Genomic DNA, 69,439 nt, shown 5'->3' with positions numbered 1-69,439 from the left:
TGCAGAGCAGTAAGAGGATTCTCTAAAGATTTAACATGCTGGATAAATGGGACCTTTACTAATGTCTCCGAGATGGATCCAAATATACTCATCTCTGAGAAATGTTTGAAATTGTTCTTGACTTATTGATCTTCTTTGTTGTGTTTATTTAGGAAATCCTGCTGCAGGTGGTAGGCGTAAACTTAAATCTAACCCGCAGAAGAAGTTCAGTGTGTGTGTTGAGGGGATTGCTAAAGCAGGAAACCCAACCGTTCTGATCAGATGTTCGACAGAGATCTACAGCACAGAGGAGGACTGCAGAGGTCAATGATGACATTGAGGTCCAGACACGATGAAACAGCATCAGAAAACCAGACAGAGCCGAGACAAGAATCAGCGAGAGACATCTTTAAAACCCACCTGGAAGAGATGAACCAATCAGAACAGTGATGACAAAGGGAGTGGCTGGCATCGGGAAACAGTCTTAACACAGAAGTCACTCTGGACTGGCTGAAGACAAAGCCAACCAGGACATCCGTTCACATTTCCATCACCTTCAGAGAGCTGAATGTGCTGAAAGATAAAAAGTACAGCTTGGTGGAACTTGTTGATTACTTCTTTAGTGAAACCAAAGAAGCAGGAATCTGCAGGTTTGAAGAGGTCATGTTCATCTTTGACGGTCTGGATGAGTGTCGACTTCCTCTGGACTTCCTCAACACTGAGATCCTGACTGATGTTACAGAGTCCACCTCATGGGTGTGCTGCTGACAACCTCATCAGGGGGAAAACTGCTCCCTCTGCTCGCCTCTGGATAACCACACGACCTGCAGCAGCCAATCAGATCCCTCCTGAGTGTGTTAACATAGTGACAGAGATCAGAGGGTTCACTGACCTCAGAAGGAGGAGTACTTCAGGAAGAGATTCAGAGATGAGGAGCAGGCCACAGAATCATCTCCCACATCAAGACATCACGAAGCCTCCACATCATGTGCCACATCCAATCTCTGCTGGATCACTGCTACAGTTCTGGAGGACATGTTGAAGACCAGAGAGGGAGGAGAGCTGCCCAAGACCCTGACTGAGATGTACATCCACTTCCTGGTAGTTCAGTCCAAAGTGAAGAACATCAAGTATGATGGAGGAGCTGAGACAGATCCACACTGGAGTCCAGAGAGCAGGAAGATGATCAAGTCTATGGGAAAACTGGCTTTTGAGCAGCTGCAGAAAGGCAACCTGATCTTCTATGAATCAGACCTGACAGAGTGTGGCATCGATATCAGAGCAGCCTCCGTGTACTCAGGAGTGTTCACACAGATCTTTAAAGAGGAGAGAGGACTGTACCAGGACAAGGTGTTCAGCTTCATCCATCTGAGTGTTCAGGAGTTTCTGGCTGCTCTTCATGTCCATCTGACATTCACCAACTCTGGAGTCAACCTGCTGTCAGAAGAACAAAAAACATCAGCACGTTTCTACCAGAGTGCTGTGGACAAGGCCTTACAGAGTCCAAATGGACACCTGGACTTGTTCCTCCGCTTCCTCCTGGGTCTTTCACTGCAGACCAATCAGACTCCTCTGCGAGGTTTGCTGACACAGACAGGAAGTAGCTCACAGATCAATAAGAGAACAGTCAAGTACATCAAGAAGAAGATCACTAAGAATCTGTCTGCAGAGAGAAGCATCAATCTGTTCCACTGTCTGAATGAACTGAATAATGGTTCTCTAGTGGAGCAGATCCAACAGTCCCTGAGTTCAGGAAGTCTCTCCACAGATAAACTGTCTCCTGCTCAGTGGTCAGCTCTGGTCTTCATCTTACTGTCATCAGAAGAAGATATGGATGGGTTTGACCTGAAGAAATACTCTGCTTCAGAGGAGGCTCTTCTGAGGCTGCTGCCAGTGGTCAAAGCCTCCAAAAAAGCTCTGTACGTACCCACACAACTATCCAGATTAAATGGAGTTCATCTTAATTTAGAAAAAAACAACATTGTTTGTAATTGTTTTCTTATGTTTTGCTGATTCCTCTTCAGACTGAGTGGCTGTAAGCTGTCAGAGAGAAGCTGTGAAGCTCTGTCCTCAGTTCTCAGCTCCCAGTCCTCTAGTCTGAGAGAGCTGGACCTGAGTAACAATGAGCTGCAGGATTCAGGAGTGAAGCAGCTGTCGGCTGGACTGAAGAGTCCACACTGCACACTGGAAACTCTCAGGTTAGTGATCAGTTATTCTGAGATGTTATTTTCTTTGTATGTTAATTATTTAGCGGAGTGACTAAACAAGTTTAAAAGAGTGAATGAGGTTTAGAAGTCCTCTAGTCAGAGAGAGCTGACTCAGGAGCTTGTCAACATTGTAATGTCTTGATTCACAGCACATAAACTTGACTTGGATATACAGTTGGGTCCAAATGTATTTGGACAATGACAACATTTTGTTATTTTGGCTCTGGATTTGAAATCAAACAATGATTATGTGCTTACAGTGCAGACTCTCAGCTTCAACATAAGAATATGCACAGCTATGTTGAATGGACTATGCAGGAATTATGTTTGGACCCCATATTTAAGGGGACAAGTATTTGGACAAGAGGCTGCATCTGTTTCTTTGTGTCTGCATGTATGAGTCAGGCAGAGGTGGAAAGAGTACTAGAATATTATACTCAAGTAAAACTACTGTTACTTTAAAGACATTTTACTCATTTACAAATACATTTGTACAAATTTAATTAAATTCCAAGTAAAAGAAGGTCAGTATAAATGTTCTCTGAGTAAATGTTACTGCATTAAATGTTTAAAAGGTGAACAACATCATCAACATGACCCCTTAAGTTGTACGTATGGCTGATTCTGTTTTATTAATGGAGCTGGGCGCACATATAGGAGACTCATTTCCACTCTGACAGTCATAAGTGAATGTAGAAACGCTCAGCTGTTTGCATCTGTTTGCACTGTCAATAAGAAGAATGACAAACAAGTGCAACTTCACTGACTGGCGAGGTTCTGCAACAGAGCAAAAATAACAATCAGTCATTCTCACAGAATCACAAACAATGTTTTACTCTAAGGTTACGTCTCTCACCCATAAGGACCCACTGTGACACACGTGTTACACACTCTTTAAATGTTCTGGAAAGTTTCTCATTCAGCTTTATCCTTGATTTTAACTCATGGAGCCCCTTAGTGACACTGATGGAACATCCTGGTAGTGGTCATGTGACAGTTTGTCAGTTTGTGTATGCATTACAACATTTCCAAGATGACTGTGTGCATCGTTAACAGATTTGACAGAACTAGCCAATTTTTTAAAGCATTTTTCTTTGTTTCTAAGGTAAGATTTATTTAAAGTTTCTAATGCTTACATAACAACTCATATATTAACATTAACCTGTTCTGTCCACATTTGTTGAACAAATTGATATAAAACACATTAGGTAATATTGTTGTGACATATTTGTCACATCGGGTTTTTAACCTTTAAAGAGTCATGGAAAACCTAATGTGACACGTGTCACAATAAGAAAAACTATAATGATCTGCTCAATTCATTTAGCTGATTCAATAATATTGAACTAACATATTTTGTATTGTTCAATTCAAAGCATTTTGAACCAAATGTAAACAAAAAATCATGTCAAATTAATAACATTTTTGTAAATATATATATATAGGAAACCAACAAACAAGATTTTACTACCCTATATCCATCATATTATAATGTAATTTTAGTTTTCTTTTAGTCTTTCTCAGAGAAGCAGAGGATCTGTTGATGAAAGGGTGGGGAAAGAGGAAAGCATTGCCACTGGCAAGTGGTATGACGATATATGTGTAACCCTGATCTCATACTACTGTACAATTAAACCTCACGACAAATCTTGTTGCTGGAGCAGGTCAGACAACGGATTTATGGAAGTCAACAGGCCACACATAGTCAAGAGTACAACTCACTCTCACTTGATGGATCTAAAAAAAGATTTTGATGTCAAAGTTCAGAAGTAAAGTTGTAATGTTGACATATGTTGTAAAACAGTAAATTATAAGACAAATCTGTGAAACTAAGCAAAAAGACAAGCTGATGAATGAGAAAATGAGGAAAAAAATTACTCTAAACTAGGGCTGTAGCGATACACTAATCTCACGATACGATACGATACGATACCCGATATTCAGCTCACGATACGATATATATCACGATATTCAGCCAACGATACGATTCGATATAATTCGATACACTTACATCATTTTCTGAAAGATTTAAAGGGGACAGCAATTTTGGTGACATCTTGTGAGTGTTCCATTTACTTGGATTTAATTAATTGAACTGAAAACTAAAACATCAATTACATAATATATGTCTCTGACTGGACAGAGAGTCTACAGCTTGCAAATGCTGGACAAAATGAATCAAAGATGTGTTGAGAAAATGAGTTCCATTTATTGAAAGCTTACAAGCCTTTGAAAAGTAAATAAAGTGCAGTATTGCAATTAACAATGGAGAGTTAAAAAGTGCAGCAAGTGGCCTGTTCTGAACAGTTTCTTTGACAGTTTTTTTAGCTTGACACTGAACATATGAGGTAGCCAGTCTAGCCACCAGGTAAGTAAACATAGTACCTTGGCTTCTCCTCAGAACACACCCAAGAAACGCTAACTTGAGCGTACGCTCTGCGCGTGCGCGAAACGTGATACGTCTCCATAGCAGCAGGCAGCGCTGCTCTGTATTATTTCCATTAACAGACTGATTGTTTCCCAGAAAATGAGAACCGGCAGCTGATTGGACGAACGCTTCACGTGATTCTTTTTTCTCCGGAAACTCACAGCCAGACTGTCATGGTGGCTCGTTCAGAATACGATCTCATATTGTACTAAAAAAGTTCACCGAAACGTGTTTCTGAAAACATTTTAAGAGAGAAATAGGCCGTGTAGTTGCTGAATCTGCCTTCATTTCAGATCAACAAAGGTTAGTTTAAAAGATTTTCGTCAGATTTTGACATCCGCTCGCCATTTCCGGGTGAGTCCCGACTGCCCTGTCTCTGACTGAGCATGTCAAATCAGCCAAAATGAAGGCCGACGGCTCCTCGGACGGACGACGGCACGGAACACACCGAACAGACTCGAGTCACTGACCTCGCCAGACGGTCCAACGGCTGATAATCGGCTCTGTGTGTCAGCGGTTAGCGCCCATAGACGTCGGCGTCTGTGTAAAGTTAGTACGGGTAACTTGCTCTACAGCGACACTAGCAGCTGGCTGACCAAATCGCTCTTCCTGCAACGCGAACGGGGTATGGGGTAAACACCTTTTTATATTGTCAACGGTAAACACGGGGGATTTGAATGGGACTTATGTGTCGATACTCGCGGCTTAAAAATCGATACTTTCTTGGGAAAAAAAATATCGAAACACTAATAACACGTTACACAGCAAGTAACGTTAGCCTACCACATGCTACAGTAGTAACTGGATTAAGGATTAAACACGGCTAAAATGCTGACAGCTAAATGGTGTAGTGTGACTGTATTTCACTGTAGAGGATTCCAACAGCGGGACGTACAACAGTCTGCTGCTAAAGCTATGAGCTAAAAGACTCAAACTAGCACTTGTCACTGCTGTTGTGACGGGACAAAATGTTGCGTTTACTGGTAAACTGGTAAACCTCGTGACCGACTGCTATCTGTTGTGGAATTTTCCTCACGTTACCTTGTCCTCTGTGACTGTCTACATCTAAACTAATCTGTGCAGTGCAGGGAACAGCTCTGATTGGCTCATGGAGGCACGTGATCAAACAGAAAACAGAAAAAAAAAAACTTTGATACGGAGCGTTCTATGAATGGAATGACACATTTTAAATATCGCTCGATCACGTGAATTTGATTGTGGGAAGCCAAAATAGTGATCATGATTAAAATTGGATTAATTGTGCAGCCCTAATGCCCGCCGTAATTTCCTTTTAAGGGGGAATAGGTCTGGGTTCTTATGGGTTAAATCTGACGTCTTCCTTATCAAAACAAACATTTGTAATTGTTTTCTTATGTATTGCTGATTCCTCTTCAGGCTGAGTGGCTGTAACCTGTCAGAGAAAAGCTGTGAGGCTCTGTCCTCAGTTCTCAGCTCCCAGTCCTCTAGTCTGAGAGAGCTGGACCTGAGTAACAACAATCTGCAGGATTCAGGAGTGAAGCAGTTGTCGGCTGGACTGAAGAGTCCACACTGCAGACTGGAAACTCTCAGGTTAGTGTTCAGTTATTTAAAAACCATTACCGTCTGAGCTGTTATTTTCTTTATACATCTGTTATGAAATGGACTGACAACAGGCCAACCTGTCAGAGAAAAGCTGTGAAGCTCTGTCCTCAGTTCTCAGCTCCCAGTCCTCTAGGACTGACCAGGGAGCATGTCAACAGTATATTGTCTTGGTTCACGATATTTTGCTAAACATCTTTGGTTCAATGAAGACAGAATCAGCAGTGCTCTATATCGTTCATTTATTTTCTTAATAGACACACTAACTGAAGGACTACATAAACAAACCTTTCATAGTAAGACACATAACCCCACCCCCAGGTAATCAGTTCATTGAGAACGGATGTGTTGGTGGCATGATGTCACTGTGGATGTGCGATGGTTTCAAGCACCTAATAGTTGCAACACGGCACATAAACTGGACTTGGATATACAGTTAGGTTCATGTATACAGTATATATACTGTACAATGACACGATTGTGTTATTTTGGCAATACATTTTAAATGAACTAATGATTATGTGCTGAAAGTGCAATTTCAGAGTATTCACAGCTATGTTGAATGGACTATGCAGGGATTATGGTCGGATCCCATATTTTAGGGGACCAAAGCATTAGTTGGTTTGCATCTGTTTATATGGAAAAAAGATCTGCCTGAACCAACACTACACTCCATTAGTGTTGACGACAGTCATTTTAAACTGTGGACAGATGTATATGACTTAACATGAAACTAATTTTTAGAGTACTGACGTGTGTGTGTGTGTGTGTGTGTGTGTGTGTGTGTGTGTGTGTGTGTCTGTAGTCTGTCAGGCTGTCTGGTCTCAGAGGAAGGTTCTACTTCTCTCGCCTCAGCTCTGAGTTCCAACCCCTCCAATCTGAGAGTGCTGGACCTGAGCTACAATCATCCAGGAGACTCAGGAGTGAAGCTGCTGTCAGCTGGACTTAAGGATCCAAACTGGAGACTAGAAATTCTCAGGTATGGAAAGACAACAGCAGCTCTCACACTGTTTCTCTGTCCCTAACTGATGAACTCTGGTTCATGTTTAATGGAGGATCTGAGTGAAGGAGTATGAAGTTGATTCTGACTTTGTTTCTTCCTGCAGGACGGACCATGGTGGACTGCAGTGGTTGAAACCTGGTCTGAGGAAGTGTGAGTGTGTTTAAAGTTTGATTAATGAGAACTCAGCTGCATGTTACACTAGATGTTTTCATTTTCTTGACTGAAGTAAGATGATACGCAAACGTAACAAAGTGATCTAATAAATATATTTCATTAACAGTCTAGCCAACAGAAAGCTAACTTTGTTTCTTTTGACTGTCACTAAACTGGAGAAAGTTTAATGAACTGTATTTGCTGATTCTTGGTATGAACATTAGCTTCAGTACATCGGTCAGAAGGCATCTGATAGGACCCCAGTATCAGTTTACTGCACTTTATTGTGTTAGGTTGAAGGCACAGCAATGCACAGGGAACTTATTCACTTCAGACTAAATCTGTGAACCTGAGGCTCTGCAAACAGAAATGAAAGCACAAAGTTAGTGCATATTAAATACAATCCAACAATAAGTATGCTTCACATTCTTAGGATACAATTATACATATTCATAACTGAACAAATTAACTAAGTTACTCAATTTACCTTAATATCAAACTAAAGTGCTCAAAATGCCATAATATCATAGTATTATACATTTACAAAGGCTGCCATCATAAACCAAACACATCCACTAATACTTTAACACAATAGGAAGCCATTATTATGGAGGATATATTTATTCATAATTCAAATTGAAAGTCCAAAGAGAAAACGAAGCAAGATCAAATTAAAAATATTATTATTTTACTACGCTACTTGGAAAAATCATGCCATAATTAAATTTAAAAAACAAAAAGGAAACTGAAAAAGCAAAGCTGAAATGTAAAATAATTTGAAAATGTAAAGTTCAATGTAAAAAGTCAAATTTGAAATGCAAAGCTTAAATATAAATGCTTAAACTTGAAATCTTTGAAATCTTTTATTGAATGACAACAACATCAAATATGAAACTCAAAATGTGAAATGGAAAAGCTTAAATAGAAATACTTAAATTATTATTATCATTATCTCAAATAGAAAAAATAAATTTAGCTTATATTTAAGCTTTGCATTTTAAATTTGACTTTTTAAATTGAACTTTACATTTTCAAATTATCATTTTACATTTCAACTTTGCTTTTTCAGTTTCCTTTTTCTTTTTTAAATTTAATTATGGCCTGATTTTTCCAAGTAGCGTAGTAAAATAATAATATTTTTAATTTGATCTTACTTCGTTTTCTCTTTGGACTTTCAATTTGAATTATGAATAAATATTTTCTCCATACGTTATGGCAGTGACAATATTCTACATAGAGCCTTAATTAATTAAATTAATTCCCATTGCCTATACAGCCCCGTTACACTGGTAAACACTAGGAGTGTGACGAGACACCCAGCTCACGAGACGTGAACTTCTACTGAATATTCTACATAGAGGCTTACATTGGTAAACACCGCCCTCTAGTGGAAAAAATCTAAATTAAATTGACACGGTTGAATTGCATCACTTTGAATCACTTTCAGCTGTAAATCTGTAAATCACCATCAGCTTGATTTATAAACTGAATGAATTGTTATAACTGGATGTTTGTTAAACATCATTCACAGCTGAATATGATATGCAAGTTTAAATGATTTTCTTTCAGTAATTGTCAGTAAAGTTGTTAATAAATCATCAGATGATAACCTGCAGCTGTATTGTGTCTTGTTCTCTCCATCAGATGTCTGTGAACTAGAACTGGACACAAACACATTAAACGGAAAACTCAAACTGTCTGACAGCAACAGGAAGGTGACAAATGTGGAGGAGGATCAGTCATATCCTGATCATCCAGAAAGATTTTACTTCTGTCCTCAGCTGCTGTGTAGAGATGGTCTGACTGGTCGCTGTTACTGGGAGGTCGAGAAGAGAGGAAGAGTTTATATATCAGTGAGTTACAGAGAAATCAGCAGGAGAGGAGACAGTAAAGACTGTGTGTTTGGAGGGAATGATCAGTCCTGGAGTCTGAGGTGCGATGATGTTGGTTACTCTGTCTGGCACAATAACAGCTATACAGCCCTCCTTTCCTCCTCTGTCTCTGGTAGAGTAGCAGTGTATGTGGACTGTCCTGCTGGCTCTCTGTCCTTCTACTCAGTCTCCTCTGACTCACTGATCCACCTCCACACCTTCAACACCACATTCACTCAGCCTCTCTATCCTGGGTTTTTGCTCTGGTCAGCTGGTTCCTCAGTGTCTCTGTGTCCTCTGCAGGACTGAGCGTCTCTCCTGTAGACAGAAAGACAGAAAGTTATAGATAGATATATAGATATGTATTATCTTGTATGTTTTTATGTAAAGGACATTATGATTCTCTATTTGTGAAGTGTTCTTTAAATAAAGCTATGTTGAATTAATCAGAAAGCAGCAACGATTCATAAGAAAAACTTAAATTTGTGTTTAACATATTTTTTGTAATTCATCCATCCTCGTTATATGTTTGTAAACATAACACTGAAGTATATGTTGCCATGTTTTGCTGGCTATACTCTGCATTTTGCTTCATTGAAGATGGGGGCCTTAGTGCTGCATTGTGTACCATGTATTGTGTAGTGGGTTGGTCTGGTTCCTCAGTGTCTCTGTGTCCTCTGCAGGACTGAGAGTCTCTCCTGTGGACAGAAACACTGACTGAAGATTAGCTGCTGAAATCAAAGTTCAGTCTGTTCACCATCACACACTACAGACCAAACATTAATAATTTTTGCCAATAAATCACATGTCAATTTAAACATTCGAGCCCATCTATCTCTATTAGACCTCGCAGCATAGTGTCCTCTTTGACAAACAAAATACAGATTATAAAGACAAGACCTGGGGAAGTACAGCAGTTAAACTGTCTGCTCTTTATGAATTACTCTTTACTTGTACTTTCCTTTGTTTTGTGTTACTTAGTTTTGAATATGTATTTTCTTGTATGTTTTGATGTAAAGCACATTATGATTCTATCTGTTAAAAGGGTTCTTTAAATAAAGCTATGCTGAATTTGTCATGTTTTTGTCGTTGTCAAGTTTCTGTGTTTCAGTTGGTTTCATGTTTTCTGTTTGTTTTCATGGACTTCCTGTTTTATTTTGAAATCCACTGTTTGGTTACATCCCTGGTCACTTGTCTTCCTGTCTTTGTTTGTTTCCCGCCTTTTATGTTCATCTGCCCCTGCCGTAAGGTGATTCACCTGTGTGTAGTTGTCTTCCCATTCCCCCTATATATATATATATATATATATATATATTGTCCACTTACCCTTTGCCAGATTGTTGTTACTCCTCGTGTGTCTCACTCTCCAGCGTTTTCTAGTGTTTGTTTCCAGTGTTTCCTGATCTATTGCCTGTATTTTCGACCACGTCTTCAGCCTGTTGGATTTGTACCGTTGCCTGGATTGTTTATATTTTAATAAACAAACTCACCTTCTACTCCGTGTTGAGTCGAGCATTTGAGTCTGACATTGTACCCGTGACAGAATTTATCAGAAAGCAGCAACGATTCATAAGAAAAACTTAAATTCATGTTTAACAATTTTTTTGTAATTCATCCTCCTAATTCATCCATCCATCCTCCTTTATATGTTTGTAAAAACACTGAAGTTTATGTTGCCATGTTTTGCTGGCTATACTCTGCATTTTGCTTGATAGAAGATGGGGGCCTTAGTGCTGCATTGTTTACCATGTGTTGTGTATTGGGTTTGTGTACCAGGTGTTGTGTATTGGGTTTGTGGTGTTATGCCCCTGGAGGCCAGGGTGAGCATATCATGCTCTCACCTATACACACCTGCAAGCTAGAATCACTCTGATGTTCCCTTTGTGTCACTACACCCTGAGGAAAGCTCAAGCCGACACACATTGGTGTGTTTTTTAATGTCTTTCCCTATTTAATAAAGGCCTTTTATCACTTTTTGTAACCAACATTGAGTGCCTGGACTTGATTTTTTTATGACTTTCTTGGTCATAATTCTTCCGTTGTCATGTTTAACAATGATTACACATGCCTGTAAGTCCAGCAACATTATACTGTTAGATGTATAATGGAGTTTGGTGGGGGGAGATAGAACTAAACAGACATGTTTCAGTGTTTATCTTGCATCATTCAGGACCGTAATGGGAGAAGAAGATATCCATCTTGACTGGACAAGCAGTCGATACGTCCCGGCTGCTGCCCGGTGTCCTGTCCTGGAAATGTCTCTGGAGAAAAAGAACATCGTTCACAGCGGCGAGCAGAAGGAGAGCTGCACCAAGCTAGCCACAGTTAGCCACACTGGCTGGACAGGAAACAGGGAAGAAGTTACCTTCAAAATAAAAGAGCAACACGAAGGGTGAGTTAGGTTTATAAATACTCACCATGGACAGGGCCGTCCAGACCCAATTTACAATTCAAGACTTTGGTACAGATACATTTCCATGACATGAATTCAAGTAGAATTAAAGTAATAAGTTTGAACTAAATGTGGCTTAATGGACAGGACAGGTGAGAAAGGGGAGAGAGAGGGGGAAGACATGCAGGAAATCACCACAGGTCGGAGTCAAGTTCTGGACCTCAGCGTCGAGGCATAAACCTCTAAATATATGTGCGTCTGCTCTACCCACTGACCCAACCCGGCCACGCAAAGAAACAAATTAACCTCATTGATGGTTCTGCTGATCGTTGGTTTCTTTTGGTAGACATTACAAAAAACATGTTAAACACTGTAACAAATATGTTCATGAACCTGTTTTGAATTCACTGATTAAAATAAATAAGCCAAATAGTTGCTGATTAATGATCTATGTATTAACTAGTTGTTTGAGTTTTGTGATTGTTTGTGTTTTTTGACCATCAAAAGAGTAGATGTTTTATTCTATGTATATTTAAAATGACTGCGTGCTGAAGTAGGACTTCACCCGACGTGAAGAGGCAGTAATACCTTCTTTATTTCACCAATTCCACTCGTCTGTGTAAAGATACTTGTCAATAAAAACAATTCAGATTCATATTTAACATATGTAATGTGTTATGCGTAACGGCTGCGGATCCGCTCCGGAACGTCGGCGGAGTCATTAGGTTTCCATTAAAGTCAATGTGTGTATTTGTGTGTATTGTGTGTATAATGTGTGTATTTCCACTGACTACGGAACGGCTGCGTTCCGACTGCGTCCCAGCTCCGGCGGTCCGCAGCCCTCCCGCCCTCAACATGAGACAAAGCCATCTTCTAACCTTAAACAAACCAGGAACTATATTCATTCTACCACTTGGGCGGAGTGATTTGCTTTGCATCAAGCCTGTCTCACTCCGCCCAAGTAGCAGAATGAATATAGTTCCCGGTTTGTTTACAGTTAGAAGATGGTTGTGTGTCATGTGACCTTGTTATTTGTACACGCTGTGACTCTACAAATCACAACATGTAAATAGGAACATGTTGGCGTTATTTTGTCACTTTTGTCACAATTCGGAGCAGTAGGATTACTGGAACTATTCACCTGCATGTTATGTGCTGGCCTGATGCCGCTCCGGCCATCAGACAGCGTTACAACACACACGGAGATGAGAAGGGTATGTATCGACTTGTCTAACTCTGGGGGTTACGGTGAATAAGCTAAAGTCCCAATAAGTCGGCGTGTTCCTTTAAGGGTGGAGCATGGGCCAAGGAAGAACCCATTACATTTTGGAGAGGACCCGAATAACGGGGTGGATACAAACATTCTGTTACTTTCAATAACATTGCGAGATGAGAGAGCATTGTGCTGCATTCATCTGGTGTCAGAGCAATCAAAAAAAAATGTTTTCCCAAATTGAGGGGAAGTCATGTGAACTTCCCCTCAAGTGGGTTAACATCGTGAAATAGATCATGGCTTGGCAGAGGTCTGAGCTGTCCGAGTGTCCTGCTTTAATCATGTGTTAGTGGGCGCGCCCCAGATGGAAAGAGGGAACTGAGAATAAAAACTTGATTTTGATCACAGAAGGAAACATGACACACATTAAAGCAACAGAGAGACATCTGTAAACTGTAAGTACTGCTTCTTACCTTTTTTGTTACATTACATGTCATTGTTGTTCTTTAACAAAATGTAATTTAGTTGTAGTGGGGCATCATTACACCAAGCCTTAATAATAATCATAAAGTTCAGTCATACAGGGGTTAAAGAACAGAACTAACTGCAGACAGCCGTCCAGCAATGTTGATTAATAAGTAAATGTTAATATTAGTTAATATAATTGGCAGTATGTTTATATGTAAATGTTTCCTGTTTATTTAAAATAAGAACAAATATCTGTTCCAGTATTTCTAATTATATAATATTATAATAGCGCTGCTGTGAGTCCATTAGACCAGTGGTTCCCAAAGTGGGGTCCGGGGTCCTTGAGGGAGGTTCTGGGGTCCCCAGCAAAAAGGGGAATAATGAATTTGAACTATAACTCTATCCATAAGTAAGACAATGACCGTATGTATGACTATTATGCTTATGGATTTCATAGACGTTCTGTAATTAAACCTCTAAATGCAAAAATTCTATCAGTCAGTGGTCTAATCTGAGTCAGTTTAAGGGTCCTTCATGTGAAAAAGTTTTGGGAACCACAGCATTGGGGGAACTGTCTGCGGTTAGTTCACGTGTCTGTAATAACAGCAGGACAGCCAACTGTCTGCGGTTAGTTCACATGTCAACAGTGTGATTCCAGAAGTGAAAGTCCCATTGATTTTCTCTGTAAGGATTTAGATTATCAGCCATAATGTCTAAACCATCCGAGGTAGACTGACCACGAGCTGTGAGATTGTGAAACGGAGGTTTATACTACCGTAGAAGCCAGAAGTGTGTATGAAATCAACCAACTTTTAAGAAAAACATGTTTTATTCATGATGTCATGGAGAAGTACTACACTACCCACAATCCTAAGCGTATCAGCGATGTCTCTAATTGGTGGAGCTCACTGTTACCATGGAAATGTTAAGGGAGATTGCAAACAGCTAGAGCACATTCAGCCCATGGATTGTAAAAATAGTGGAAATACCACCAGTGGTCACAGTGAGTAACTCCACCTCCTCCAGCTGATTTCTGCAGCTTCTCTGATTTATTCTCTTAAATCATCCAAATGTCAGGATCAAAGATGGCCGCCACACAAAGTGACATTCAGCTCTGATTTCCATGAAGCAGTAAAATCCTCCAAACAGCTCCATGAGGCCATCTAGTGGACTGATAGAAGTAGAGCAGCTGATGTCAGCTTCCTCTGCTCTGACTCGTCCTCACCACTGACCAATGAGAACCAGCAGCATCTTCTCTGTCCAATAACAAACCACTATTGATCCATGTGTTGATCAGTTCTCTGTGTTGAGTAAATGAAATGTGATAAAGTGATGAGAAAAGGCCCTCAGTAGTTCCCAGAGTTCAGTCATGTTTTCTAACTGCTTCTTTAGTCTGAGCAACAGTCCAACAAGCCAAAAGGATTCAACTGACACTGATATGACACAGAGACAAGCAGCCAATCAGAGCACCAGCTGCTGATTTTTGGCTTTTTTACCAGGAGAAATTATGTGAGGGATGAATGAGTGATGATGTGCTGATGAATGATTGGACTGCTGCTCTCAGTGTTTCCTCTCCAGATGAAGGTGTGGACTCTGCTATGAGTCAGTGTGAGGACAGAGAGGAGGGAGTCCCTCCCTCTAAAGCCACTCTGTGTGGGGAATATGACAGCCAGACCAAAGCTCAGAGGTGAGAGGACCATCTCTAACTGTCCACCAATCAGATCACTCCACCATCATTATTCACACTCAAAGCTCTCTGTGTGTTGTGCTTCAGCCCAGAGAAGCAGGACGGACCTGGACCTGGACCTGGACCTGGACCTGAACATGGACCTGGACCTGGACCTGGACCTGGACCCAGCTGTGTGTCCATGAAGAGTGATTGGTCTATGGGTGGTTTGATAGACTTCAAAGATGGACGCCACTCTGTTGATCAAAGGTGAAGATTTTAAACTGATGATGAAAACAACATGATGTGTTTTTATTTATTGTGAGATCTCTGGGTTTTAGATGTTTTTAAAAAGTCTTTTAATGGACGGTGACGGCATCAGCTCACTTTAACTCAGTCTCAGTTTCAGAGTTTACAACAAATAGTCAAATGTAAAATTGCAGTTTATTCATGTTGTTTATTTGTTGTGTACACCTGTCTTCTACAATATATATTATATTTTACATTAACTGCCCTATTTTATGTCTTTTATTTTTATACATATTTGTTTGAGCACAACTGGAGGGAGCCTGAGAACTTTTATAATGTATTGCCAACAACCGCTTCACTGTCATTGTTGTGCATTTGACGATAAATAACTTTAAACCTAAATATAGGAAAAGTTGGTTTAAAAACAGTTGAAACTCGCTGCTGATTAGATTCAACTTTATTGTCATAGCACAGAGTACCTGTACATTTGAGTGAGTACGTAGTTGTAAGTTGTGTTCACTAACACGTCTATAATGTCAGTAAAAAAACATTTTTTTTAATTAGATATAAAAGTCTTTGATTCAGAGAGAACTTCCCTAAATATGTGAGCTTTAATGACCTCTTTAAAGTCCTGACGCTGAACCCAGCTGTTTGTCCATGAAGAGTGACCGGTCTATGGATTTTCCTCTAGTCTTCAAAGATAGACGCCACTTTGTTGCTCAAAGGTGAGGATTTCAGTGTGGCCGGTTTGGCTCAGTGGGTAGAGCAGGTGCACATAAACATAGAGGTTTATACCCTGATGCAGAGGTCGAGGGTTCGAGTCTGACCTGTGATGATTTCTTGTATGTCTTCCCCCTCTCTCTCCCCTTTCTCACCTAGCTGTCCTGTCCATTAAAGACGGAAAATCAAAAAAATCTGATAATCAGTAGGACTAGTAAACATTTTACCACTACATGGAGTCCTCTGATTCACTGTCCAAACATCACTTCATGGACCTTTACCTTGTGTTTGTCTCTGTGTGGAAAGACATAATGTGAGCTAATTCTTCCTCATTCCTCCACAGAGTGGACCAGGAGAGCTCAGAGGTTCCCAGTGGTCAGTCTGCCCAGAAGCATCAAACACACCTGGACTCCATATTTATTGTCTGTACATGAACAACAACTACTTTTACATCTATTCTGTTCACAATCGTCTTCATGCTGCACTTTTTAGACCAGTGGATTGTCAGTCTGTCCAACATGGATCTGATGTTTGCTTCTATGATTTCAGTTTGATTTGTCATTCATATAATCTTCTGTTCCAGCTGCTGGAGGAGGAGATCGGGATTTTTGTGAAGAACGAGCTGAAGAAGATTCAGAAGGTTCTGAGTCCAGATTACCCAGAATGCTTAGAGAGTCAGAGGGAGGATGAGGAGGTGATGGATGGTGAGGATGAAGAGCAGAGGAGGAGCAGCAGAGAGGCATTTCTGAAGATCACACTGCACTTCCTGAGGAGAAGGAAGCAGGAGGAGCTGGCTGACCGTCTGCAGAGCAGTAAGAGGATTTCTCTAAAGATTTAACATACTGGATAAATGGGATGTTTACTAATGTCTCAAGAGATGAACCAAAATATATTCATATACTCATTCTCTGAGAAATGTTGAAATATGTTTTTTGACTTAATGATCTTCTTTGTTGTGTGTTCATTCAGGAACTCTTGCTGCAGGTGGTAAACGTAAACTCAAATCGAACCTGCAGAAGAAGTTCCAGTGTGTGTTTGAGGGGATTGCTAAAGCAGGAAACCCAACTGTTCTGAATCAGATGTTCACAGAGATCTACATCACAAAGGGAGGGATTGCAGAGGTCAATGATGAACATTAGGTCAGACAGATTGAAACAGCATCCAGGAAACCAGACAGACCAGAAACAAGAATCAGACAAGAAGACATCTTTAAAACCCCACCTGGAAGAGGAGAACCAATCAGAACAGTGATGACAAAGGGAGTGGCTGGCATCGGGAAAACAGTCTTAACACAGAAGTTCACTCTGGACTGGGCTGAAGGCAAAGCGAACCAGGACATCCAGTTCACATTTCCATTCACCTTCAGAGAGCTGAATGTGCTGAAAGTACAGCTTGGTCGAACTTGTTAATTACTTCTTTAGTGAAACCAAAGAAGCAGGAATCTGCAGGTTTGAAGAGGTTGTGTTCATCTTTGATGGTCTGGATGAGTGACGACTTCCTCTGGAATTCCACAACACTGAGATCCTGACTGACGTTACAGAGTCCACCTCAGTGGATGTGCTGCTGTCAAACCTCATCCGGGGGAAACTGCTTCCCTCTGCTCGCCTCTGGATAACCACACGACCTGCAGCAGCCAATCAGATCCCTCCTGAGTGTGTTGACATGGTGACAGAGGTCAGAGGGTTCACTGACCCACAGAAGGAGGAGTACTTCAGGAAGAGATTCAGAGATGAGGAGCAGGCCAGCAGAATCATCTCCCACATCAAGACATCACGAAGCCTCCACATCATGTGTCACATTCCAGTCTTCTGCTGGATCACTGCTACAGTTCTGGAGGACATGTTGAAGACCAGAGTGAGAGGAGAGCTGCCCAAGACCCTGACTGAGATGTACATCCACTTCCTGGTGGTTCAGTCCAAGGTGAAGAACATCAAGTATGATGGAGGAGCTGAGACGGATCCACACTGGAGTTCAGAGAGCAGGAAGATGATGGAGTCTCTGGGAAAACTGGCTTTTGAGCAGCTGCAGAAAGGCAACCTGATCTTCTATGAATCAGACCTGACAGAGTGTGGCATCGATATCAGAGCAGCCTCAGTGTACTCAGGAGTGTTCACACAGATCTTTAAAGAGGAGAGAGGACTGTACCAGGTCAAGGTGTTCTGCTTCATCCATCTGAGTGTTCAGGAGTTTCTGGCTGCTCTTCATGTCCATCTGACATTCATCAACTCTGGAGTCAACCTGCTGGCAGAAGAACAAACATCCTCCCGTCAATTTACAAAATTACATTTCTACAAGAGTGCTGTGGCCAAGGCCTTACAGAGTCTAAATGGACACCTGGACTTGTTCCTCCGCTTCCTCCTGGGTCTTTCACTACAGACCAATCAGAGTCTCCTACGAGGTCTGCTGACACAGACAGGAAGTAGTTCACAGACCAATCAGAAAACAGTTGAATACATCAAGAAGAAGATCAGTGAAAATCTGTCCGCAGAGAGAAGCATCAATCTGTTCCACTGTCTGAATGAACTGAATGATGGTTCTCTAGTGGAGCAGATCCAACGGTCCCTGAGTTCAGGAAGTCTCTCCACAGATAAACTGTCTCCTGCTCAGTGGTCAGCTCTGGTCTTCATCTTACTGTCATCAGAGAAAGATCTGGACGGGTTTGACCTGAAGAAATACTCTGCTTCAGAGGAGGCTCTTCTGAGGCTGCTGCCAGTGGTCAAAGTCTCCAACAACGCTCTGTACGTGCACACACAACTATCCAGATTAAATGGAGTTTATATTCATTCCGAATTTTTTTTTAATTGTTTTCTTATGTTTTTCTGATTCCTCTTCAGGCTGAGTGGCTGTAACCTGTCAGAGAGAAGTTGTGAAGCTCTGTCCTCAGTTCTCAGCTCCCAGTCCTCTAGTCTGAGAGAGCTGGATCTGAGTAACAATGAGCTGCAGGATTCAGGAGTGAAGCAGCTGTCGGCTGGACTGAAGAGTCCACACTGCAGACTGGAAACTCTCAGGTTAGTGTTCAGTTATTCTAAAATATTATTTTCTTTGTATGTTCATTATTTAGTTGACTGACTAAACAAGATTAAAAGAGTGAATGAGGTTTAGACGTCTGAGAGAGCTGACTCAGAATTATCATACCTGCAAACTAGTCGCATTTCGGCAAAAATTGCCGTTTTGAATTGGAAATTGTCATCCACGTGAATCATGAAACCGAGACCTGGTGCTAATACAGCACTGGTGCCTTAACGACCGTTATCTACTGGACCGAATAGCAACGCAGATTTCGGTGCCTTATTTAGGTGCCACTTAAATGCCTGCGCTTCTCTCTGATGCTCCGAAAACAGACTTTAGAGGGAACTGAAACATCGCCGCACGGGACGCTAGTTACGGTAACACTACACTCGACAGCAGGTAATGTTAGTCTACCGTTAGCTAGCAGCTGGAGTAAACACGGTTAAAATGCTGATAGCTAAACGGTGGAAAAGTGTGTCTGTATTTCACTGGAGAGGACTGTAACATCAGACTGTAGCTGCCGTTGTCTGAAAAACAACACAGACTCAGCCTCGCCTCGCCAGCCTTGTGCTGCATTCAAAGTAATTGTAAAATACCCTTTTCCCATCCAGTGTTTTTTTTTTGTTGTTAACAGGAATTTACTGGTGAAATAAGTTATCGTTTTAAGTTATTGTAATTGCATTTTTAATAAATCATTTCATTTTAAATATATATATATATATTATATTATATATTGTTTTAGCACTGGGAAATAGTTGTTTTTTCCCTTAATTTCCTTTTTTGGATGGGGGGGGGGGGGGGGGGGAGATGTGTCACCTTTTTCAGCCCTTCTGAGTTTGCAGGTATGATTATGGTTGGACCCCCATATTTAAGGGGACAAGTATTTGGTCAAGAGGCTGCATCTGTTTCTTTGTGTCTGCATGTATGAGTCAGGCAGAGGTGGATAGATTACTAGAATATTGTTCTCAAGTAAAAGTACTGTTACTTTAATAAAAAAATTTTACTCAATTAAAAATACATTTGTACAAATTTAAATTCAAATAAAAAGTAGGTCAGTATAAATGTACTCTGAGTGAACATTACTGCGTTACATTTTAAAAAGGTGAACAACATCATCAAGATGACCCCTAATGTTAACTATGCTGAGGTATAATAATGTTAAGCATAATGTGATCCTTATTTAGATTACATTGGTGTGCAATAAATAAAGTCAAATCAAATGTTAAAAGAAATATTTAGACGCAGTGTTTTTTTCAGTATTATAAAGTTGAGGTTACGTCTCTCACCCATAAGGACCCATTAAGATTCTAGTTATTTAAACTTTCTGTTTCAATGTGACATTTTTTGATGGATCTTAAAAAAGATTTTGATGTCAAAGTTCAGAAGTAAAGTTATAATGTTGCGATATGTTGTAAAACAGCAAATTAAAAGACAAATCTGTGAAACTAAGTAAAAAGGCAAGCTGATGAATGAGGAAATGAGGAAAAAAATTACTCTAAATGCAGTATGTCACATTTCAGATCCCTGACACTACAGGGGGTTATTTAAAAGAAAATCTCAGAAATGTGTTCCATGTGGTCTATTTAGTCTGTGTTATGCCCCCCATAATTTCCCTTTAAGGGGGAATAGGTCTGGGTTCTTATGGGTTAAATCTGATGTCTTCCTTAATTGTTTTCTTATGTATTGCTGATTCCTCTTCAGGCTGAGTGACTGTAACCTGTCAGAGAGAAGCTGTGAAGCTCTGTCCCCAGTTCTCAGCTCCCAGTCCTCTAGTCTGAGAGAGCTGGACCTGAGTAACAACGACCTGCAGGATTCAGGAGTGAAGCAGCTGTCAGCTGGACTGAAGAGTCCACACTGCAGACTGGAAACTCTCAGGTTAGTGTTCAGTTATTTGAAAACCATGACCCTCTGAGCTGTGATTTTCTCTATATATTAGTTATTAACTGGACTAACTACAGGCCAACCTTTCAGAGAGAAGATGTCAAGCTCTGTCCTCAGTTCTCAGCTTCCAGTCCTCTAGTCCTCTAGTGACTAAGGAGTGTGTCAACAGTGTATTGTCTTGATTCACGGTATTTTGCTAAACATCTTTGGTTCAATGAAGATAGAATCAGCAGTGCTCTATATCATTAATTTATTTTTAATTTATATCTTAATAGACACACTAACTGAATGACTCTGCATGAACAAACCTTTCATAGTAAGACACATAACCCCAAACCCAGGTAATCAGTTAATTGAGAACGGATGTGTTGGTCGCATGCCGTCACTGTGGATGTGCGATGGTTTCAAGCACCTAATAGTTGGCACATAAACTGGACTTGGATATACAGTTAGGTTCATATGTGTATATACTGTACAGTGACACCATTTTGTTTTTTTGGCAATACATTTTAAATGAACTAATGATTATGTGCTGAAAGTGCAATTTCAGAGTATTCACAGCTATGTTGAATGGACTATGCAGGAATTATGGTCAGATCCCATATTTTAGGGGACCAATGTGTTTGGTCAACAGGCTGTGCATCTGTTTATATGGGAAACAGATCTGCCTGAACCAACACTACACTCCATTAGTGTTGGTGACATTGGTCATTTTAAACAGTGGACAGATGTATACAACTAACATTAAACTATTTTTTAGAGTTCTGACGTGTGTGTGTGTGTGTGTGTGTGTGTGTGTGTGTGTGTGTGTGTGTGTGTGTGTGTGTGTGTGTGTGTGTGAGTGTGTGTGTGTGTGTGTGTGTGTGTGTGTGTGTGTGTAGTCTGTCAGGCTGTCTGGTCTCAGAGGAAGGCTGTATTTCTCTGGCCTCAGCGCTGAGCTCCAACCCCTCCCATCTAAGAGTGCTGGACCTGAGCTACAATCATCCAGGAGACTCAGGAGTGAAGCTGCTGTCAGCTGGACTTAAGGATCCAAACTGGAGACTGGAAATTCTCAGGTATGGACAGACAACAGCAGCTCTCACACTGTTTCTCTGTCACTAACTGATGAACTCTGGTTCATGTTTAATGGAGGATCTGAGTGAAGGTGTATGAAGTTGATTCTGACTTTGTTTCTTCCTGCAGGATGGACCACGGTGGACTGCAGTGGCTGAGACCTGGTCTGAGGAAGTGTGAGTGTGTTTAAAGTTTGATTCATGAGAACTCAGCTGCATGTTACACTAGATTTTTACATTTTCTTGACTGAAGTACGATGATGAATTACATACATATATTTTATTAACAGTCTAGCCAACAGAAAGCTAACTTTGTTTCTTTTAATTTTCACTAAACTGGATGAAGTTTAATGAACTGTATTTGCTGATTCTTGGTATGAACATTAGCTTTGGTACATCTGTCAGAATGCATTTGACAGGACCCCAGTATCAGTTTACTGCACTTTATTGTGTTAGGTTGAAGGCACAGCTTTGCACAGGGCACTTATTCACTTCAGCCACATCTTAATATCAAAGTCAAGTGCTCCAAATACCTTAATATCAAAGTATTATACATTTACAAAGGCTGCCATCATAAACCAAACACATCCACTAATACTTTAACACAATAGGAAGCAGTTATGGCAGTGCTATATTATTCTACATAGAGGCTTAATTAATTAAATTAATTTCCATTACCTATGCAGCCCCGTTACATTGGTAAACACTAGGGTGTGATGAGACACCCAGCTCATGAGGCTTGAACTTCTACTGAATATTCTACATAGAGGCTTACATTGGTAAACACCGTCCTCTAGCGGAGAAAGTCTAAATTAAAATGACACGGTTGAATAGCACTATCACTTTCTTAAACTGTCTTTGAGGTGGATTTACCTTCCAGTTCCTCCCTGAATGGAGACCTGGGACCAGATGTACAGTTGTGTTCAAAATAATAGCAGTCCAACATCACTAACCTCATAAATCAAATTTTTTGGTAGAAGTGATATTTCTACATGGCAAATAATTTACTAGTAAGTGTTGTAGAGTCATAGAAAACCAACAGTCATGACATGCATGCTGCTCATTCTGTGTAATTGAATCAGTAATTGAAAGGGTCATGTTCAACATAATAGCAGTGTTGTGTTCAATTAGTGAGGTGATTGATTCTGTGAAGAAACAGGTGTCAGTTATGGCCCATATTTAAGGAAGGAAGGAAGCAAATGTTGTGCATGCTGGTTATAGTGCATTTCACACTGAAATACTCAGCAAAATGGGTCGTTCCAGACATTGCTCTGAGGAACAGCGGACTTTGATTAAAAAGTTGATTGGAGAGGGGAAACATATAAAGAAGTGCAGAAAATTATAGGCTGCTCAGCCAAAATGATTTCAAATGCCTTGAAATGGCATCCAAAGCCTGAACGACGTGGGAAAAAACGGTCAACTACCATTTGAATGGATCGAAGAATAGCCAAAATGGCAAAGGCTCAACCAATGATCAGCTCCAGGAAAATCAAAGAAGACTTAAAGTTACCTGTGAGTACTGTTACGATCAGAAGAAGGCTATGTGAAGCTAAGCTATCAGCTAGAAGCCCCCGCAAAGTCCCATTGCTGAAAAAAAGACATGAACTGAATAGGTTGAAATCTGCCAAAGGACACATTGACTGGCCAAAGGAGAAATGGCGCAACATTCTGTGGACTGATGAGAGCAACATTTTTCTTGGGTCTAGGGGGCGCAGACAGTTTGTCTGACGACCCCCATGCACTGAACTCAAGCCACAGTACACTGTGAAGACAGTAAAGCATGGTGGTGTTACGGAGATGTTTCTCATACTGTGGTGTTGGGCCTATTTATCGCATACCAGGGATCATGGATCAGTTTCAATACATCAAAATACTGGAAGAGGTCATGTTGCTTTATGCTGAAGAGAAAATGCCTTTGAAATGGGTCTTTCAACAAGACAATGACCCAAAACACACCAGTAAGAGAGCAAAGTCTTGGTTCCAGATGAACAAGATTGATGTTATGGAGTGGCCAGCCCAATCCCCAGACCTCAGTCCCATAGAAAACTTGTGGAGTGACATCAAAAATGCTGTTTCTGAGGCCAAACCCAGTAATGCAGAGGAATTGTGGAATGTAGTTCAATGGTCCTGGGCTGGAATACCTGTTCACAGGTGCCAGAAGTTGGTCAACTCCATGCAACACAGATGTGAAGCAGTTCTCAGAAATAATGGTTATGAGTCAAAGTAAAGCCAACCCTTGAGACATGTTCAGTTTATACAGTAAATGTTTGAGTTTGTAAAGAAAAATGCAAATACTGCTATTTTTTTGAACAGCCTAATATTCCTTTTTCTTCACTTTCTGTAAAGGTAGAACACAAACTTGATCAATGTTGGTCTTGTTTTGATTTGGAAACGAATGTGCAGTGTTCCCAATGCATTGATATTATGGGATTAAAAGCTATTCTAAGGATTTTGAGCATTATTCACTTTTTTAAACACACTGTTATTATTCTGAACACAACTGTACAACACATACACACAAATACTACAAATACTTTCACACATAAACTGGTATTTCTATAAACAGAAGGTGTGCACGTCACACTGACTTCAGACCAGCGTACACATGGTTTAGAGCCAGCTGCAGGTGATCAGGTGGAAATGGAAAACAGGCTGAGAGACAGAATCTTAATAATAAAACATAGTTGTGATTGTGTGTTTTCAGTCTACACAGCTGTAAATCTGTAAATCACCATCAGATGTATTTATAAACTGAATGAATTGTTATAACTGGATTATTGAAGTTAAAGTTTGTTAAACATCATTCAGCTGAATATTAAATGAAAGTTTAAATGATTTTCTTTCAGTAATTGTCAGTAAAGTTGTTAATAAATCATCAGATGATAACCTGCAGCTGTATTGTGTCTTGTTCTCTCCATCAGATGTCTGTGAACTGGAACTGGACACAAACACAGTACACAGAAACCTCAAACTGGCTGACAACAACAGGAAGGTGACACGTGTGGGAGGGTATCAGTCATATCCTGATCTTCCAGACAGATTTTACTCCTGGTCTCAGCTGCTGTGTAGAGATGGTCTGACTGGTCGCTGTTACTGGGAGGTCGAGAGGAGAGGAGTGGTTTATATATCAGTGAGTTACAGAGGAATCGGAAGGAGAGGAGGCAGTGATGACTGTGTGTTTGGAGGGAATGATCAGTCCTGGAGTCTGAGGTGCTATGATGTTGGTTACTCTGTCTGGCACAATAACAGAAGAACAGACCTCACTTCCTCCTCTGTCTCTGGTAGAGGAGCAGTGTATGTGGACTGTCCTGCTGGCTCTCTGTCCTTCTACACAGTCTCCTCTGACTCACTGATCCACCTCTACACCTTCAACACCACATTCACTCAGCCTCTCTATCCTGGGTTTATGCTCTGGTCACCTGGTTCCTCAGTGTCTCTGTGTCCTCTGCAGGACTGAGAGTCTCTCCTGTGGACAGAAATACTGACTGAAGATCAGCTGCTGAAATCAAAGTTCAGTCTGTTCACCATCACACACACTACAGACCAAATATGAATAATTTGTGCCAATAAATCACATGTCAATTTAAACATTCAAGCCCATCTATCTCTCCTTTTCACACCGAATCCGAAACATTCACTTGTTTAAACTGTCTGTCTGCACTTCGTGAATGACTATTTTATTTGTACTTCACTTTGTTTTGTCCATCCATCTTCTTCCGCTTATCCGGTAACGGGTCGCGGATTAGTTGTGTTAGTTTTTAATATTTATTATCTTGTATGTTTTTATGTAAAGCACATTATGATTCTATCTGTTAAAAGTGTTCTTTAAATAAAGCTATGCTGAATTAATCAGAAAGCAGCAACGTTTCATAAGAAAAACGTAAAGCATAACTCTCGCCAAAATGCAACCTAGGGTCTTTTTGTGAATGTACCTGAGTCAAACCTTCGTTTAAAAGCATATTTAGGACGGAATCGCCACTTTTAAGATTTACCGAATTTATTTTTTTTGGTCAAATGGCCTTTTGAATGGGAGTGCTAGGGGCACTTTTATGCTAGCCTCAAAATAGCTATTTTTAAAGAAGAAGGCTCAACACAACATTAAACTTATGTGTGGTGCGAGACTAATCCTAAACTAACAGCCAGCCACCAGGGGGCGATCAGAGTCGAAGAGTGATAAACAACAGATAGCAGATGGGCAAAAGGAAAATCAAATGTCTGGAGCAGAAGAGGTTAAACAGTTCAACATAGTCTCTTTTTCTTTAGCTTCATGACGTAGTATTAGTTATCAACGCTCAAGCTAATGTTAGCTAGCATTAACATAACCGTTAAAACAACGTTAGCTCCCGTTATGTGCTGGTGTTCTCAGTTAGCTTAACATAGCTAACATTAACTTGATTTAACTTCATAAATTGTGTAACAGCAGGACAGTCGAGTGTGCTAACTAGCTAGCTGCTAAAGTCAGTTGAACAGGTGAAGTGAAGATAACGTCGTCGGTAACCAAGCCGGTTACTAACGGGCCCGGTAGTTAACGACACGCTAACGTTCTTCTGACGGATTTACTATTTTTAGCTGAGCTGGACCAGAGAATATTCGGTTAAAACAGATCTGTGGTGCTGTTTCTCCCTCATTGTTCTGTGTGAAGTTGGCTCAAAGTGATGTAATGTTGTGTTTTATGTGGAGGGAGCCGAACTGCGCCGGACTCCGTTTAAAAAAAAAAGAAAATAGATTTTTAAACTCTACATTGCTTGTAAATATACAACGGGAGTAAATGGCGAGCCAGCTTTAAAAGTGAGGTATTTTATTAAATATAATTTATTCTATAATAATAAATAGCATTATATTATTTAAGTGCTGCATATCAGCTCCAAGGTGTGTGTGTGTGTGTGTGTGTTTTTGTGTTTGTGTGTGTGTGTGTGTGTGTGTGTATTTGTGTGTTTTTGTGTTTTTGTGTGTGTGTGTGTGTGTGTGTGTGTGTGTGTTTAATAGTGTGTCATATACTGTATTTTGATAAGGGAGATTAAAGTCTAAGTCAATCTCTCCAGTTAGTTCACTTCGTCCCGTGTTGTGAAGCAGATGTTTCTCCATGTTCAACTTTTGGTAAGCGGCACTGTTTTTACTGTTTTAAACTGTTTTATATGAAGCTGAAATTATTCTTTTCATTATTGATCAACCTGCTGATTATTTTCTTGGTTAATCAATGAATTAATCTGTCTGTTGAAATACAGGAATGTGAGAAATGTCCATCACAAAGTGGCGTCTTCAGTCAAAACTTCAAAGCCCCAAATTATCTCTTATTGTTATTTAAAATAAGTAAAATCTGCAGATGGTCACCTTTAAGAAGCTGGAACCACTAAATGTTTGAAAATTATTTAAACCTCCCACTTATCAAATAAGTCTTATTATTTAATACAATTCATCAACTCTTTGTTCTCAACTTTCATTTAAACTACAACGTTTTTAAGATTTCATCAAGTCTTTGTTGAGTCTTTAAATCTCCATCTGTAGAGTAACTAGTAACTAGAACTGGCAGATAAATGTAGTGCAGTAAAAGTAGAACACAGACACAATATGGAAATACTAAAAGTACAACGAACTTTGAAATGTTCCTTAGTGCAGTACTTGATTAAATGTACTTAGTTACTTTACATCACTGCTGATGTTGGACTTGTTAGTTTTTATTATCAATGTTTAATTATTGTATTTAAGATGAAATTCAATAAATCATTTACCAGTTTATGAGGTCTATGGAGTTCAACGTGCTGCAGTAAATCCTCCTTGTTATAAGATTAGATAAAACTTTATTGATCCCCAGAGAACAAACTCAGGTGTTGTAGCAGCACAAAGACAGAAGGAAGGTCAGATACCTAGAAAATAGTCAGAAATAAATACCTTTAGAAGAGTAAAATGGCATCTACTATAATACACCAGACATATATAAAATTTGAGAGAGAACAAACTCAGGTGTTGTAGCAGCACAAAGACAGAAGGAAGTACAGCGTGCGTGTTTCTAGTGTTTAATAATAAGTCTCATAAAGTGCTGTAACTTCAGCTCCGTAGACATATTTTGATAAAGGAGATTGAAGGTCAAAGTTAATCTCTCCAGTTAGTTCACTTTGTCCCGTGTTGTGACGCAGATGTTTCTCCATGTTCAACTTTTAGTAAGTGAGACTTTTCAGTGTTGAGCGACTCTCAGCTGATCTCTGATCTCATGTTAGTTTTCTCAAACTGTTAAACACAGAAATTCAGGTGTTTGTGTGTGAAAAGCAACAGTTTGTGTTGTAATTTCTAATGTACAGTAAAACTAATACTAATACCACCTTGAAAAAAAAGGTCAGCATTGAAAACATTACTTAGATAAAAGTACACAAGTATTATCATCTGAATGTACTTAAAGTACACAGGGCAGTAAAATGTCCCCTGTAAAATGAATAGTGGCATCTTCAGTTAACTTGTTTTCTCCAAAGCCCCAAATTATTATAAAGAAAATAAAAGCTGCTGATACCTTTTAAGAGCGGGAACCATTAAATGTTTGAACATTATTTAAACCACTCATTTATCAAGGAAGTCTTATTAGTTATTACAATTCATCAACTCTTTGTTCTTTACTTTCATTTTAACGTCTTTGTTTTGTCTGTAAAATCTCCATCTGTAAAGTAACTAGTAACTATAGAGTTCAACAGTCTGGAAGTAATAATCTCATTTATTTTCTCCATAAGGATTTAGATTATCAGCCATAATGTCTAAACCATTCGAGGTAGACTGACCACGAGCTATGAGGTTGTGAAACAAAGTTTCTGTTCCTGTAGAAGCCAGAAGTCCATATGAAATCAACCTGGTTTTCAGAAAAACATGTTTTATTCGCGATCTTATGGAGAAGTACTACACTATCCACAATCCTAAGCGTAACAGTGACGTCTCTGATTGGTCCAACTTGCTGTTACCATGTAAACCGTACCCGCGAACTACAGTACTAGAGCAAGCTGCTACCACTGAAGTCTATGATAGTTTCTGCACAGTCTTGTAGCTTTTGACTTTTTTGCCGTTTTCAAAATGTTTTTTGCGCCAAATCAAATGTTTTATGGTCACGGTTCATCTGGTAGCTGGTTGGCTTGGTTACAGGCTTCAATCTCTTTTAACATATATTAAACAGGGAAAACACTTCTGGAACCAGAGTCGTTAAGAAAGTGGGTCACTGTTGAGCTCTATAACTGTCAGATAAATGTAGTGCAGTAAAAGTAGTAAATAACATAATAAGGAAATACTAAAAGTACTAAAAAACTTTGAAATGAAATGTTCCTTAGTTCAGTACTTGATTAAATGTACTTACATATGATTACAATGATACTTTACACTACTGCTGATGCTGGACCTGTTAGTTTTTATTATCAATGTTAAATTATCGTATTAAGATGAAAATAAATAAATCATTTACCAGTTTATGAGGTCCATGGAGTTAAAAGTGCTGCAGTAAATCCTCCTTTTTATAAGATTAGATAAAACTTTATTGATCCCCAGAGAACAAACTCAGGTGTTGTAGCAGCACAAAGACAGAAGGAAGGTCAGATACCTAGAAAATAGTCAGAAATAAATACCTTTAGAAGAGTAAAATGGCATCTACTATAATACACCAGACATATATAAAATTTGATTATATAATAAAAGTTACTGTTTGACTGTATTAGTATAGAAATATATCTATAATATGTTCTTAGAAATTAGCTTTCAGACCATGAGTTCAGCTGGTTTAGTGAAAGAAAGTTAATAATCTTCAGTTATTATGAATAATAATGTGGGTTGATGGTGGTTCAGACTCGGCCTCGGGTTTCTCCATTGTTGTTCAATCAGAACTCAAAAGTCTCTCAGATGAGAGACAAAATGTCTTCGAGCTGTTCAACCATGTCCAGCTGTCCTTGAATTTAACCTTCCTTGGATGTCATTGTGGTGACAGAGAGCATCTCTCCCAGCAGGTGTTTCCTCTCCAGAAGGTGTGGACTCTGCTATGAGTCAGTGTGAGGACAGAGAGGAGGGAGTCCCTCCCTCTAAAGACACTCTGTGTGGGGAACACAGTCAGACCAAAGCTCAGAGGTGAGAGGACCATCTCTAACTGTCCACCAATCAGATCACTCCACCATTATTATTCACACTCAAAGCTCTGTGTGTGTTGTGTTTCAGCCCAGAGAAGCAGCACAGACCTGGACTTGATCCTGAACCTGGACCTGAACCTGGACCCGGACCTGAACAGGGACCTGGACCCCGACCCCGCTGTGTGTCCTTCAAGAGTGACGACTCAATGGAGTTTGGCATTGATTTTAAACAACATGACAGAAAGTACGTAGTTGTAAATTGTGTTCAGTAACATGTCCATTATTTCAGTAATTAAACACATTTTTCTTATTGTATTGAAACATTTTAAATTAGATATAAAAGCAGTAGCGGAGTGGCAATCGGGAGAGTCGGGACTTTTCCTGGTGGGCCGGTAGTGTTTGGAGGTCGCGAGGGCCGATCTGATATTAGTTCTTAGCAACACCATCCAGTGGCTCGCTGGTCAAACTGTGCAGCCTCTTATTTCAATACAAACACAGGCTAATCAGAAAGCACTAACGAAGTGCAGGTCACAACCATGTCTAGGACTTTCAGAAATATAGGGGGATCAGTGTGCGGCCCCTCCCCAAATGGCATAGCCCTGGTCAGCCTATGACGTAAAGCCATCGAACACCTCTTTTTTTCCTTGTCACGTTTGGAAGTCTATCGGTAACATTAACAGATACTGTGTGAATCTAATGATGGAAAGCCAAAAAAGAAAAGGGAAAGGTGGTGCTGAGAAGGTCAGACTCAAAAGGAATAAAGTATGAAGGAAGAGGCAGCGAAATGTTCCAAAATAACTGACATATTCTTGGCATCAACGAGTAAAGATACTACAGGTGAAATAAGCTAACTTTGCTAAGCACCTAATGTAAAAGCTAGGCACAGATGGGAATTAGCACCAGCTACCAGCCAGCCAAAAGCTTGTGAAATTTGAAAGTAGCTCATGGTAAATATGAGACAGATTAATGGTTTACTATTGAGTGGCTCTTGAATTTGTGATAACCAAAGCTAGAAGTACATATTGGGTTATGAAAACATTACACCTAATCAGTTTAAAACTCAGACTCTCCACTCACCTTGTCTGGAATCTGTAAGGTAGATCAGTGGCTTTCCTTTTCTCAATTTGGCCGGCTGTGGCATAAGTTAACTTGGCAGTCAGTTCCATAATAAATCAAGTGAGAAGACTCATTTTCTCATAGACTTCTAAAGAAACAGACTTCTTTTTGGAGCCACTGGAGTCGCCCCCTGCTGGTAGTTGGACAGAATGCAGCTTTAAGGAGCTTCAGCATTGGCTTCACTTTTCAGACCCGGTCTATGCCTTGCATAATTAATGTTGATACTAAAATAACATCATATCTAAGGTGATTAAACCTCCACAGAAAGGGGGTAAATGTTATCTTTCAAGTATCTAACACCCAGTGTGGGAATGATTAAGTGAGGAGGTCATGACACTCAAAACAGACAAGCACTAGATTTTGACTAGCTATTAAACCACTGACAGGTTTTGTCTCAGTGTGTTGTGGGTGCAGTGCAGAATTTATCTTGTGTTTCTATCAGGAGGAATCTGGAAGAACCTGAACCCAGCTGTGTGTCCATGAAGAGTGACCAGTCTATCGGTGGTTTAATAGACTTCAAAGATGGACGCCACTCTGTTGATCAAAGGTGAGGATTTTAAACTGATAATCAGCAGGACTAGTAAACGTTTACTACTACAGGGAGTCCTCTGATTTGCTGTTAACATCCAAATATTACTTCATGGACCTTTACCTTGTGTTTTTTCTGTGTGGATAGACATAATGTGAGCTAATTCTTCCTGATTCCTCCACAGAGTGGACCAGGAGAGCTCAGAGGTTCCCAGTGGTCAGTCTGCCCAGCAGCATCAAACACACCTGGACTCCATATTTATGGTCTGTACAACAACTACTTTTACATCTATTCTGTTCACAATCATCTCCATGCTGCCCTTTTTAGACCAGTGGATTGTCAGTCTTTCCAACATGGATCTGATGTTTGCTTCCGCGATTTCAGTTTGATTTGTCATTTATATAATCTTCTATTCCAGCTGCTGGAGGAGGAAATCGGGACTTTTGTGAAGAACGAGCTGAAGAAGATCCAGAAGGTGCTGAGTCCAGATTACCCAGAATGCTTAGAGAGTCAGAGGGAGGATGAGGAGGTGTTGGACGGTGAGGATGAAGAGCAGAGGAGGAGCAGCAGAGAGGCATTTCTGAAGATCACACTGCACTTCCTGAGGAGAATGAAGCAGGGAGAGCTGGCTGACCTTCTGCAGAGCAGTAAGAGGATTTCTCTAAAGATTTAACATACTGGATAAATGGGACCTTTATTAATGTTTCAAGAGATGGACCAAAATATATTCATATACTCAAATAACATGTTGAAATATGTTCTTTGACTTCTTGATCTTCTTTCATTCAGGAAATCCTGCTGCAGGTGGTAGGCGTAAACTTAAATATAACCTGCAGAAGAAGTTCCATTGTGTGTTTGAGGGGATTGCTAAAGCAGGAAACCCAACTGTTCTGAATCAGATGTTCACAGAGATCTACATCATAGAGGGAGGGGCTGCAGAGGTCAATGATGAACATGAGGTCAGACAGATTGAAACAGCATCCAGGAAACCAGACAGACCAGAAACAAGAATCAGACAAGAAAACATCTTTAAAACCCCACCTGGAAGAGGAGAACCAATCAGAACAGTGATGACAAAGGGAGTGGCTGGCATCGGGAAAACAGTCTTAACACAGAAGTTCACTCTGGACTGGGCTGAAGACAAAGCCAACCAGGACATCCAGTTCACATTTCCATTCACCTTCAGAGAGCTGAATGTGCTGAAAGAGAGAAAGTACAGCTTGGTGGAACTTGTTGATTACTTCTTTAGTGAAACCAAAGAAGCAGGAATCTGCAGGTTTGAAGAGGTCATGTTCATCTTTGATGGTCTGGATGAGTGTCGACTTCCTCTGGACTTCCACAACACTGAGATCCTGACTGATGTTACAAAGTCCACCTCAGTGGATGTGCTGCTGACAAACCTCATCAGGGGGAAACTGCTTCCATCTGCTCGCCTCTGGATAACCACACGACCTGCAGCAGCCAATCAGATCCCTCCTGAGCGTGTTGACATAGTGACAGAGATCAGAGGGTTCACTGACCCACAGAAGGAGGAGTACTTCAGGAAGAGATTTAGAGATGAGGAGCAGGCCAGCAGAATCATCTCCCACATCAAGACATCACGAAGCCTCCACATCATGTGCCACATCCCAGTCTTCTGCTGGATCACTGCTACAGTTCTGGAGGACATGTTGAAGACCAGCGATGGAGGGGAGCTGCCCAAGACTCTGACTGAGATGTACATCTACTTCCTGGTGGTTCAGTCCAAGGTGAAGAACATCAAGTATGATGGGGGAGCTGAGACAGATCCACATTGGAGTCCAGAGAGCAGGAAGATGATGGAGTCTCTGGGAAAACTGGCTTTTGAGCAGCTGCAGAAAGGCAACCTGATCTTCTATGAATCAGACCTGACAGAGTGTGGCATCGATATCAGAGCAGCCTCAGTGTACTCAGGAGTGTTCACACAGATCTTTAAAGAGGAGAGAGGACTGTACCAGGACAAGGTGTTCTGCTTCGTCCATCTGAGTGTTCAGGAGTTTCTGGCCGCTCTTCATGTCCATCTGACATTCACCAACTCTGGAGTCAACCTGGTGTCAGAAGAACAAACAACATCCCGGTGGTCTGAAGTGGTCAGAGACAAATCAACACGTTTCTACAAGAGTGCTGTGGACAAGGCCTTACAGAGTCCAAATGGACACCTGGACTTGTTTCTCCGCTTCCTCCTTGGTCTTTCACTGAAGACCAATCAGAGTCTCCTACAAGGTCTGCTGACACAGACAGGAAGTAGTTCACAGACCAATCAGGAAACAGTCGAGTACATCAAGAAGAAGATCAGTGAGAATCTGTCTGTAGAGAGAAGCATCAGTCTGTTCCACTGTCTGAATGAACTGAATGATCGTTCTCTAGTGGAGGAGATCCAACGGTCCCTGAGTTCAGGAAGTCTCTCCACAGATAAACTGTCTCCTGCTCAGTGGTCAGCTCTGGTCTTCATCTTACTGTCATCAGAGAAAGATCTGTACGAGTTTGACCTGAAGAAATACTCTGCTTCAGAAGAGGCTCTTCTGAGGATGCTGCCAGTGGTCAAAGCCTCCAACAAAGCTCTGTACGTGCACACACAACTATCTTTATAACTAACTATCTTTTTCATTCAGAAAAAATAACCATTGTTTTTATTTGTTTATGTTTTGTTGATTCATCTTCAGGCTGAGTGGCTGTAACCTGTCAGAGAGAAGCTGTGAAGCTCTATCCTCAGTTCTCAGCTCCCAGTCCTCTAGTCTGAGAGAGCTGGACCTGAGTAACAATGAGCTGCAGGATTCAGGAGTGAAGCTGCTGTCGGATGGATTGAAGAGTCCACACTGCAGACTGGAAACTCTTGGGTTAGTCTACCTTTTATTGAAAAAAGATTACTGCCTAAGCTTTTTTTGTTCTTAATTCATCAATTATTAAATGAACTGTCTAAATATCTTTTTTAGGTTGAGTGGCTGTAACCTGTCAGAGAGAAGCTGTGAACCTCTGTCTTCGGTCCTCATCTCCCAGTCCTCTAGTCTGAGAGAGCTGGATCTGAGTAACAACAACCTGCAGGAGTTTGACCTGAAGAAATACTTGGCTTCAGAAGAGGCTCTTCTGAGGCTGCTGCCAGTGGTCAAAGCTTCCAACAAAGCTCTGTACGTGTACACACATTTATCCAGATTAAATGTTCTTTATCTTGATTCAGAAAAAAATTACTTTTGTTCGTAATTGTGTTACTAATTCCTCTTCAGACTGAGTGGCTGTAACCTGTCAGAGAGAAGCTGTGAAGCTCTGTCCTCAGTTCTCAGCTCCCAGTCCTCTAGTCTGAGAGAGCTGGACCTGAGTAACAACGATCTGCAGGATTCAGGAGTGAAGCAGTTGTTGGCTGGACTGAAGAGTCCACACTGCAGACTGGAAACTCTCAGGTTAGTGTTCAGATATTTGAAAACCATGACCCTCCGAGCTATTATTTTCTTTATGTATTAGTTATTAAATGGACTGACTTCACATCAGAGAGAAGCTGTGAAGCTCTGTCCACATTTCTCAGCTTCCAGTCCTCTAGTCCTCTAGTGACTCAGGAGCATGTTTACAGTGTAGTGTCTTGGTTTACGGTATTCTGAAAGACATCTTTTGTTCAATAAAGACAGAATTAGCAGTACTCTATATAGTTTATTTTTTTTCTTAATATACACACTAACTGAATGACTATTTTGGCTCTGTACTTCAGGGCACTAGATTTTAAACGAACTAATGATTATGTGCTGAAAGTGCAGATTCAGGTTAAATTGAGAGTTTAGCTGTGAAAAGGATCTGCCTGAACCAACACTACACTCCATTAGTGTTGGTGACAGTCATTTTGTGTGTGTGTGTGTGTGTGTGTGTGTGTGTGTGTGTGTGTGTGTGTGTGTGTGTGTGTGTGTAGTCTGTCAGGATGTCTGATCTCAGAGGAAGGCTCTGCTTATCTGGCCTCAGCTCTGAGCTCCAACCCCTCCCATCTGAGAGAACTGGACCTGAGCTACAATCATCCAGGAGACTCAGGAGTGAAGCTGCTGTCGGCTAGACTTGGATTGGACACTCTCAGGTATGGGCAGATGGACAGACAACAGCAGCTCTCACACTGTTTCTCTGTCACTAACTGATGGGGTGATGGGAGTATCTGAGTGAAGGTGTATGAAGTTGATTCTGACTTTGTTTCTTCCTGCAGGACGGACCACGCTGGACCGCAGTGGTTGAGACCTGGACTGAGGAAGTGTGAGTGTGTTTAAAGTTTGATTTATGAGATATTAGCTGCATGTTACACTAGGTTTTTACACTTTCTTGACTGAAGTACAATGATTAATTTCTCCAGAGTTTCAGTCAATCTGTTTTCTATAAGTATGGCTGGAAAGATGTTCGAATTCAATCAATACATTTAAAATCCACAAACGCAACAAACTGAACAATGTGATCCAACAGAAATAATTAATATATTTCAACAGTCTAGCCAATAGAAAGCTAACTTTGTTTCTTTTAATTTTCACTAAACTGGAGGAAGTTTAATGAACTGTATTTGCTGATTATTGGTATGAACATTCAGAATCAGAAAAGCTTTCTTGCCAAGTACGTTTTTAACACATACAAGAAATTTGTTTTGGTGTTGTTGGTGCATGTCACACATTCTCTAAATAGAATATAAACAATAAAAGTATAGGTATGAACAATATAAGCACGAGTATATGTACACAGTATGTATTAAATTAAAAATAAATTAAAGTTAAAAAAGAGAGCCAGGCCTTGTTGATAAGGCTAGTGGCGGAGGGGAAAAACTGTTCATGTGGCGTATGGTTTTGGTCCTGATGGACCTCAGCCTCCTGCCAGGTGGTAGTGTCTATGAGGAATGAATGAGTAACGAATGGTTAGTTAATGAGTAGTTACTGATTGACTGTGATTCAAGCACTAATGATTAGTTACTGTTAAACAGACTAGTAGTTACTGTTAAATGAATGAGTAACGAATGAGGAACTACTGGTTAGTTAATGATTTGTTACTGAATGACGGACTCAAGCACTAATGATTAGTTACTGATAAACAGACTGTATGTGTTACTGTATTAATGAATCATTAGGAAATCTGTTAATGGGATGTATAGTAATAAAAAGAATAGACATGATACAGGATGATTCTCATAAAATATTTTAATAATGATATTCACAAAACATTTACAGTGCCTTGCGAAAGTATTCGGCCCCCTTGAACTTTTTGACCTTTTGCCACATTTCAGGCTTCAAACATAAAGATATAAAAATGTAATTTTTTGTGAAGAATCAACAACAAGTGGGATACAATCATGAAGTGGAACGAAATTTATTGGATATTTCAAACTTTTTTAACAAATAAAAAACTGAAAAATTGGGCGTGCAAAATTATTCGGCCCCCTTAAGTTAATACTTTGTAGCGCCACCTTTTGCTGCGATTACAGCTGTAAGTCGCTTGGGGTATGTCTCTATCAGTTTTGCACATCGAGAGACTGACATTTTTGCCCATTCCTTCTTGCAAAACAGCTCGAGCTCAGTGAGGTTGGATGGAGAGCGTTTGTGAACAGCAGTTTTCAGTTCTTTCCACAGATTCTCGATTGGATTCAGGTCTGGACTTTGACTTGGCCATTCTAACACCTGGATATGTTTATTTGTGAACCATTCCATTGTAGATTTTGCTTTATTTTTTGGATCATTGTCTTGTTGGAAGACAAATCTCCGTCCCAGTCTCAGGTCTTTTGCAGACTCCATCAGGTTTTCTTCCAGAATGGTCCTGTATTTGGCTCCATCCATCTTCCCATCAATTTTAACCTTTTAATTTTAACCTAAATCTTCCCTGTCCCTGCTGAAGAAAAGCAGGCCCAAACCATGATGCTGCCACCACCATGTTTGACAGTGGGGATGGTGTGTTCAGGGTGATGAGCTGTGTTGCTTTTACGCCAAACATAACGTTTTGCATTGTTGCCAAAAAGTTCGATTTTGGTTTCATCTGACCAGAGCACCTTCCTCCACATGTTTGGTGTGTCTCCCAGGTGGCTTGTGGCAAACTTTAAACGACACTTTTTATGGATATCTTTAAGAAATGGCTTTCTTCTTGCCACTCTTCCATAAAGGCCAGATTTGTGCAGTATACGACTGATTGTTGTCCTATGGATAGAGTCTCCCACCTCAGCTGTAGATCTCTGCAGTTCTTCCAGAGTGATCATCGGCCTCTTGGCTGCATCTCTGATCAGTCTTCTCCTTGTATGAGCTGAAAGTTTAGAGGGACGGCCGGGTCTTCGTAGATTTGCAGTGGTCTGATACTCCTTCCATTTCAATATTATCGCTTGCACAGTGCTCCTTGGGATGTTTAAAGCTTGGGGAAACTTTTTGTATCCAAATCCGGCTTTAAACTTCTCCACAACAGTATCTCAGACCTGCCTGGTGTGTTCCTTGTTCTTCATGATGCTCTCTGCGCTTTAAACGGACCTCTGAGACTATCACAGAGCAGGTGCATTTATACGGAGACTTGATTACACACAGGTGGATTCTATTTATCATCATTAGTCATTTAGGTCAACATTGGATCATTCAGAGATCCTCACTGAACTTCTGGAGAGTGTTTGCTACACTGAAAGTAAAGGGGCTGAATAATTTTGCACGCCCAATTTTTCAGTTTTTTATTTGTTAAAAAGGTTTGAAATATCCAATAAATTTCGTTCCACTTCATGATTGTGTCCCACTTGTTGTTGATTCTTCACAAAAAATTACATTTTTATATCTTTATGTTTGAAGCCTGAAATGTGGCAAAAGGTCGAAAAGTTCAAGGGGGCCGAATACTTTCGCAAGGCACTGTACATTGACAAACAAGGTATATTATGTAGCACTGGCATTGTTGAAGACTTTAAAGCAATTGTATGCTGCTGCAGGGCATGCTTTAATCCTGCTACCCTGGGTTTCGTGCGCTGTTGAGCGGTAGTTAAAGACCAAAGAAGGATTGATTCTTAGTTAGCTGCTACTTATTAACGAATGATTACCTAACCATTATTTACCATTACTGAAGCATTGTCATACCTGCAAATAAAGTGATGCATCATACTGAGTGGTAATCATTAATGAATGATTAGTTAAGCATTCACTACCATTAGTTAAGCAATGTGCGTACCTGGAGATAAAGTGAGATATCATACTGAGTGGTTAATCATTAACGAATGATTAGTTAAGCATTCACTACCATTAGGTAAGCATTGTGCGTACCTGGAGATAAAGTGATATCTCATACTGAGTGGTTAATCATTAAGGAATGATACCTTGATGACTGTACCAATGGTAGTGAATGCTTAACTAATCATTCGTTAATGTTTAACCACTCAGTATCATCACTTTATTTGCAGTTATGACAATGCTTCAGTAATGGTAAATAATGGTTAGGTAACCATTCGTTAATAAGTAGCAGCTAACTTAAGGGCGTTTTCACACATACCTCATTTGGTCCAGACTTTATGACTTTTCAGTTTGATCAAAAGACCAAATTTTGGTCCGATAAAAAGAGGTGGTCTCGGTCCGGACCATGGTCCGGTTCGTTTATAGTGTGACAGCATTTTTTGGATGGTTCGGACTTTCGGACCAAATTCAAGAAGCTCTGGCAGGCTCTCCTTGTGTTACAAGACCGGGGAAGCTGCTTTAAGGAATAGCTCGGTGCCTAGCCTGTATGTGAGAGAGAGTGTGTGATGGTGAATGTGCTCAGAGCAGACAGCTGTCGGCTATCAGAGCAGAGAATACATCAGCAGTTTATTTGTTAAGTGGTAGTAAATGTACAGTGTAGGTTTTCGTTTGTCTCTGAATAAATACTCCAGATCACAAATACCACCTGTCCTTACGCTACCCTGAATATGTGTACCAAATCGTACTCTTTAAAACTACGATGCCATGTAATGAGTAAGCAAGAATCAGTGAGAGCTGACACATTCAATATTTAAAAAAAAGTGTCATTTATTAATACAATAAAACGGTATACTCTTCATGAATCATAAAACAAGCTATATATATATATGTATATATATCATTTTTTTTAATATAATTTCACGACTGAAGAGGTCCTGTGCTTTAATTTGAAGAGGTCTATCATGAGTTTTTGTCTGCCAATGCAGATTGAAAAGCTGCAATCCTCATTAAAGTTTGCATTATGGGCAACGTTTGTCTAGGCTACTTTAAGGACACAAATGCACAAGCACAAGGTTTGATGAACCTAAGGTGGTGTTTTGCTTATTATTAAGATGTAGGCTACTTCGTTGAATGAAAGGTAGGCTAATATAGCCTTATAATAATAAAAACGGTGAGAATCTTCAGTCAAGACTCAGATACCCGTACACTTAGCTGAACTAATGCAATCATACAGTGTAGCATGCCTACTTTTTTATGGTTGTAGTGTTATCAACAGTTTGTCCACCACTTGTTTATGGCTTAGTTTTATCAAGGGGCAAAGTGTTTTAAGGAGAGTTGTGCTTACCGCAGGTTGTACCCTCACTCCCTCATCTCTGTCCCTCTCCTCCTGAGTCTCCTCACTGTGCATGCCACTGCCACCGACACCACCACCACTATCATCAGCCACAGGAGCACACCCGACACTGCATGCAGACAGAAATCCCAAAGAGGGTGCTGTTTAAAGATATGATGTCCTCTTCATTGTCTTGGTTAACGTTATCCTCACCTAGTGCCACTTCACAGCTAGCTGCTTGGCTGTCTTTTCGTTTTTTTATTTTATTTGAGCCGCTTTGGTTAACTTTGTTTCATTTCCGACTCGTCTTGCTTCATCTTTCTATTTCTGTTTTCTGAGCAAGACAGCTCCCACTAGGCCTATCTCTCATTGGGCACATCAACTTGGTTAAAATGATGACGCTTCTCCCAAAGTTTCTGTACCTTTTCCACTGTCTTCCAGTGTTTTTCCCAAATCTTTCTTTAAGACGTCCTCGATTGTGGAAAATCCATTCTTCAGCGTCCAAAACTGAGGAGGTATGGCTTTACCCAACTTCCAATTTTACTATCGGGCTGCGAACGTCCGATGTTTGTCCTACTGGATGCATCTGGATCCTCTATGCCCGACCTGGGTCTCTATGGAGGCTAGCGCGTGTGGCCCAGTCTCATTGCCTGCCACACTGTGTGCAGCACTTACCCTTTCATCAAACATACCAAAAGGCCACACAGTTAGTCACTCCCTGCGAATTTGGACCCAGTTCTGGAAAAACATCGGTTTTCAGGCTCCCTCTCTCTATGGTCCAATCGCAGCCAACCATCTCTTTGCACCATCCACTTTTGCCTGGTCATTCCAGAATTGGCATGCTAAGGGCTTGAAATGTTTTGATAGCCTCTTTATCGACAATTGTTTTGCATCTTTTCACAACTGTCAGATAAATATGTTTTGCCCAAGACCTGTTTTTATACAAGTACCTACAAGTCAGACATTTTGTGCAACGTCTTACACCTCAGATGTATTTATAACTGAATGAATTGTTATAACTGGATTGTTGAAGTTAGAGTTTGTTAAACATAATTCAAAGCTGAATATGAAATGAAAGTTTAAATGTTTACATTTTTTTTCAGTAATTGTAGTAAAGTTGTTAATAAATCAACTGATGATAACCTGCAGCTGTGTCTTGTACTCTCCATCAGATGTCTGTGAACTGGAACTGGACACAAACACAGTATACAGCAAACTCCAACTGTCTGACAACAACAGGAAGGTGACAAATGTGAAGGAGGATCAGTCATATCCTGATCATCCAGACAGATTTGAATCCAATCCTCAGCTGCTGTGTAGAGATGGTCTGACTGGTCGCTGTTACTGGGAGGTCGAGAGGAGAGGAGAGGTTTATATAGCAGTGAGTTACAGAGGAATCAGCAGGAGAGGAACCAGTAATGACTGTGGGTTTGGGTGGAATGATCAGTCCTGGAGTCTGAGGTGCTCTGATGGTGGTTACTCTGTCTGGCACAATCACATAATAACAGACCTCACTTCCTCCTCTGTCTCTAACAGAGTAGCAGTGTATGTGGACTGTCCTGCTGGCACTCTGTCCTTCTACACAGTCTCCTCTGACTCACTGATCCACCTCTACACTTTCAACACCACATTCACTCAGCCTCTTTATCCTGGGTTTAGGGTCTGGTTTGGTTCCTCAGTGTCTCTGTGTCCTCTGTAGGACTGAGAGTCTCTCCTGTGGAAAGAAACACTGACTCAAGTTCAGTCTGTTCACCATCACACACACAACAGACCAAACATTAATAATTTGTGACAATAAATCACATGTCAATTTAAACATTCGAGCCCATCTATCTCTTTGCTCCTTTTCACACCAAATCCAAAACATTCACTTGTTTAGTCTTCCACAACTGTTTAGGTTTCTTTCTGTCTGTCTGCACTTCATGAATTACTATTTTACTTGTACTTCACTTTGTTTTGTGTTAGATAGTTTTTAATATGTATTTTATTGTATGTTTTTATGTAAAGCACATGATTTTATCTGTGAAAAGTGTTCTTTAAATAAAGCTATGCTGAATTAATCAGAAAGCAGCAACGATTCATAAGAAAAACTTAAATTCATGGTTAACAATTTTTCTTTTGTAATTCATCTATCCTCTTTATATGTTTGTAAAAACACTGACATATATGTTGCCATGTTTTGCTGGCTATACTCTGTATTTTGCTTGATTGACGATGGGGGGCCTAAGTGCTGCATTGTGTACCATGTGTTGTGTATTGGGTTTGTGTACCAGGTATTGTGTTTTGGGTTTGTGTACCAGGTGTTGTGTATTGGGTTTGTGTACCAGGTATTGTGTATCGGGTTTGTGTACCAGGTGTTGTGTATTGGGTTTGTGTACCAGGTGTTGTGTTTTGGGTTTGTGTACCTCATTCATTCATTCAGTCTGTATCAGGTGCATTTTAATGCAGTTTGTTATCTGCATGAATAAAAACTTAATAAATAAAACTTATTGTTAGGCAGATTAAAACTTTTTTTTCTCAAACATGTCATGTCCTTTTGTCGACGATCCCATTGATGAAAAAGCTGTTTTACTTCACAGAGAGTTTATGTCGGGAGATGATATTGAGTCCCAACTAAATGTATTTTCATTTCCACATAACCGATTTGAGAGGTATTTTTTTCACAGTCCATTAGATAGGCCTATGTAGATACCTTATCCGTCCTCATATCACTAACAGCCACCATCGTGGACCTGCTTTAACATCCCAGCAGATTCTTTGTGTCGCATTACGTTTTTTGCAAACGGCAGTTTTCTTTATTGGTGATGCAGATCATACTGTAGGCTAATAGTAAAGCCACTGTATGCAGAGCCGTCAGAAAAGTGTGACCTGCTCTGAAACGTTTTTTAAAAGTTTGTTGTATTGTTCCCTGGACACAAACCAGTGAGATACATTAAAAACAAATAAATGATTATAAATTATAGTTCTGTTAATGATCATGGTGCTGCAGCCTCAGAATGGGATATAGTAGGCCTAGTAGCTTACTTTTACGCCCACAGGATTGCACCCAAATTAAATTATAGGTGTAATACAATTCCAGTTTTCACTAGTAGGCTAATATTAAAAAGTTAAAGTTAACTGTGATTAAATATGAAATTAATACACTGTTAATGCTTACACAGTGACTCGAGCAGCAATTTTCTCCCACACCAATTCTCTCTCTTTTGCAGCAGCAGCCGCTGTCTTACTTTTTTAACGAAATACATGTTAAAACTCGCTGTTTGTGCGCATGAGTATTTCCGCCGACCAGTTTGTTTGTGGTTGTTACCATGGTGAATCGTAGAATCATGGCTCCATTCATGCTGCCTTTTTATTGTGGTGATGCACGCGCGTGAACCTACTCCGAGCTGATTGAACCAACTCATATCAGCTGTTCTGAAACCGAAAAATCAAGAGTTTCCCATCTCAGGGTAAATCTACTCAGACATCAGGGTTAGACTCAGAGTTTGTTAAACCTCCTTCCTGAAACGGACCCCATGTGTTGTGTATTGGGTTTGTGGTGTTATGCCCCTGGAGGCCAGGGTGAGCATATCAAGCTCTCACCTATACACACCTGCAAGCTATAATCACTCTGATGTTCCCTTTGTGTCACTACACCCTGAGGAAAGCTCAAGCCGACACGCGTTGGTGTATTTTTAATGTCTTGCCCTATTTAATAAAGGCCTTTTATCACTATTTGTAACCAACCTTGAGTGCCTGGACTTGATTTTTATGACTTTCTTGGTCATTTCTTCCTTTGTTATGTTTAACAATGTTTACACATGCCTGTAAGTCCAGCAACATTATACTGTTAGATTTATAATGGAGTTTTGGTGGGGGGGAGATGGAACTAAACAGACATGTTTCAGTGTTTATCTCGCATCATTCAGGACCGTAATGGGAGAAGAAGATATTCATCTTGACAGCTGCCCAGTGTCCTATCCTAGAAATGTCTCTAGAGAAAAAGAATATTATACACTGGCTGGACCGGAAACAGGGAAGTTACCTTCAAAATAAAAGAGCAACACGAAGGGTGAGTAAGGTTTATAAATACTCACCATGGACAGGGTCGTCCAGACCCAGTTTACAATGCTGTTACAAAGAGTTTGGTACAGATACATTTCCATGACATGAATTCAAGTAGAATTCAAGTAATAAGTTTGGACTAAATGAGGCTTTTCGACCTTTAATGGACAGGACAGGTGAGAGAGAGGGGGAAGACATACAGGCAATCATCACAGGTTGGAGTTGAACCCTGGACCTCAGTGTCAACCTCTAAATATATGTGCGCCTGCTCTACCCACTGAGCCAACCTGGCCACGCAAAGAAACAAATTAACCTCATTGATGGTTCTGCTGATCGTTGGTTTCTATGGTGGTAGAAAATTACAATAAAATATGTTAAACACTATAACAAATATGTACAATAAACCTGTTTTAAATTCACTGATTAAAATAAATAAACTAAATTGTTGCTGATTAATGTTCTATGCATTAACTAGTTGTTTGAGTTTTGTGATTGTTTGTGTTTTTTGACCATCAAAAGAGTAGATGTTTTATTCTATGTATATTAAAAACGACTGCCTGCTGAAACAGGACTTCACCCGACGTGAAGACGCAGCAATACTTTCTTTATTTCACCAATTCCACTCGTCTGTGTAAAGATATTTGCCAATAAAAACAAATCTGATTCATATTTAACATGTGTAATGTGTTACAGGGGTGCAGTCTTATTTCAGCAGTCTCTTCCAATGCCAAAATAAGACTGCACCCCCTAACTCAGGATTGTAAAGTCTAACAATGACCCAATTAGCTTTACTTAGGGACCGTTCGGTATTTATGGAATGGACCACCGGAGGAAAATAGGGGAGGGTCATGTCTTTTTATTCTGTGCTGAGGGGTCACCCAACATTTTTCAGTCCAGAGGGGGGGGGTCACCCAACTTTTGTATTCATGAAACAGCAACATTTCAAAGTGGCTTGTTTGGTGCATATTTATCCATGTAACTCTTAGTCTCGGCCATAGACTGTATATATTAGTAATTAATATTAACAGTCTATGGTCTCGGCCCTCCTTCGCTACCAGATGGGTCTGACCCATGAGTTTGCTGGGGGGCAGGGGGAGCTGCCCCCTGGTGGCTGAAACAAGTAATTGCATTGTTTAAAAAATTAGTGGAATAATAACGTCTGACATGATCAGATATTTTATAAATATCTTAAATAACACAAACAACTAAATGATGGTAGGTAATACATCAGATTTCATATACTGCTTTAGTAAAAAAAAAGTATTTCCGGGCTGACGATGGGAGCAGCAGGACGCAAAAAACGAAAGTTAGGCTACTGTTGCACTGTCTGGATATCTTACCGTGTCAAGGTTGCAATAAAGGTTTCCTAAATGCCACATTTGATGTCAGCTTATTAATTGATTGTGGGTTTTGTGTAGATTTGGACTTTTATACGTTTATTCCACTTTGTTTAAACGGCGAAGTGGAGAAAGCCTAGTGACGAGAACCAGTTTGTGTGTTGAATGTTAGGCTACCCAGAGTGCTTTGCTGACTGGTCTCAATATTTTATTGTTTTATTTCATGTGAATACTAGTTTACTAGATGAGTAACTTAGTATTTGTAGTAATTCAGTAATGCAGGAAGTGTACATTTAGTTTCCATGCTTATTGTGTTTCCACAACAATGTTAGTGAGTAAATCTACTGAAATGGCCACCACACCATAACAGAGGAGTGGGATGTGTAAGATGAGAATGCAGAGGTTTAGTCATGTATGTCATGGCTGTAAAAAAACAATGGGAATCTGCATATCTTTGCCAAGCGCAAACCAGTACAGAAGGTATCGATAAATTGCTGGGGAGGGTAATGCCTTTTTTTCCAAGTTGTTTTGGAGGATCATAAAAAATTTTTTACTGGTGAGGGAAGGGTCATGTCTTTTTTGGCTAAAGGTCCCAAAACTCCTCCGGTGGCCCCTTAAATAAATAACGAACAGTCCCTTACATGTCATGGCCTCTACTAAAAGTCCTAAAAAGATTGTCATCGTCAGCCTTTGCAATCCTGAGTTTTTCACATTACAGATGTTAAATATATATCTGAATTATTTTTATTGACAAGTATGTTTGCACAGACGAGTGGATTTGGTGGAAAGAAATGTATTTCTCCGGCTCTGTGTACCTGCTGGCTGTGTATGTTAGGTTGTAGTACTAAAACATGTTGCAACCTGTGTTGGTGAATAGTAGTTTTATTTAGAATTTTCTGACAGGAAGTTTGTTTTATTCCCAGTGGCATGACCGTGATGGTGAGAGGAGAGCGGTGGTGACTCTGCACATCGGGGCTTAAATGAAAGAGGATGCATGAAGATCTCAGACAGCTGGCAGGATTATTCATCCCCTTCTTCCACAGAGTGTCCTGTCTGCAGTCAGGTGAGTCCAACTGTCCCCTGTCCTGCTGCTGTTTGTTTAAATGTCCTCATGCCGCTCTGCAGTTTCTCATTCAGCCAACAGCTGTACTGCAGGTGCAGCTTACCTAAAGTCTAACTTCACTATCAGCAGGAAGCATCTGCATTGAGGTTCAGAGAAAGGAATTCCCTCTGGCTGCATGCATTCTTCAAACCACACACAGAGTATTCATTCACTTTTAATCCTTGGAATTAGTTTAATGTGTTGATGATGTTTTATTTTGTCATTCAAAGACAGATAAAAGAAAAACCAGACACAGAAGGAGACACATGCTTTGAGAATTGATTTTATATTAATACAACAAGTGATCTTTGGTAGAGATAGAGAACATGTGTCTCCAGATGTGTGTGTGTGTGTGTGTGTGTGTGTGTGTGTGTGTGTGTGTGTGTGTGTGTGTGTCTGTGTGTGTGTCTGTATCACACACACCTGAAGCTGGAGCTCCTGAGGTGGTCACACAGATTTAAAGTCCTTCTTCAAGGACCAAACTGTGGAGGAGCTGAAGCAGAACATGACATCTGTATGTTCAACAGTCTGAGCAATGTCCCGCACTAATGCAGCTCTGAATATCTGTTTCTTTGGATGACACTGATGCTAATTAGTCTCTGTCAACACTGATTCAATCGCAAATTAATTCACTTTAATATTATATATGACAAAGAAAAATCCTCACAGTTTGAGAACCTGGAATCAGAGAATATTTGGGATTTATTCAAACAATAAAATAACTTTATTTGTATAGCACCTTTAAAAACAATAGTTTACAAAGTGCTTTGACAGAAGAAACAAAAGCACATACACATCAATACACATTATGTACACACCATTGTAATATTAAAACAGAAGATGGGGAAACTTCAAAGGACAGAAAAAGTTACAAGTCAATAAACAAAATGAAATTAGCAGCTGATAGTGTCAAAAGACAATAAAAAGATGATTAAAAAGACGGCATAACATATAGGCCGGGAGCCATCAAAGTGTAGGGTCTGGGTGTCCTCCCCCAGGGTTATTTTGAGCACCAAAGACTAATATCCTGCATTCTGATACACTTTTATGCACCAATTTATGGTGGGAATACCTTTATTTATCCTGTGAGAAGGAAAACACAGATGATATTCAAAATATATCAAAAATATAATATAATGGAATATAAAGCAGTAAGGGGCTTTCACATCAGGGACCTGAGCCTGGATCACAAGAGTTGACCCCAAAGCAACGAGGACGAAATAAGATAGGCTCCTTATATTAGTCTTAATGTGGTGAAGGGAGGATACTGGTGTTAGTGTAGGGCAGCATTGGGGCCCGGTCGCTACATACACACTACGCACTGCGCTCAGCGAGGAGCAGGTCAGTGAAAGATGAGAAAAGTTTCTCTGCATGTTCTGCAGTGTTAGTTTTGTTTGCTGTCACATTATTCAACCCCGTATTTGTGAATACAAATATCTGAAGTGAAAGTTATGTCACAAAAATATATGTTGTTGCGTATCATTGCACATTTTTAAGTGGGTAGACTACAAACTGCACTAACCAACTAACACCCTAACCATTCATGTCACATCCTGAAGTTATTCAGCAAAGACAATTTGGAGTTAAGTTGATCTATTTTTCTGGTTATGGAAAGATATTGATTCTATTGGGAGATTGGTGTCCTGTATTTTTCTACATGTAAGGCGCCCACTCTACTTGTAGGTTGATTCAAGTCAAACTCAGGGTCTGGGACATATTCTGCTGACATCTGTGGAATAACCAGTAATTATGAAGCGAGCCAACGTCATAATGCTAGAAGAGGTGCCGTGCGCTATGATGTGCTGAATGCCCTGAAAAATGGCAAAACTCAAAAAGAGAAGTTCATCCGTGATCGACTTCAAACAATAAAGGTCTTTTTCTTTGAACCCATCAAGAGGAACAGATTCAAGACAATGTCGTCTACCACACCTGAAAGGAAGCTTGTGGCATCAAACCAGAAAGTGATCCAGTACAAGGCCACAAGTGGGTTTATCTTTCAGATCTTCATCAAATCACAAGAACTTAAGTCACAAATTAGCATTTCTGACCTAATGACCTATCCCTTGACTCTGACGCCATACTCCATCTCAACAATCGAAGGCTTTTTCGCAAAAAACAACAAAGCAAAACTAATTAATCACATGATCAAAGATGCTGAGAATGCAGAACGTCCTTCTCCAAGCCAATGTGCTCTCATTCAAGATGGAAACTCCTCATTCTACATGCGCGATATACCACGGAGACTATATCAGAGCGCACCTTCAAAAGTCTACCTGCTGCAGCTGAAACAGTATTCAGCACAGACACTTACATTGACCGTCTTTATTCACCAAAATCAGCTGAGAGAGATCACAGAGGTTGTGGTGAACATTTTATAGTTAATGGGCTGAATGGTCATCGACCCACTGATTGGAATGGTTTTCTCACAAATGATGAAAACAAAAAGGCACTCATTCATTTACTTCTGGATCACTGGAGCTCTCATGATATGATAGAAGACATCATCCGAAGGCCTGTCATTTTCATAGAGGCTGGTCAAGTTTTCAAGCAGTGACGGACTGGCCATCTGGAATTTGGGAAAATGCCAGAAGGGCCGCACCCCTATGGACCTCTATGGGCCACTACTGATAAAGTTATTTTATGCATGCAGCCGCAAGGTGCATGGAAAGATTAACTCGAAAGGCAGAGTTACTAATTTACACACACACACACACACACACACACACACACACACACACACACACACACACACACACACACACACACACTGGTTAATGATAAGAAACGGCGTCACTTCACTTTGTCTGTTGGAAGTTGAAGTTGAAGCTCCCTTTCTACACAGACCTGCTGAGGACAGAAGAGAGCTGCACACTGATGAAGTTCATGGCTGAAAGTTCAGTAAGTGGAGCTGTGATTGGTTGAGATGACGTCTTTGATTGTTGTGGTTGTTGTTATCTTCCATAAGATATCTTCTTTCAGACTATTGGAAAGAAAACATTTATTTTATTCCTCTTTGTCTGTCTGTGGATTTCTCCTCAGCCACTATCTGTAGAAGAATGTTTTAGATTCTACTGTAATTTAATGGGAACTTGTTTTTAGCATGATCTTTTTACACATTAATCATTAATCAGCAGGTTTTAGTTGAGCTTTTCTTAATTCTACTGTCTGAGACACTTTTCTGTTGTACTTTCCTCTTTAGGTTTTTCTGTGTTAAAGAGGAGCTGAGCAGGAGAGACGACCTTTTAAAACGTTTCCTCGTGTGCTTCGAGTCTTCGCTGGAAAAACATCTCAAGTCCAAATTAAAGTCTCAAGGTGTGTTGACTTTAGTCAGTGATGGAACGAAGGAAAACCAGTTTACAGAAGGGAGGGAGGATAGAGAGAGAGGGAGGGAGTGGTGGGAGGAGAGGGAGGAGCGGGAGCAGAGAAAGAGGGAGTAGGAGAATGAGAGGGGAGGGGAAGATCAGGGGTGAGGAGAGAAGAGAGGGAGAAGGGACGAAGGAGAGAGGGAGGAAAAGAAGGAGGAGGGATGGGAGAGGAAACCAGTTTACAGAAAGGAGGGAGGGGAAGATGAGGAGAGAGATAAGGAAGAAAAGAGAGGAGGAAAAGCAGATCAGACAGGAGTAGAATAGTTGGAGGGAGGACCTCCAGTGGTCACAGTGAGTAACTACACCTCCAGCTGATTTCTGCAGCTTCTTTGGTTTCTTCTTTTGAATCATCCAAATAGTCCTTTTTGGTTTTGTTTTGTAGTACATACAAGAAACAGCCTACAGCTCCGTGCTTTATAATAACTAAATGACATGCAGTGATTGTTTCACATTAAAAGACATAATTAATGCAGAATAGATGGAAAAATAAACAGAGATGAAGTAATATTTCCACCGTGTTGTCCACGTTTATAGAGCCAGCATGAAACAACATGGTGAGAACACACGGGGTGAAGTATCCAGATGTGCTTTCTGTGTCCATCTTTAGAACAGTGTAGTTTTACCGGCAGACTCACGTCGGTAATATAGTTATGTAGCCGTGTCAGGGCAGTCGGATTCTGTGAGCACCGCGGCTGTCTTTTCCTAATTCCTTTTGAGTTATCCGTCACATCTTTCCTTGACCTCATGACTTTCAACATTGGGGTTAAGGAGAAGTGGTTAGGAAAGGACATAGGAGGTAATTATTTTGACTTTCGCCACACAAAGTGACATCCAGCTCTGATTTCTATGAAGCAGTTTAATCCTCCTAACAGCTCCATGAGGCCATCTAGTGGACTGATAGAAGTAGAGCAGCTGATGCAGCTCATCTTCTCTGTCCAATAACAAACCACTATAGATCCATGTGTTAGTAGTAACACATGGATAGTAGTTCCCCGAGTTCAGTCATGTTTTCTAACTGCTTCTTTAGTCTGAGCAACAGTCCAACAAGCCAAAAGAATTCAACTGACACTGATATGACACAGAGACAAGCAGCCAATCAGAGCACCAGCTGCTGATATTTGGCTTTTTCTTCAGAGAAATGATGTGAGGGATGAATGGGTGATGATGTGCTGATGAATGATTGGACTGCTGCTCTCAGTGTTTCCTCTCCAGATGAAGGTGTGGACTCTGCTATGAGTCAGTGTGAGGACAGAGAGGAGGGAGTCCCTCCCTCTAAAGCCACTCTGTGTGGGGAACATGACAGCCAGACCAAAGCTCAGAGGTGAGAGGACCATCTCTAACTGTCCACCACTCAGATCACATCCATAATGTCAGTAATCAAATAGTTAGTTATTATCTAACTATCTATCTCTGGTAATAAACCTCAGGGCTGAGATTAAATACAATCTAAGTGTGGAGGCAGCAGTATGTCTGTAAATTATAATTAAATACATTTTTTATATTGTATTCAAACATTTAAAATTAGATATTATTTAAGTCTTTGATTCAAGAGAATTCCCCTAAATATGTGAGCTTTAATGAATTTCTTTCTATCAGGATCCATCAGAGACCAGACTGAACCTGAACCTGAACCCAGCTGTGTGTCCATGAAGAGTGACTGGTTTAAGGGTCCTCCTTTAGACTTCAAAGATGGACGCCCATTTAAATGTTAAATTACAGTTCATTCAAGTTATTTATTTTGCAATAACTGTACACCTGTCTACTACAAACATAATATATATTTTAACTTAACTGCAATATACACTCACCTAAAAGATTATTAGGAACACCTGTTAAATTTCACGTTAATGAAATTATCTAATCAACCAATCACATGGCAACTGCTTCAATGCATTTAGGGGTGTGGTCCTGGTCTAGACAATCTCCTGAACTCCAAACTGAATGTCAGAATGGGAAAGAAAGGTGATCTAAGCAACTTTGAGCGTGGCATGGTTGTTGGTGCCAGGCGGGCTGGTCTGAGTATTTCACAATCTGCTCAGATCTCACTCATCTCCACTAAAAATAGGAAAATGAGGCTACAGTTTGCATGAGCGCACCAAAATTTGACAGTTGAAGACTGGAAAAATGTTGCCTGGTCTGATGAGTCTCGATTTCTGTTGAGACATTCAGATGGTAGAGTCAGAATTTGGCATAAACAGAATGAGTACATGGATCCGTCATGCCTTGTTACCCCTGTGCAGGCTGCTGGTGGTGGTGGTGTAATGGTGTGGGGGATCCCTTTCGCCTTAAGAACAGCCTTAATTCTTTGTGTCATTGATTCAACAAGGTGCTGGAAGCATTCTTTAGAAATGTTGACCCATATTGATAGGATAGGGTCAAACACGGTATTAGTATGGTGTTCCTAATAATCCTTTAGGTGAGTGTCTACTGCTTCACTGTAATTGTTGTGCATTTGACAATAAATAACTTTAACTAAACCTAAATATATAGTATAAAAGGACACTCAGTTGAAACTCACTGCTTGGACACGACATCTATTCCTCTTTTTATTAGATTAGATTCAACTTTATTGTCATAACACAGAGTACCGATACTGAGACAACAAAATGTCATTAAGCTTCTGTAGGAGCCACATATTGGCTGTTGTTTATGGTCTCATTTATGTTGTTTGTTGATTATTGTGTTGTGCCCTGATGTTGTGGGTGGTGGGTGTTTTCACCGCGGTTTGAGCGGAAGTGATAGTCTATTTGTTTGCTAGGGTTTTTGGGCATTGACAGAGAGGGGGTGAGCCTGGGAGCGAACACTTTCTGTTGACCGCATCACGCTGCATTAACGCAATTATTCTACTCACCAGGTAACAATTACATTTGGTAACTGCAGTGCTAAGTGTATTTTACGTGTGGAAGAAGAAGAATAAAATCATTGCAATACAATCTCGAGCGCGTCACAGTGTGTATCTCTCAGTGTTTAGCCCCTCGCGGCAGCACTTTTTTGGACTGCTCACAGCCGCAATAGCTTCTAACCAGGTCACCAAGCCGCTACATTTGGTGGTCAAAATACATTTTTGGTGGCCCGAAATGCAAACTTATGTAAAAACTAGGGCTGGACAACGATTACAATTTTTAATCGCGATTAATCGCATGATTTCCCTGATTAATCACGATTAATCGCATTGTTATACGAAAAATCCAATAATGAATTCAAAAATAGTGTATAGCGCAATTTTATTTTAAATGTTCTGCCATATGAATGAAAGTGCCATAACATTTGTTCTGCAAACACTTACCATCAGCATATTGTTTATACAGTAGCAGTTAAATAAAATATTTAGTGTAAATCTCAACTTAAACAATGTAATCAAAGTAAATACAAAATTAAAGCTTATTGCCACTGCCAGGGCATTCATGTTATCCTGTTTGTTATATATAAAATAAAACTGCCCACAAAATCCTGAGCCACAATCATAACATTAAAACTGTAACTCCGAGGTAATTATGGTTACCCAGTGATGTCCAGTAGTCCCCAGTGAGAGTAACGTGTTGTAAAGTTGTCGCTTTTGCAGTCCTCTCCTTTTCATACAACTGGTGTATTCTCCTTGTGATGGTGCGTCTTGAGGGAATCTCATACCTGCCGTCATTTGTTGCAATTCTCAGAATGTTTCTCAGACCGACGTCCTCCACAACACTAATCGGCCTGCAGTCTGTAGCTATCCACTTCGCTATGGCATTTGTTAGCTTCTCTTGCCTTTGTTTATCTATACTTCTCCCACACGCTGCATCTAACGTAGTCTGCCGACGCGCCACTGTTTGTTTCGTTGAATGATTTGCTGGTATCAACTGTGTGTATTGCATTTAGGTGATATTTCAGAATGGAAGTACTCCGGTGATAAGAAAATTCAACTTTGCAGTGGTTACAAATAACTTTGGTTCTGTCGACTGCTCCGTCTGGAAGAACTTTAAAATGAAAATGGCTGTGTAAAAGTTCCATACCCTTCTCCATGTTTGTTGGTTTGTTTATCCGCCAATTCTTTTCTTTTCCGGTTCCTGTAAGTGCGGCAGCTGTCAGCAACAGACTTTTACAAAATAAAAGCCTGTGAGCAACAGACTTTTACAATAATAAAAGAAATAATAAAAACTGCGTTAATGCGCGATAAAATAATTGTCGGCGTTAATTAATTAATGAGTGAACGCGATAATAACGCATTAACTTGCCCAGCCCTAGTTATTTATTATCTCTAACTATCTATCTCTGGTAATAAAACTCAGGGCTGAGAATTAAATACAATCTAAGTGTGGAGGCAGCAGTATGTCTGTAAATTATTATAATTAAATACATTTTTCATATTGTATTCAAACATTTAAAATTAGATATTATTTAAGTCTTTGATTCAAGAGAATTCCCCTAAATATGTGAGCTTTAATGACTTTCTTTCTATCAGGATCCATCAGAGACCAGACTGTCCTGAACCTGAACCCAGCTGTGTGTCCATGAAGAGTGACCGGTCTAAGACTCCTCCTTTAGACTTCAAAGATGGACGCCACTCTGATGATCAAAGGTGAGCAGAATTTAAATGTTAAATTACAGTTCATTCAAGTTATTTATTTTGCAATAACAGTACACCTGTCTACTACAAACATAATATATATTTTAACTTAACTGCAATATATACTGCTTCACTGTAATTGTTGTGCATTTGACAATAAATAACTTTAAACCTAAATATATAAAAGGACACTCAGTTGAAACTCACTGCTTTGACACAACATAAATTCTTCTTTTTATTAGATTAGATTCCACTTTATTGTCATAACACAGAGTACCGATACTGAGACAACAAAATGTCATTAAGCTTCTAACCAGGTCACCAAGCCGTTAAATTTGGTGGCCAAAGTACATTTTTGGTGGCCCGAAATGCAAACTCATGTAAAAACAATACAGAAAATGCAATTCTCTAGCTCTCTGACTCAAGTCAGGCAGCGGTACCACAGTGTGTTGTGTTTATGTTGGAGCTGACATTAACTAATGTCAGTGTAAACACAAATATATCAGACAATGCTCAGGTAATCTAGTAATATCCCAACAGTTGTGGTTTTGACCGGTCTTGAAATAAAATCCTTTGTCAGAGACTGAGACGAGACCAAGATGTAAATGTTAACAGTCTGCATTTATATATTAGAGGGGTGATCACAGGGTACCTTACATTACATTACATTACATTACATTACATGTCATTTAGCTGACGCTTTTATCAAAAGCGACTTACAATACAGTACATGGCTCATGATACCGATAATATCACGATACAGCAATTCTGTGATAATCTGTATATTGCTGACAATTCTTTCATGACACATCAAGATATCGGTCTAACTATGAGTTACAAAGGTAGTAGTAGTATTTATTTATTGTATTTTATCTTATTAGGTATGGAAGATATTTGAGGAAATGTGTAGTGTTATGTTTGTCTTGAAGCTGCTGTGGCACTGTAATTTCCTGTAAAGGATTAATAATTTTTTATTTACTGCAAGTACAAACTGTTAGAAAACAGACGACCACTGTTACTTAGACATTAGCATTACTATTCCACCATTATGGTCACCCCACAGCATCATATTCAAGCCGGTGCTGCCCTGAATTAGGGCTGGGCGATATGGAGAAAATCCAATATCACGATATTTTTGACCAAATACCTCGATATCGATAACGCAACGATATTGTAGGGTTGACTATTTGTGCTTTCACAAAATATTTACACAATGAGATTTTTGATAAATCATCACCAGGAATGTGAATATAATGACTATGTGGGTAAAGGCAAATAATAGTTTACAGTTAATAACAGATCAGTCTGGTAAGTTCAGAAAATGACATCACTTTACTGTAATGCAGCCTTTAAATCCAGGAAAAGACACTTATGTCATATCACAATATTACGATATCCAAAATCTAAGACGATATCTAGTCTCATATCACGATATCAATATAATATTGATATATTGCCCAGTTCTACCCTGAATACAGCTTTAAAATATACATTGAATATACATTGAAATTGAATAAAATATTGATTATAGATCATACACGATGTTAACAAGAACTACCTGGATACAAATATACTGTACAGACAATGTATTAAACCACTGACAGGTTTTGTCTCAGTGTGTTGTGGGTGCAGTGCAGAATTTATCTTGTGTTTCTATCAGGAGGAACCTGGAAGAACCTGAACCCACACTGTAAAAAAAAATTTATTTCACTGGAATTCACTGTATAATTTTACGGATTTTTTCCGTTTTTTCTACATTAAGTGTTAATGCCAGAAAAATACAGAAAAATACTTTTATTTAAAAAAAACCCCATTAAATTAAGGTTTTAGTCTGTAAATTGATATAATGAGATAATATAGTTGTTTAACAGGATAATTCCATTGCTTAACGGTCTTGAAAGTTAAATTACATTGAATTTTATGTAAAAAGACAAAAAAAACACATAATTTTACGGTGTGTAAAATTGAGGCCTCTTTCTGGTTTTTTACTGTTAAACCTTAAATTTAATGTAAAGAAACGTTAAAAAACAATCGTGAAAAAACGGTAAAAAGTCTGGCAGCAAAAGTTGCCAAACACTTACCGTGAAATGACAGTAAAAAACCTTATGTTATTCTACAAAGAATTTATTTTTAAAATACAGATATCTACTGTACATTTTCTGTATTTTCACAGTCCAACTACTGTAGATTTAAAAAGAATTGTAATCAAAAAACATTTAGAATGTTAAACAAATGTATAAATCTGTACAAACACTGAAAAATATTGCAAAATATCTTAAAATTACATAATTTAAATGAAAACTGCTGTTTTCATACGGTTTTCTTTGGTAAATTCACAAGATTATTCAATCCATCCACAAGAACTCCCTGTTAAAGTACAGATTCCTGGATGTAAAACACATAAAAATTATGTAAAATGACTTTCAAATACCCTCCTTTAGGCGTTTATTTTATGATTATCCAATCTATTTATGGTAAATTCCTGTTTAATACTGTGTTTTTACTGTACAAAAAAGAGAAGATAATGGGATAATACCTTCCAGAAACATTGTAATAATAGTCATTACTTTATATAAACAATATTTGAGAGTATTTACAAGCAACTCTCCAATATATCTACATACTTTTAATTCAATTCAATTCAATTTCAATTCAATTTTATTTATAGTATCAAATCATAACAAGAGTTATCTCGAGACACTTTACAGATAGAGTAGGTCTAGACCAAACTCTGTAGTTTACGAAGCCCCAACTATTACAGTGGTTGCCTCAAGAGCAAGCATTAGCAGTAGCTATTGCGATAGTGGCAAGGAAAAACTCCCTTTTTTGTTAGGAAGAAACCTCGGACAGACCCAGACTCTTGGTAGGCGGTGTCTGACGGCACCAGTTGGGGGAGTGGTGAATGGTGGCAATAATAGTCATAATAGAGATAGTGAAACAGTGATCACAATGGTAGTCGTAGTAGTTCATGTCATAGTAGGGTGCAGCAGGGCGTTACGGGGTGTAGTGTGGCACAGCAGCCTGGGTGGACGCGGTTGGACGCGGCAGGACGCAGTCGGACACTGCGGGGAATCGCAGAGCGTAGCAGGGTGTAGTAAGTCCATAGCGTCAGCTGCACCCAGGACCCCGGTGTAGGTGCCACCCAATTCCAAGGCGATGTTCTGGGTGAAGAAGAAGCAAAGGGAAAAAAAAAAAAACTCCCCAGAGCTAGGTCAGTAACAGGCATTTCTGGGATTAAGATGCACACAAAAGGAGACAAGTGACAGAGAGAAGAGGGAGCGGCTCATTGTGTCCTTGGAAGGAGCTTCCCACAGCAGTCTAGAGTTATAATAGCATAACTAAGAGAGGCAGGCTAAAGAGAGGGGCCCTGGACCGGGCTCGTACTCTCCCCTGCCGGCACGGGCTTGTACTTCCTGCCTCCCTCTACTCTACTCTACTGCAACTCCTCACTCCCTAACTATAAGCTTTATCAAAGATGATGGTTTTCAGTTTATTCTTAAATGTGGCGATGGTGTCAGCCCCCCGAACCCAAGTTGGGAGCTGGTTCCACAGGAGAGGAGCCTGATAGCTGAAGGCTCTGGCTCCCATTCTACTTTTAGAGACTCTAGGAACCACAAGTAGCTCTGAGTTCTGGGAACACAGTGCTCTAGTGGGACAATAAGGTACTAAGAGCTCTTCTATGTATGATGGTGCTTGACCATTTAGTGCTTTGTAGGTCAGGAGAAGGATTTTAAATTCAATCCTGGATTTTACAGGAAGCCAATGCAGAGTAGCTAATACAGGAGAAATGTGATCTCTTTTGTTAGTTCTTGTCAGAACACGTGCTGCAGCATTCTGGATCAGCTGGAGGGTCTTGAGGGACTTATTTGAGCATCCTGACAGTAAAGAATTACAGTAGTCCAGCCAGGAAGTAACGAATGCATGGACTAGTTTTTCTGCATCGTTTTGCGAGAGGATGTTCCTGATTTTGGCAATGTTACGAAGATGGAAAAAGGCTGTTCTTGAGGTTTGTTTTAAGTGGGCGTTAAAGGATAGATCCTGGTCAAAAATGACTCCTAGATTTCTGACAGTAGTGCTGGAGGCCAGGGCAATACCATCTAGGGTAGCTATATATTTAGATAATGAAGTTCGGTGGTGCTTGGGTCCCAGCACAATAACAGAAATCAGAAAATTGTGGGTCATCCAGGATTTTATATCTTTAATGCACGCTTGAAGTTTAGCTAACTGACCGCTTTCATCGGGCTTAATTGACAGATATAATTGGGTGTCGTCTGCGTAACAGTGAAAGTTAATTGAGTGTTTCCTAATAATATTGCCTAGAGGAAGCATATATAAAGAGAATAGAATTGGTCCAAGCACTGAGCCTTGAGGAACGCCATGGCTAACTTTGGCGTATTTGGATGGTTTATCATTAATATTAACAAATTGGGATCGCTCAGTAAAATAGGACTTAAACCAGCTTAGTGCGATTCCTTTAATGCCAACTAAATGTTCCAGTCTCTGTAAGAGGATGGTATGGTCAATAGTGTCGAATGCAGCACTAAGATCTAATAAGACAAGTATGGCGACAAGTCCTTTGTCAGCAGCAGTTAGAAGGTCGTTAGTGATTTTCACCAGTGCCGTCTCTGTGCTATGATGCATTCTAAATCCTGACTGAAAGTCTTCAAATAGACTATTTCTATGCAGAAAGTCACACAATTGATTAGCGACTACCTTCTCAAGGATTTTGGAGAGAAAGGGAAGGTTAGATATAGGTCTATAGTTGGCTAAGACCTCAGGGTCGAGGGTGGGTTTTTTCAGAATAGGTTTTATCACAGCTACTTTAAAAGACTGCGGTACGTGACCCGTTAATAAGGACATATTGATCGTATCTAGTAATGTGGTATTGACCACGGGTAGTGCTTCTTTAAGTAGCCTCGTTGGGATGGGGTCTAAGAGACAGGTAGTTGGCTTAGCTGAAGAGACCCTTAACATTAATTGTTGGAGGTCTAAAGGATAAAAGCCGTCTAAATAAGTATCAGGTCTTATCGTTCTCTCTAGCCTTCCTGCGCCCAATGGTGGGCCGTTAGAAGCTGTGGGCAGAAGGTGATGAATTTTTTCTCTAATTGTTATAATTTTATCATTAAAAAAGGTCATGAAGTCATCACTGCTCAGAGCTATAGGGATAGATGGCTCAATAGAGCTGTGGCTATCTGTCAGCCTGGCTACAGTGCTGAAAAGAAACCTTGGGTTGTTCTTATTTTCTTCTATTAGTGTTGAGTAATAGTCTGATCTGGCATTTCTGAGGGCCCTCCTATAATTTTTTAGACTATCTTGCCAATCCACACGAGATTCTTCCAGTTTGGTGGAACGCCATTTACTTTCAAGTTTTCGTGAGATTTGTTTTAATTTGCGAGTTTGGGAGTTATACCAAGGTGCTAGTTTCCTTTCCTTCATCATCTTCTTTTTGAGAGGAGCAACAGAGTCTAAAGTAGTCCGTAGGCAGGCCGTAGCAGCGTCTACAAAGTTATCAAGTTGGGAGGGACTAAAGTTAACATAACGGTCCTCTGTTATATTAAGGCATGACATTGAGTTAAGTGCTGTTGGAATATCTTCCTTAAATTAGCTATAGCACTGTCAGATAAGCATCTAGTGTAGAAACTTTTATTTAATTTCGTATAGTCTGGTAGTAGGAATTCGAAAGTTATTAAAGAATGGTCTGATAATAAAGGATTCTGCGGAAATACTATTAAATCGTCAATTTTGATGCCATATTCTAGCACAAGGTCGAGGGTGTGGTTAAAACAGTGCGTGGCCTTATGCACCCTCTGACTGAAACCAATAGAATCTAGCAGTGAATTGAAAGCAGTACTAAGGCTATTGCTGTCAACGTCCACATGGATATTAAAATCACCTACAATAAGTACTTTGTCTGATTGAAGGACTACGCATGATAAAAACTCTGAGAATTCAGATAAAAACTCAGAATATGAACCTGGTGCTCGGTAAACAACAACGAATATAATTGGCTGTACTGTTTTCCATGTTGGGTGTTGAAGATTAAGAACAAGGCTTTCAAACGAATTATAATTTAGTTTAGGTTTAGGATTAATTAACAGGCTCGAGTCAAATATGGCTGCAACTCCCCCTCCTCGGCCTGAGCCTCGTGGAATTTGGGTATTATTATGACTGGGAGGAGTGGCTTCGTTTAAACTAACATATTCGTCATGGCCCAGCCAGGTTTCGGTGAGGCAGAATAAATCAATGTGGTTATCTGATATCAATTCGTTTACCAATAATGCTTTTGATGACAGAGATCTAATATTTAATAGTCCACATTTGATTTTCCTGTTCTGTTCTATCGTTGCAGTGGTTGTTTTAATTCCAATTAGGTTGTTTAGTATAGCACCTCTTTTGTTAGCGTTTGGTTTAATCGGTCTCAGTCGGGGGACAGACACGGTGGTTATGGGATTATGAATGGGTGATTGCTCTGAAGGGAGCACAGAGGGGCGTGTAGCGCTGTATCTCTGATTATTGACTTTGGGAGAGTGTGTCTGGTCAGTGTGCTTGTGGGAGTGTTTACGGGATGTAAACAGTCAATCAGAGGTCTGGGTATGCAGGGCGTGGTGCAAATTTCCACGTAGCATCTGGCTTCCGCGTGTATTGGGATGAATCCCATCCCTGCTGAACAGGGAGCCACGTTCCCAAAACAGGTTGAAGTTGTCAATAAAACCTATCCTGTGAATGCTGCATGTGAGCTGGAGCCAGGTGTTAAGGGAGAGTAGTCTGCTAAAGAGGCATGATCCGCGACCTAGAGATGGAAGTGGGCCCGAAATAAAAACCGACTTCCCAGTGCTTTTTAAAGCCTCAATGAGAGTGGTAAAGTCTCGCCTTGTGCGCTCACACTCCTGAATCCGAGTGGACATGTCGTTATGTCCACAATGGACCACGATGCGTTTGATAGAGGTCGGAAATGAGGGTATCAGGTCCATAACTTTAGCCAGGATGTCTGCAACTTTGGCTCCGGGAAAACAGTGTGTGACAGCATTATGAAACCGTAGGTCTCTAGTAATGGAGTCCCCAATAATTACTGTGGTTAGGGGGAAGAGCGGACGAGGAGTGGGGGGGTGTGGATAGCCGGTGACGGGAGCAAAACAGTCAGTGTCGGTTTCAGATGGGCAGGGAAAAGAAGAGGAAGATTGCTTACCGTTCGGTTGTGGGGATTGTTTTTGAGGAACGTTGTCATTTGGCCGATCCAGGCAGTGTAGGCCACCGGACCGTCTGACTACCGCATCCCTCAGAAGCTTTCGCCGCACGGTAGCAATCGTCTTCCGTGACGACGGCTGGTCAGTCTGCTTTGAAGCGGGGCGAGCCCGGTGAGCCGCACTGGCCACCACCGGCTCCGACTCCGACAAAGCATTGAAGCGGTTGGAGAGGCTGAGGGCAGGAGGCGATGGAGCCCTACCCGAGGCTCTCTTTCGGCCGCAAACCACCTCAGTCCAGGGTGGCTTGATAACCGGTGTCGAGCAGGACGATGGGCGTGGGCAGGCAGCTGGGTCCCATGGCGCGGTATCCTGGAAGGCCGCCGAGAGAGATGAGATCCGGAGCGACTGATTATGAGCCACGTCCAAGCAGGCGGTTAACAAAGCATCTTTTTTAAGTCCTCGGAAAGCCGACGAACATCTTCCCTGAGGTCAGCAATTTCTTTGTTTGTATTATTGAACAACGAGGAAATCCTGAGGGGGAGTGGGGACTCGCCAGGTGTAGAGGTTGCCATGAAACTAGCGTTAGTTTAGCCGGTAGGCCTAGTCTTGATAAATTAGCGTGAGGCTAATACTTACTTACACGTAAAAATGTATCTTTGGTTTTAAAAACACTTTATTAGTATAATAAAAACTAGGCGATAGAGCCGACTGTTAGGTAGGAGGTTGAAGGCAGCTGCCGGCTGGCTCTTCCCGGCAACTGCTGTCGATTGTGGAGGAAGTGATGTTCGTAACCTCACTCTTTCTCAACAATAAAGTGTCTAAAAAAGTGACCGAGACTGAAGAGCTTCCGTTAACTAGGAAAATAGTGCCATGCCCCATCTGCTGCTGATGGCATCTGTACAATAATCACACACACAACCCCTAACTAGGTCGGGCCATCTCTAGGGAACGGGAAATAATTACGGAGCAGCATGTAGCAGCAGCAAAATGAGGTGAGCCAGGGGACAGGTTAAAGACAGTACCGTATTAAGGGACCCTAAGGCCTCTATAAAGAGGGACTTGCAGCTACGTTAGGGACCACTGAAGCCTATATAAAGAGACTTCAGATACAGTATAGGGGACCACTAAGGCCTATATTAAAAGAGACTTCAGGGAACAGTTATTAGGGGTACACTTAAGGCAATATAAAAAGCACCAAAGAGCACCAGTCATTGGACCTTTAAATAGTCTACTGTTATAGTCATATAACTATGACACCATTCCGGGACTATTGCATGCATTAATATGCCGCCACCCAGGGTCATGGTCACTTTTGCGAGATACAGTTTCAAACTCACACGTAGATTTTTTCATGGCAACATTGTGGGACATGTTATAGTAGGCCAAGCACGGTGTATTCAAAACCTAATGATGGCTGCATTCCACTTCGGAGAGGCCCTGGTGATTGTGCATGCTGACTCAATGAAATTAGCTACTGGACACTTGATGGACTTGAGAAACACAGCTTATACCAAGACATAAAACATTACAACAGATAAGATGTTTATCTGTGCATTGCGTCACAAAGCTTCTGTGTCGGAGAAGAGGCGTGCAGGCACTCATAAAGGTGCAGTAGGTACGACTGTATAAAGCTAACTTTCTGATCATTTTCGCTGAAACTGAAAAACATCACTTCCGCTCTCCTCTGGCGTCCACCGTACAGCTGCCGTGGATTGGCAAAAATCCCGCTGCCCTGGTCAGATGTTTATTATTTATTATATAATTATACTCTTATATGATCCCCATGGGGGAAGTATCACAATTTACACTCTGTTGTTATTACATCACTACACCCAGGCCGGAATACCACACACACAGCACCACACCCACCATCGCCCGTCCTTGTTACATGCACTATGAGAGATGTCAGCGTGAGAGGGCGTGCGACTGCCTGAACAGGCGCCGAGCGGTTTCGGGTGCACCAATCAGGGCCAGGGGGGGTTGTCTAATGCAGTGTTGTCACTCAATGCTCATGCACACGCATCATTTCCCTTTGTGGGGGGGGGGCGGGGGGGGGGTGGGGTAGGAGACCGTTTTGGGCTTTCGCAGAGAAGGATGGGGGCAATGAGAAGTTGTTGATGTTCCCATTTATTGGGATACGGTCTGGATCTTCCATTCCTAACCTCCAGCACCTCCCCCCCCCTCCCTATTCCCCTCCTTTAGATTTCTTGCTTATCTCACCCCACCCCAGTCCTCGCTTAATCTCCCAATAATTCACGTTGGTAGCTGATTGCCACTACCAGTGTTCATTCGACAGCATTTCTTCTTCATCCCCCCTTTGCCTTGACAGCCTGTGTTTGAACGGCTCGGGTGCACTAAATCCACTGTTGCGTCTTTCAACGTCTCCCAGCTACATGAGATCGTTCGTAACCTGCACCCTCTCCTGCCCGACATGCTATGTGTTGTTCCATTTTCATTATGTTTCTTGCTGTGATGACAAATGTCCCTCCAGACACAACTATCTTAGTATATTCTAAACTATAAAATCATTGAGCTAAGTTATCTTTGGGGTCGATGCCAATGAGCGTTTGTCCTGCTTGCTACCTCACACTCTATTCCACCTGCCGTTAGTGCCCACTTACCTTTCACCACCCTCGCTAGTCAACTTAACCAATTGCCTCCACCGAATACTAGGCTTCCTTCAAGAACACCACACCAAGTCTGGTTTTTTCCTCACGGGCAAACGAGCCCCCAATTGTACAACGGCTACAGCACAACAAAACAGCGATGCCGCAACGTAACAATAATAAGACATTATTATAATGATGCACCACAAGGCGAAACGATGAGGTGTGATTGTCAGTATCAGTGATGAATGAAGGTGTTGGGAGAATGGAGAATGTGAGGGTCATGTGTCCTCTCGTTACAAAGGGAAAACTCAAACAGAGAGAAAACTGTGGGTGTGCAGTCGGGTGAGAATGCGGCGTGGTTCGGGGCAGGCGGGTTAAATAGTCTGGGAGGACCGGCCAGGGATCCACAGTCATCTCATATTCTACTCCGCTACACCTGAAAGTTACCCAGACACACCACCGTAAATGTAGAAGGCCAGGGCCCGTCACACAACAAACATCATTTTTATGCATTATTTTAAAAGATATTGTGTAGCTAGGTTGTGTGATGCAGTAGTTATATATAGTTGTGAGGAAAGTCCGTTTTCTCACATCGCACAGGCGTTTTTCGGGGGGGTGGCTGGACAGAAGTTGCGATAGGGGGAGGAATTAGGTGGAGGGTGTGGGTGCGCAGACCTCACGCCCCCACTCTTCAATCCTCCCCAGGACTCACCTTGCCTGGTCCCAGGGCCAGTTTGTCTTTGGGGTTGCTCCCTAGCCACTGTCCCTCTCGAGGTAACCAGTGGCTGGGGGTTGCCTTCTTCGGCCTTCCAGCCGTTGTGGTGGTTTCACAACCAAAGACGACGCCTGCACTGCTGTGGGGGTTCTCACTATTTGAACCATAAGCGGGGGCTATGTACCATAACACTGGGACCAGGGGTTGACGGCGCCCATCGGCGTTTCCACTCACGTGGGCTGCATGCACGTCTCTGGCCCACTGCTGCTCGGATCCGTACATTAGCCTGGAAACCACAAGGAACAGTTACCATGTGGGCAAGGGTAGGGTGTACGCGATTTGCAGTGGAGGAGGTATGTACCAGCTAGGGAGCCTAAACACTCGCTCCTCTGTCGCCCCTGACAAACAAAGGCTATTCCGGTTGGCAGTAGCTGAAAGCAGAGAGTGCAAGCAGAAGCAGCCGCCATAACTACAAGCACTGCTGACGCAACACTACTGCAAGGATCGCATCACACGCCTGCATGCAAATAACACACACACAGCCCACACAACACACACACACACTACACAGTACACTACACACACACACCCACACCCACACACACACAAACCACACACATACATATATCACACACCCACACACACAAAGACAAATTACAACACCGGCACACACACACACAACACACACAAAACACAGACAGCCGGCAGACAGGGACAGACCCACCCACAAACAGGACAGACAGACCAGACCACACACAAACACGACAGACAGACAGACAGACAGACCAACACACACACCAGACAGACAGACCCACCACACCAAAGACCCCACACAGACAGACCACACGCAGACAGAAGAAAGACAGGACCCACAAACACACAGGACAGGGACCCACATAGACAGGACAGACCCACAGAAGGAACCCCCGCAGACAGACAGACAGGACAGACCAACCAAATATAACAGACAGGACCCACACAAGACAGACAGACCAGACAGGCAGACCACACCAGACCGACAGACAGACCCACCAAGAAGACAGACAGACAGACAGACACCTCTACAAGAAATACATACAATCCTAGCCAGGAATAAAGCATTTGTACCACTTCTTTTCTTTGGCTTGTCATACATTCTGGCTATGAAATCCCGCTGGGGCCCTCATGGGGACTCTCAGTCCTTCCCCGTTCTGCTCTTTTCCTGCTGAGTCAGCTTAAGGCTTTTGGCCTGTAGGAGGGAGCTTGTCTCCTCTTCCACTGGTTGAGAGTATCTCAGGCTGCTTGCTCAGCCTTTTCAGAGAAGCAATGAGGTTACTTGTGCTTTTGTCTGCATCTCAAGCTGGGCTCTATGGGAAGTCTGGCGATTCTTTCCAGTATTCCTTTGCCTCTTAGTACTGTTTTGGAGAGCTCGCCATCTTGCTCAATTGTATCTTCAGTTTGAGCTTGAGCCCTCTCAATCTCTGAGATAGCTCTCCAACCATTCACGTGGTGGTCTTACTAACGCGAAATCGGTCTTCTTTACCAAGCTCCATTTCTGAGTCTCCACATGTTTTTAGGCTACTTCTCTCCCTTCATCTGCTCAAGCGACCTTCAGGTCTTCAGTAATGAAGTCGAGCTCGAGGTTCTTTTTGGTTTTCGCAGTCTGTTGCTGATTTTTCCCAGCTAGGGATTCAGTACTGTTTCCCTGGGTGGGGCGGGACAGTTTAGCCAGAGGCCTCATCAGCGTGCTCTATGGAAGCCTGGGATCTTTCCAGTTACTACTTTGCCTCCTCTGCGGTTTCGGAGAGCGTCCTCCATCTGACTCAATTTATCATTACAGCTCTTGAGCTGAACCTCCAATACTCTGAGATAGCTCTCAACATCAAGTTGGTGGTCTTACTCGCGAGCATCTGTCTATCTTCACAGCTCATTTCGGAGTCTCCACATTATTGTAAAGGCCTCCTTCTCTCTCTCATCTGCTCCATTCGACCTTCAGGTCTTCAGTATGAAGTACTGCAGGCAGATATTTGGGTTGTTCGCAGTCTGTTGCTATTTTTCCCAGCGGGATTTCAGTACTCTGGTTTCCGGGGTGGGGAGAGGGAACGTTCAGCCAAGGAACTTTGAGTCACACATCTCCTCTTGCATCAGCTTTTTTGTCCAGGCTCAAAGTGCTGACTCCTCTCTTTTGTTGGAGCTGAGCGAAGGACATTGGACAGCAAGTCCTCTGGATGATCGGTGAACTCTTCCCTCAGATTCACATTGGGGGGAGCCGTGACCTCGCTGGCCTTCAGTTCACACCTACTTTTCTTCAGTGAACTGAGATAGAAATTCATTTGAGGGGTTAATCTCTCGGAGTGGAATTCCATGGTTTTCCAAATTAGTATTCTGCTGCCCAAGTGTCTTTTCTCTCGTTGCGATGTGCACCTTGGGATGTCAAAGTAAATGACCTATGATACAAATGCTGTCTGAGTGAATTTGTGTCAGAACTACAAGTTGGGTCACAGTATTCATAGTGGGTCGTTAGATGACAACAAACAACTGTATTTGTTTTCAATCCAAATGGTTATTGATGCTATGCCATTCTATATTTGATTCTATTGTTGCTATAGGCTTACCAGTTTGTTTATGTTTGACTATCCAGTTATGAATGTTATGATTTCTGATGCTTCCTAAATATATGGCAAAGAAAAAGAAAGAAACACTTACGAAATATGCGAAAGATGGATGTCTTTACACAAGAGCAGTACACCAAAGGTATGCGCCAGTTGGGACGAATTTTCTGTAACTCATATAAACCATGTTGACTCAGCAACTACCTAATATTTAAGATGTGCAGTGCACAATAACATTTTTTTTTTGTCTATTTGATTCAAATGTCCATACTTTTCATGGGGGATTGAAAAGCGTTTAGCCCTCGCCATCATGTTTATCTTCTATACATGTGAAAGTTGTCGTAAGGAAAGTGAAATATGAAGTCTATCTCTCTCCCTCGATGGGACAACACGTGAGAATTCACATTGTGCGGAATCAAGGGCCCAGTTTTCACACGGGGAGCCACACTCACCTGCGTAGTGCGTGGATCCGCGGGATCTCGCTCCTCAGTGAAGGAAATTCTCAAAATGTTATGTCACTGTAAGTGGCACATGTTTTAAGTTTTTAGTATTTTATTTTCTATTCTGTTGGTATATGGTATAGGTTGGATAGGCTAAATATGGATCATACAGTAATACAAACATGATTCATGATGTTTTCCAGTTTTCTTGGTTTCGACATAATTATTGATAAAATAACTTCACATTCTATTCTATAGATAAAAGCATTTCTGGGAAAATGGTTGCAATGCTTAAATAGTAAGACGAAAGGTGAAGTATGAGAAGGTTGAACAAAGTGGGGAAAACGTTTTAACGTATGAATTTCATAAAAAGATCCCAAAGCGTATGACGACTGAACTGTTGGCTTCAAAAGTTGAAGAATGACAAAAGATCGTAGAACAGTGTGAGGTCTGAGTATATTTTCTAACTGATAAGCACTCACATGACAGAAAGTATGGAAACAAATAGCTACGAAAACTCTAAAGCCTCATGCACCGACACTGCTAAAAATCAGGAAATTGGTAGAGTGGAAGCTAACTGCAGTACCAAGTGAAGAGCTAACTAACATACACTGTTTAGGAAAAGCTTGCAAGAGCTGAACTGTAATACTGGCAAAGATTGGAAAGTGAAATGAATTAACTTAAAACGCGCTGAAGAAGAAATACCTTGTATGAGTATCAGACACTGCATATCGATACGCAAAAAAAGCATCACTCTAGCTGAGATGAGATGTGAAATAGTTAGGTGAAAAGATAAAGAATGGGGCGCTCTGAACAACAAGCGAAAGACGAGACATTGAGAGAGAGAGAGGAGAGAAGAGAGAGGAAAGAGAGGAGAGGAAAAGAGAGAGCCAAAATACACACATGAATAGTCTGAAATTGTAAAGTAAACTGGTCTTTTGAATAGCTTAAATCCGGAGAATAAAGGCTTGAGAAGTAGTGAGAATAGTTTGAAAAAAGTGAACTGAATATTGCTCGGGACACATTGGACAGACGTATCCCAGTGGGATTCGAACCCGGATCTCCCACACCAAAGCCATGGAACTATCTCCACTACACGATCACTGTATAGATATTAATGTTAATTTAGAGCCGCTGCTCTTGATCATTAACACCAAACTGTAATGAGTGCGGAAGTGTGACTGAGAACCGTAGGTTCTTATTTAGCATGCTAGGTGACAATGTAGGAGGGGCTGAAAAGGTTGGGAGCCGGAGAAAGAAAATTTGAAGGATGTGAAGCATTAATCTCATGACTTCAATGTTAAAAAAAAGTGTTTAAAAAGCCTTATATTTTAAAAAGTATACAATAGCTCGCCAAACAGTTTGACGTAGTCCCGTCATTGCTGAAAGAGCCTGAACATTTTAAAAGTTGAATCGGTTTTAATAGCTCAACG

The 69,439-nt window shown here is 40.8% G+C and overlaps 1 protein-coding gene across 1 annotated transcript; it reads left to right on the top strand.

The window, feature by feature from the left end:
• Nucleotides 1-14,289: 14,289 nt before the first annotated feature.
• On the top strand, nt 14,290-41,826 carry LOC116046787 (NLR family CARD domain-containing protein 3-like). Its single transcript, XM_035996514.1, has 12 exons — nt 14,290-14,979; nt 15,067-15,228; nt 31,512-31,616; nt 31,783-31,861; nt 32,017-32,245; nt 32,388-34,179; nt 34,280-34,453; nt 34,838-35,011; nt 35,509-35,667; nt 35,791-35,837; nt 40,575-40,591; nt 41,155-41,826. Exons 1-12 carry the CDS (start codon nt 14,813-14,815, stop codon nt 41,773-41,775), a joined length of 3,726 nt encoding a protein of 1,241 aa, XP_035852407.1. The 5' UTR covers nt 14,290-14,812; the 3' UTR covers nt 41,776-41,826.
• The last annotated feature ends 27,613 nt before the right edge of the window (nt 41,827-69,439 follow it).

Source organism: Sander lucioperca, chromosome 21 (genome assembly GCF_008315115.2).
Source record: "Sander lucioperca isolate FBNREF2018 chromosome 21, SLUC_FBN_1.2, whole genome shotgun sequence".
NCBI classification, from domain to species: domain Eukaryota; kingdom Metazoa; phylum Chordata; class Actinopteri; order Perciformes; family Percidae; genus Sander; species Sander lucioperca.
This window is presented reverse-complemented; position numbering and strand designations above follow the sequence as displayed.

Coding starts and splice junctions, on each gene's coding strand:
- LOC116046787 (XM_035996514.1), top strand. CDS start 14,813: ATGAGTGATGATGTGCTGATGAATGATTGGACTGCTGCTCTCAGTGTT. Junction 14,980..15,066: donor AGCCAGACCAAAGCTCAGAG/GTGAGAGGACCA, acceptor GTTGTGCTTCAG/CCCAGAGAAGCAGGACGGAC. Junction 31,617..31,782: donor CGCCACTCTGTTGATCAAAG/GTGAGGATTTTA, acceptor ATTCCTCCACAG/AGTGGACCAGGAGAGCTCAG.